Raw genomic sequence first — 61,495 nt, 5'->3', positions numbered from 1 at the left:
TCACTTAACATAATGTCCTCCAGGTTCATCCATGTTGCCACAAGTGACAGGATTTCCTTCTTTTTAAAGGCTAAATAGTATTCCATTATATAGATATATATACCGCATTTTCTTTATCCATTCATGTGATGATGGATGCTTAGGATGATTCCATATTTTGGCTATAGTGAATAGTGCTGCATTGAACATGGGAGTAGAGATATCTCTTCAACATACTGATTTCAGATCTTTTGTGTATATACCCAGAAGTGGGATTGCTAGATCAGATGGTAGTTCTGTTTTTAATTTTTTGAGTAACGTTCATAATGTTTTCCATAATGGCTGTACTAATTTACATTCCCACCAATAGTGTGCAAGGGTTCCCTTTTCTCCACAGCTTCACCAACACTTGGTATCTTTCATCTGTTTCATGATAGCCATTCTAACGGGTGAAGTGATATTTGTGGTTTTGTCTTTCTCTGATGATTAGTGACATTAAGCATTTTCTGATGTACCTCTCAGCCATTTGTATGTCTTCTTTTGAAAAATGACTATTCAGATTTTTTGCATACTTGTTAAAAGGGTTGTTTTCTTACTGTTGTTTCAGTTTCATATATATTTTTGGATATTTACCCTTATCAGTTATATGGTTTGCAGTATTTCATCCCAATTCTGTAGGTTGTCTCTTGACTCAACTATCGAGGTAAAAAGTTAGGTTGTTTATATGAGACCTTTCTTTTTTGACATAGGCATATATTGCTGTAAACATCCCTCTGGAAACTGCTTAAGTTTTGGTATGTTGTTTTTATCTCAAGATATTTCTAAATTTCCCTTCAAATTTCTTCTTGGCCTATTGGTTTTTAGATGGATGTTTAATTTTCACCTATATGTGAATTTTCCAAAATTCCTTCTATTACTGATTTCAGGTTTCATAACATTGTGGTCTGAAAAGTACTTAATATGATTTCAATCTCTTAAAGACTTATTTTTTGGCCCAATATATGATCTGTCCTGCAATATGTTCTGAGTGTGCTTGACAAGAATATGTACTCTGCTGTTGGGTGGAATGATCTGTACATTTCTCTTAGGTCCATTTGGTCTAACATGTAGTTCAAGTCAAATATTTCCTTATTGATTTTCTGTCTAGATGATCTATCCATTGTTGAAAGTGGGATATTGAAGTCCCCTTTAATTTTCTTGCTCTTTATTTCTTCCTGCAGATCAGAAAAGAACCCTTTGTTTCTTTATACAATTGACCCTTGAACAACATGGGTTTGAACTGTGTGGTCCATGTATACATGGATTTTTTTAATAAATACCATAGGCCCTTCATGTTAGTGAGTTTCTCGTCTGTACCCAAATGTGGATTGAAAATACAAGGTTCACGATATACAAAACCCACCTATACAGAGGCCCGATTTTTTGTTATCTGTGGGGTTCCATAGAGCTAACTGCTGGACTTGAGTACGCATGGATTTTTGGTATCTGCAGGGGGGCCCTGGAACCAAGCCCAGAGGATGCTGAGGGAGGGACAACTGTATTTATAGGGGGTCTGATGTTGGGTGCATGTATAATTTACAATTCTTATATCCTCTTGCAGAACTGACCATTTTGTCATGATTTTATCTGGTTTCCATTTGCATGAAATCTTTTTCTATCGCTTCCCCCTTTCAACCTATGTGTGTCATTAAAGGTGAATTGAGTCTCTTGTAGGCAGCATGCAGTTGGCTTTTCCTTATCCATTCAGCCATTCTGTTATCTTTTGATGTGAGAATTTAATCCATTTGGCATTCAAGGTACTTACTGATAAGGACTACTATCATTTTCAGATAGGAAATCAGCAGGCCCTGCTCGATAAGGAGTCACAAGGCCCAAACCAAGGTCTCTGATAAGAGGAGACAGGGAAACCACCAAAACCAGTTGGAGTCCAGATGGCAACAAATCACCACCTCAGGTTACCCTCACTACTTATTGTACACTAGTTATAAGCATTAGCACACTAAAATAAACTCCCACCAGCACCATGACAGTTTACAAAGGCCATGGCAACTCCCAGAAGTTACCCTATGTGGTTTATAAAGAGGAAGAACCCTCATCTCCTAAATTCCCCAACCCTTTCCCAGAAATCTTATGAATAACCCTCCCTCTGCTTAACATAAAATTAAATAAAAAATACAAAATAAGACCCGGGAAACAGACAAAGCGCTACTCTCTGTTTCCGTGAGAGATAGCCGCTGCTGTGCCTATGGAGGAAGCCTGCCTTCTGTTTATTTGTCACGTCAATAAACTTGCTTTTGCTTTACTCCGTCTGCTTGCTCTTGAATTCTTTCCTGTGCAAGGCCAAGAACTTACTTGGCCTTCAGGTCAGACCCCGGTTTTAGTGTCCACTTTCCTAAATCAACTTTAATTCTTTTCTGGTTGTTTTGTAGACCCTTTGTTCGCTTTCTTTCTCTCTTGCTGTCTTCCTTTGTGACTAGATGATTTTCTGTAGTGGTATGCTTTGATTCCTTACTTTTTATCTTTTGTGCATCTGCTATTGTTTTTTACTTTGTGGTTACCATGAGGCTTATATAAAACATAACAGGATATTTTAAGCTGGTAACTTAACTTTCATTGCGTTAAAAAACTGTATACTTTTGCTCCAGACCCCCCATTTTATGTTTTTGATGTCACAATTTACTTTTTATGTCATATATCCCTTAACAAATTATTGTAATTACCATTATTTTTAATAGTTTTGTATTTTAACCTTCATACCAAAGATATATGATTTACTCACCACCATTATAGTATTCTGAATTTGACCATGTATATACTTACTTTTACCAGTGACTTTTATATTTATGTTTTCCTGGTACTAATTAGCATCCTTTTCTTTCAGCTTGAAGAACTCCCTTTAACGTTTCTTACACAGTAAGTTTAGTGGTGATGAACTCCCACAGCTTTTGTCTGTCTGCAAAAGTCTTTCTCTCTCCTTCATTTCTGAACTATAGCTTTGCCAGGTAAAGTATTCTGCTTAGCAGTCCTTATCCTTTAGCACTTTGAATGTATTTTCTCACTGTCTCCTGGCCTGTAAGGAAATCTGCTGATACAGTGCACTGGAGTTCCCTTTCTCTTAATGCTTTTAGGATCTTTTTTTTTTTTTAATGAAGGGGTGGTGGGTTGTGAGGAGGGGGTGTTCTGCTGCCTTGTTTTTGTTGAGACAGTCTCCCTCTGTCGCTCCGGGTAGAGTGCAGTGGTGTCATTGTAGCTCATTGCAACCTTCAACTCCTGGGCTCAAGCGATCCTTCGATCTTTCTGCCTCAGCCTCCTGGGTAGCTGGGACTACAGGCGTGTGCCGCAACACCCAGCTGGGTTTCTTTTTCCTTCCTTTTTGGTAGAGACAGGGATCTCACTCTTGCTCAGGCTAGTCTCAAAATCGTGAGCTCAATTCTCCTGCCTCAGCCTCCCAGAGTGCTGGGATTACAGGTGTGAGCCTCTGAACCTGGCCAGGATCCTCTGTGATATTTTTTTTCTGTTTTTTTTTAGAGACAGGGTCTTGCTTTGTCACCTATGCTAGAGTACAGTGGCACGATCATAGCTCACTACAGCCTTAAACTCCTGGGCTCAAGCAACCCTGCCTCAGCCTCATGAGTAACTGGGACTACAGATGTGTGCCGCCACATCCAGCTAATTTTTCATTTTTTTTTTTTTTTCCATGAGACAGGGTCATGCTATGTCATTCAGGCTGGTCTCGAACTCCTGGCCTCAACACATCCTCCCACCTGAGCCTCCCAGAGTGCTAGGATTACAGGTATGGGCCACTACACCCAGCCTTTTTTTTTCCGAGTTTGATTACATTACTATACATGGTAGTCTTATTGCGACTGAATCTGATTGGAGACTTTTGATCTTTCTGTACCTGGATATTTGTATCTTTCTCCAGATTTGGTTAGTTTTCAGCGATTATTTTAAAGCTTTCTATCCCTTTCTACTTTTCTTTTCCTTCTTTAATTCTTAGAATTTTGTTCTCTCGATGTTGTCTCATAAATTCCACAGGCTTTCTTCATTCCTTTTCATTTTTATTCTCCTTTTCAAACAACCTGTCTTCAGGTTCACAGACAATTCTGCTTGATAATTTCTGCTGTTGAAATGCTCTATTGCATTTTTCATGTATTTGATTGTATTCTTTAGCTATAGAATTTTTTAATGATTTCAGTCTCTTAAATTTATTTTGTTCATTTATTGTTTTCTGATTTCACTGAATTGTTTCTCTGTATTTCCTTGATTTGCTGAGCTTCCTTAAAACGGTTGTTTTGAGTTGTTACATAGTTCGTTGATCTCCATTTCTTTGGGATCAGCTACTGGGAAATTGTGTTCTTTTGGTGCCAATACGTCTCCTTGATTTTTCACGTTTCTTGTTGCCTTATGTTGGTGTCTGTGCATTTGGTGCAGCATTCAACTTTTCCAGACTAGCTCTGGTGTGGCAGAGGAGAGCAGTGTAGTCTTCATGCAGCTGTCAGCTGAGGTCACTATTGAAGATTTCAGGGATCCTCACACTGTGAATGTCTGCTGTGGTGGCTATGGCTGTAGTAGGATCATCTTGATCTTTTTCTCCCACTGGGAAGTTGTGGGAATCCTTCTTAGTGGCACTGGTTCCAGTTCAGGTGGCACTGGTATCTGAGTGACACCCAGGGAGGAGCATGTGTGGAGGGACCACGATTTTGGGGTGGTAATGGCACCAGTGCCCAGGGCATAGATACCTACTTGAAAAACTGATAGTAGTATGTGAGATGTGGGTACTTTTAAAACTAGGGAGCCAGGGATGATAGCATGAGCATGTACACGTGTACAGCTACAGTGGCTTTGGGCTGAGCTAGCGTCTGGAAAGCAAACTCAAGAGACCTTTGCTTGGGAGCCCAGGGTGCGAGCACCCTCACTAGGGCAGTGGCTTTAGTGGCCATGGTATGGGTGTAACAACCCAGCCTTAGGAGGCAGGGTCTGGAGCATGGGTTCTCAATGACAGCTGAGCTAGTGCTTAGCGTACAGACATCAACAGAGGGACCTTGGCCGGGTGCACACTAGCTTGCTATGGCAATGGTTGTTGGTTACCTTAGTGGCAAAAGGAGCAGGCCATGTGCCTGATGATAATGCTAGCCTCTGCCTTTTTCTTAGCCATCTCATGGTGTCTCAAGAATTCTGATTTCACAAGCACTTCTTTCTGTGTGGATACTCTGTTGTTTTGTGCCGTACTGTGTTGCTGCAGATCTTAAATGGGCCCTTGAGCCCTCTCAGGGCTACTTTGGTTTGCGAATAGCTGTCTATATTTGTTTCTTTTGGGTAGGGGGTGGACAAAGGCTGACATCTTCTACTATATCACTTGCCAACATTTCTATATACTTCTGATTTAAGCATTTTTTGGTATGTATAACATACTTTTTAAAAAAGTCATTAGCTAAAATCTAGGAGGGTCTTTTTTCCCTCTGGGACAGACGTGATGTTTATTACATCCACTCTCACAGATAAAAGTAAAGCACAGATCCACACCTAAAGTTGGTGGAGGAGTAAACACTGCCCAGAGTGAAGCCACAGCAGGGGAGGAATAATTTTGAACAAATAATACCGTAAGAGTACTTTTTTTCCTTGGAATCAGAAAATAGTCTTATAATGAAGACACCTTTAAAGCATTTACACTATGCCACGCAGTATCTTTAGTACTTTACATGAAGCATCTAAGATAACCCTAGGCAGTAAGTACTACTATCATACCCATTTTACAGATGATGTGGAGGATAACTTACTAGCTCTGTGACTTTGGGTAAGTATTACAAAAAAAATTTAAACCCAAGCAATCTGACTCCTGAGCCTGAGACTTCTGAGGGTACTTTCAAATTTTTTAACTTTTTACTTTTTTCCTTAAGACCCCTTTACCTTGATTACCTTCTAGTAACAACAAATATTTAATTTTCAGATATAAATTATATCTAGTTGTAAGGAAGAAAACGATTGTTGAAAATACATTAGTGCATTTGCCCCTGATTTATCTAGGCAATAGTAGGTTTGTTTCCACCATGAGCGTAACTATTTTTAAAATTCTGCCCAGCAGAATATAGCAGCTTAAAATGAAAATCATCTGATGAGTGATTAATTTTGGTGTACATCAGAATTACCTGGTAGGCTTGTTTAAAACATATATTGCACCCATGTGTGGTGGCTCACGGCTGTAATCCTAGCACTCTGGGAAGCTGAGGTGGGAGGATCACTTGAGGTCAGGACTTCAAGGCCAGCCTAAGCAAGAGGAAGTCCCCGTTATCTACAAAAAATAGAAAATTAGCCAGGTGTGGTGGTACATTCCTAGAGTATCAGCTACTTGGGGAACCGAGGCTGAAGCAGAAGGATTGCTTGAGCTACAATGATGCCACTGCACTCAAACCAGGGTGACAAAGCAAGACCATCCAAAAAAAACCAAAAACCACATAGATTGCTAGGCTCCACCCCAGAGTTGCTGACTCAACAGGTCTGGGGTGGGGCCCAAGAATAACAAGTTCCCAGGTAATGCTGCTCGCTGCTTATAAGACTACCACACTTGGAATACCACAGGTTTACAGCGCCTGCAATTCTTTTCAGTTTGGGCTTTTTCTGTTTCTCTTGACATTAATGAAATAAAGCAAAACCACACATTTGAAACTCTTAGATGGAGAACAAATTTTATTCTAAAAATAGATCTTGGTAACAATTAAATACCAAAAGCTGGTCATTATAATAAAAAGGGAAAAAAAGTAACAGGAGTTTGCTTTATTTTTTTCCTGAAAATACAAAATTATCACTATAATATACTGCCAACTCTTATTTGTCTGTATTTGAATTATTCTTTTTATGGATTATCCAAGGAAATTTTAAAATCATAGACTGGCTTCTGCCTAATATTTAGACATACATCTGGATTGTTTTTATCTTCAAGTAAATACATTCTCAAGGAATGCAAACAAAATCGAGCATTTGCTTAAGTAAACAATTAGGAAATATTTTCCAAAGCAAAATATTGTTTTGCATCACCATTTCCCTCAATTTTTGCAAATAACAAAAAACTGTATGGAAAGTACTGGTATTTGAAAGTAACAAGTTATCGTACTTATATACAGAGAAAAGACATAACTAAATTATTTCACACCCAAGCAAAGGAAACTTTCAAGGCATATAATGACACTTAGTACTAAAAGTGGTTTTCTATCTTCAAAGTGCTAAAGAAGTATTTAAGACAAAACTTCAGGCTGGTCCACAAAGTTCTAACTGACTTGAAGTACTGAAATACCAAGAATGCAAGGGACAAAAGTTAAATTTAAAGGCTGTCATTACTATGACGTATATTTTAACTGTATTTTGCAAAGTAATGAAAGCAGTGGGTACACAACCTAAAGTTAGGGCCAAGTTAGTAACACATAATTCACCCATCAACCCACATCTCTTTTGAAACTAATCTAAACACATTTCATAAAATTTCTTGCATACTGTTACATACCCATTTTTGGATAATTGTTAACATCCATATTCATCAGATTGGTGATAATGCACAGCGAATAGAAATGATCCATTTCAAAATTCTTGATATCTGCCATTCTCTGCAAATCAAAAGCTGACCTCAAAAGTTTTATTTTATTCCTATTAAGTGCATGTTCATTAGGACAGCTTAATCATTTTTTGACTTTCAGAAATTGGTGTGCTTTACTTTGGCCCTCTAAGATAGACATTGTATTTTAATATTTAGTGTGACTAAATACCTCTTTTGTTAAAACTTGACCCTGAGTTTTGAGTGCTGGGATATAAACTATAAAATTGAAAACACACCCCAAAAACGCTGGCTAATGTTGGTGCTTCTACAATACTGTGCTGCTTCTCTCCATTAACATAATGTATCTGAAAATACCTCCCCTTCAGCAGCGGAGTAAAAGGAGTCGTCTGGGGGAATACCCAAGTAAGGAAACAGGAAATTTCCTGTCTAAAACTTCCTAAGAATTTATTCCAAAATATGGTGGTGTTTGAATGCCATTTCCCCAAATCTTGAATAAAATCGACAGTCATTTTCATTCTGCAGGTTTAGTAGCCTGTGAGAAGCCCCATAATCCTCAGCTTAATAAACGCAGCATTAATTTAAAGTTTTAACTCCGCAGAATTCTAAATGTTGTTTTGGAAATCACATAAGGGGCTTTAAGTTAGGTGTGTTTACACTCTTAAAAATTTCTAGATATTGAAAGCAGCTCTACATTTCTTAAAATAATTCAATTAATATAAAATTAAAATTAATAAATGAACACGAACTAAGGCAATTTCCAGTGGTGACAATATTCTCACAGTAGCAAATTATCTAACTTCTAATTTTTTTCCTATAATTCTAGGATTATTTAATACTAACAACTAAGTCTTTCAAACATTAAAATGCTAAACATTGCAGTTTATCTAAATTACACAGAGGAAAAATATATCAACTAACATTGAAAGCTAAAAGAAGTTATTGATAAAAAATACATGTTCTCCAATGATCCAATGGATCTCTAACAGGTTTTATTTGAAGATTTTTAAAAAAATTATTGATGTGTGTTTTGTTTCTAGACCAAATACTACACTTTAAAACAAGTAAAATGTTGATGCTTTAAGTTATAATTCAGACCTGGTTTACTCGATTGTATAAATTCTGTTGTGTGGCATCAGTAATTAGGATATATCCAGCTCTGAAAAGCACTGCAAGTTCTTTGTGTGAGCAACAAAGACATTCAAAATCCTGAGTGCTGTGGCAGGCTTCTTATTTGTAACCCTCAGAGGCCATCCTGCCCTTCAGTGATGATGTCTTTCAATTATTGGTCCTATGTGACCAATGCCATAAAAAAATGGGACAGGATGTGTTTTACTATGAATTTGCTAAAAGTGGATGTAACCATTGCATTAACTGACTGTAAGCTCTAGCTGTTTATTAAGAAAACCCAAACCAAACCCTTTTTACCTTTAGTAATCCTGAGGAATCCTTACATATTGATGTAATACATTGTACATTATACGCATGGCCTGTTTATACTATTTTCAAGAAGAGAATATGGTTTTAAACTACTAATCAAAACTGACAGGGCTAAATCAATTTGTCTTCTTTCCTTGGTCCTTGGATTTCCTTAAATGATGGCATCATGTTCATCTCTGTAATATCAAAAGTTACAATTATTTTGTATTCCTATCAAAACTACTTATATGTTCATATTTATAAAGTAACAGAACAATTTCAAGCTTCACAATCAAAATTATCATTGCTCTGTGTAAAGTTTCCAAGTAAAGTCCAGTATACTGTAGTGGTTAAAGATTTTGAAACAGACCTGCACTCAAATCTCTGCTTCTTAACTGGCTGTATGACTTTTCATCAGTTAGCGATTATAACTTACCTCTTTAAAAACAAAACAACAACAAAAACACTCAAACCCCATCCATCATTTCCTGAGCATTTACTCTGTGCCAGGTGGTATGCTATAGACTTTCTATCTCATTTACTATGCAGAGGGCATTTATTTTTACTCATTATCCCATTTTTCAGAACTCAGGAGCTAAGCATGCATGTGAACTCTATTTATCTTCAGAGTCTGAGCTTTTGACCATGCATACTACACTGCCTCATTTATATAAGCATGGGAAACTACCCTGCTAGTCAACAGCAAAACCAGTTACAAAACTAAATCTGTCTGGGTCTGAGGGGAAATGAGGAGTTTGCTATTCAACAGGTATAAAGTTTCAGTTATGCAAGATAAATAAATTCTAGAGATCTGCTGTATAATATTGTGCCTACAGTTAAACGACACTCTATTCTACACTTAATATTTAAGAGGGTAGATCTCATATTAAATGTTCTTACTATAATTTTTTTTAAAAAGTAATTAAATCTTTCCCAAGCCCTGTCTTTTAACTATTTCACTCCACTGACTCTTAATGCAACTCTAAGAAACAAGAAGCTAAAATTTTCATCAGTGTTTTAATCTAATAAATGAAAATCAGAAATGCACATTAATACATAGAAGATCTGTTTCTTTACTGGGACAAATATTAAGTCTTTACTACACAGTACAATTTTTTATAGCTTCAAAGGAACTACTGGCTTTAAAATGGACTATTTTTTTTATGCAGCAGTAAGAAAATCATAGCCAATTAAACACCCAACATACTTTTTTCTCATCCCATAGACTGTAAAGTACATCCTAATTGCAGAGATTAAAATATGGAAATTAAACAAAAAGGGAGAACTTATACTTGACTGAATATGGTATTTTCACCATCTACTGACTCCTATATGGAAAAAAGACTCCTTTTAGAGTGAATCTTCCAGTCTGCCTCTGCCAGCCCAGTTCCCATGCAATATGGGGAATTCTTGGACTTTGACCTAGCATTACTGGGTCATGTACATGTGAGAAAAAAATTAGCTCATAAAGCTAAAATTACATACCTTGTAGTTATAGCACTTTAAAAGGAAAAGACAGCACATTTTTTACTTTAATTGCTTCACTATTTAACAGCCTCATCATGTCAACAAATGTTACGATGATAAAAAATGAATGGCATTTTAATTTACTATTATAAAAATCTGCCTACCATTTCTTGGGTGAAGTTAACCAAGAAAACGGATGATTAAATATTTCTAGAAACGTGGTGGTTTTAAAAAGTATTTCAGGCTGGGCGAGGTAGTTCATGCCCATAATTCTAGCACTTTGGGAGGCCAAGGCAGGAGGATCACTTGAAGTCAGGTGTTCGAGACCTGCCTGAGCAACACAACAAGATCATGTCTCTACAAAAAATAGAAAAAATTAGCTGAGTATGGTGCCACTCGCCTGTAGTACCAGCTACTCAGGAGGGAGTTTGAGGTTGCAGTGAGCTATGATCACACCACTGCCCTCATGCCTGGACAACAGAGTAAGACTCTGCCTCTGAAAAAATATAAAAACTAAAAAATATTTCAAATTTTAAAGCATTTTTAAGTTAACTCTCTTTAGTCAGTTTACGAATTCTTTTGTGTGTTGACCTTAAAAAAAAAAAAATCCTTCTGAATATGCCTTTAATCTGACAAACCACCACCTTGATATTCTTTTAGAGAGTTTGATATGATGAATATATGGCAAGAGTAACATTTTATTTGAATATAATTAAATTTGATACGAATAACTTTTTAATTAAATATAATTTTTAAAAATATTTTTCTTAAATATCTTTTTTGTTTAAGTATTAGTAATATAACTTTGCTAGATCCTGTTTTCATTTATGGTGTGATGTTTATTTAGAAGCTTATGTCAATGAATTGAAAATTTCAGAATCTATGTTATTTGGTACTTGTTATAAATGTGCCAAGAAGTTTGATTTGCTTTTATATATGTTGAATTATATCTAGTGTCAAAACTGGAAGGTTCCCTCCAATGGCCTATTCTAGTATTTCCCAAAAATGCATTCCACACAATACTAGTTCCAAGAGATAGATAATAAATACTAGCTCCTCTTGAAAAGGGGGGGAGGGGAATGCATTCATTCAACAAATATTTCAGTGAAAAATCTGAGAAATATTTCACACTGTATTTCCTCCTGGAAATTCATAAAGCACATCAGCATATCAAAGGCTTAGAGAAATCTTATAGTAAACAGTTTTAGTTTACCTTATTCAATCTAGCATTTCCCAAATGTCTTTGATGTAGGAACTCTGTGTAGAACACATGTGTATGACAACTGTTAACCCACAAAGTTTGGGAAAATGGTTACGTATTTTATGTTTTTTATATACATAACAATCAAAAGAATGAACTGGTTCTTGTACACGTGTAACGGACCGAATGTTTGTGTTCCCCAAAATACGTATGTTGAAACTCTAATCTCAATGTGATGGATGGTATTTTGAGGTGTGACCTTTGGGAGGTAATTAGGTCATGAGAGTGGAGCCCTCATGAATGGGATAAGCACCCCTACAAGAAGAGGTCAGAGAGCTAGCAAGCCTTCTTTTTGCTACGTGAGGATACAGTGACAAGTTGACAGTCTGTAACCTGGAGGAAGCCCCTTACCAAAACTCAACCATGCTGGCACCCTGATCCTAGACTCCAGCTTCCAGAAGTGCAAGAAATAAATGTTTGTTGTTTAAGACACCCAGCTCTATGATAATTTGTTATACCAGCCAGAACTAAAACAACCTGTAAGTCTCAAAAGACGAAAACCAAAAGGACTGATTACTGGGGCAACAAAACCTGGTAGATGATACATCCCAAAACCATGAGACCTATAGAGCTATATGTAGGGTAAACATGGTTTGCTGATTGGGTCTTGTTGCTAAAGCTCATCTAAAAAGACAGTTTTACCACAGATAGAATAATAAAGTATATTATTTATGTTAACCACTTATTTAAATTATTCAGGAAAAATGAGACTGTCAAAGGAATTTCTCCAGTTTTTTGGTCTTAGTCGTGGAAAGCAAAAACCATGTTTTTATCCAGGCTGCTTAGTATCAGCAACAGACACAAGACATACTAGGTCAATGGCCTGATAAGACCCTGGTATTTCTTTATGATTAGTGATATAAGCAAGTGAAAGGGTTGGCTTAACTTTGGTCTCTGGTAAAATATGTTTGACACTAGTTAAATTATAAACATTGTTATAAGTACATACATCCATTTTCCTTTGCAGATAATTATAATCACAAGCTTGTACATAAACAGTTTACTTTGGGCAGAGAGGGGTAATAGGGATGTAACTCATAAATCTATGACTTATTCATCCCTGAGAGGAACACTGGCCTGATACTTTTGTTATGATAATTGAAGATATGCAGATATAATTTTTTTAAACTCCTGGCCAATCAAAACTTACATGGTTCTATACCGAATGCCTCTTCTTGAGTAATACATTTTGCATCCAATGTAAAGAATAGATAAAACTCCCAGTGTTAATACAATACCACCAACAAAGCTCCCAGTATCAAATTTTGATCCTTTTTCTTTAGAATGAATAGTTGCTGTGACTAGAAAAAAAAAACAAACAAAAGCAGAGCTTTAGTGCTTTTTAAAAAACATTGTATTAATAATTAACTAAAACTTGCTGACTTTCTGTGTAAGAACATTAAACTGGGAATTAAGGGAAATCTAGGCACAGAAAGTTTATTTATTTTTGCACAACAGAATGACCACCTAAATGTGGCACTTGACTACTTGCAGTATAGGAAAAATAGGTCAATTTTAATACATACTTGTTATTGATGAAGAAAGAGATGTCACCAAACTATTGTGGGTTGTGGTCATTGTCGATGTTGATATCTGGGATGTATTTTGTGAAACACTTGTTTTGGGTGTAGACTTTAAGGTGGTAGAAGTCATATTTGTTGAGGCCACCCCTGAAGTTGTCGTTTTAGATGTTGCTGTAGGTTTCATACTGCTCACAACTGAGGAAAGTGGAGCTGTTGGTTTCACAGTGCCGTTGGAAGGTTTACTTGTATTGCTGAGAAGCACATGTTGGATATTCTCTGCAATAATGTCAAGAAACATTAAAACTGGAATTATGATTTAAGCAGTAAGATTCTACTTCACTAGGACTTTCACAGTCACACATAAAGCAAGAGGTCTAACAAATACAGCAGCATTTAAGATATTTATCCCATTAAGACTTTGCACCATACTACAATAAAATATCCCAAAATATGCAACAGAAACCATGTCTAGATTTACATAAAGTTAGGAAGTTTTGTGAAGATATGAAAAAGATAAAACCTAGAAGATTGAGTTCCTTCAGTGCAAGGGCAGTGTCTTAATCATCTCTGTGCCTGAACATCTTAACATACTTCGTATCATATAATAGGCTTTCAACAAATACTAGTTGAATGGATGAATAAAGTAATGAATATTTTAAAAGGTTTTTAAAGTACAAGTTCTCTGCCAACATCCCTCTAAGGAGCTTTGAAGACAATCGTTCAGTAGCTATACGTTTCTAACCCTCTAGTAGGATGTGAGTTTGAGTAAGCTGCTCTTTGTAAGGGTAAAACCAACTTCCCACAATGCATTATGAAGTAAAATACCATCACAAAATGTGGCTAGCTGGAAATTTCATAGTGGTCATAATAACTTCCTATAGTTGGAAGGATATTTCTAAAATTATTCCTGAAAGCTTTAAAAAATCCAAAAGCCAATTTTATATGGGAGAATCATTACTGATGATTTAAAATAAACAACACCTTAGCTCATACCTGAAACTGGGTTTTTCTTTTTTGGTATGAAATAATATTATGTACACAAAAAGGAATAGGTATTGATCATGTCAATACTCCTTCAAACAAACTCCTATTTTGTTTTTCATTTAGTAAAGGTTTCTTCTTCTTTTTTTTTTTGTATAAAATATTCCATATAACCAAAAGCAAACCTTTTTGTGTTAACATTATTTCATATTGTATCTTCTTTGTAACTCCACAACTTAACTGACAGTTATAACTATGGTACTTATTAGTATACACTGTCTAAGTTCTAGGGAATCAAAACCTTTAATATATCTTTGCCCCTTTAATATGATACAATTTATCTCTGCATTCTTCCTCTCAAAGTTTATTTATGGGTGTATTGTTTTCTATGTTGCCTATTGCTGTGGTTTGCATATGGTTTGTCTGTCCCCACCAAAACTCACACTGAAATTTGATCCCCAGTGTAGAGAGATATCTGAATCATGGGGTATCTGAATCATGGGGACGGATACCTCATGAATGGCCAGACTGGATGAGTTCCTGCGAGAATAGATTAGTTCCCATGAGTGGGTTGTTATAAAGCCAGGATGCCCCTTGGGTTTTCTCTTCACAAATCCAATTCTCCTTTGACCTTCTCCACCATGTTGTGACACAGCACAGAAGCCCTTTCCTGAAGCCAGAGCCATGTCCTCGAGCTTCCAAGCCTGCAGAACCCTGAACTAAATAAAACTCTTTTCTTTATAAGTTATCCAGTCTCAGGTATTCTTTTACAGCAACATAAAACAAAGAAACCTATATAGTCCCATCTTACTCTATGTCCAAATACTAAAGCGAGAATTAACCCCTGGGCCTGCGCTCTCCTTCCCCCCAGTAAGAGCAGTACCACTGCCCTCAGGGCTCCCTGCATGCCACTGCCACCATGCACCAAAAATGATGACTTCGAATATCATCATCCTGGCTTCCACACTATTTTAGACTTATTCTTGAAAGATTCCAATATTTACTTTTGACTTAACTGTCAAAACAGGTTGGTTTTAATAGCAATGCTTATCTGCATATCAGCTTTTACCAAATTCCTGAAATACTTTCTTTCAACTTTGGATCTCTACTCTGGTCTCCTCCACTGAGTATTATCTATTTTTTAAAAGGGCCAAGGGATCAATACTTTTGTACTACATAGACAGATAAATTATAATTAGCCATGTAGATGATTACAAATGCTATGAACTTGAACTAATCTTTTCTTATTCAATTCTGAATATTCCCTAAAGAGATATAAGTAATACATTTTAGCATTAAAATAATCACATTTTAAGCTGCTGAATGAATTCTATTGTAATGAAATTAAATACAGCAAACAACCAGCGTTTGTATCATATCTTTAGAACAGAATCATTTTTGCAGAGTTAAACAATGAACACAATGCTGCTTTTGGATTCAACACATACACACACAAACAGGTCCCCCAGCCCCCGCTATAATTAGACATTCTTCAGAGATACTGTACAAAGTCACATGGGCAATAATGGGAAGCTGTAACAGGTTAGTTCTCCACTAAGTTAATCCAAATGTGCTAAAGAAACAATGAAGCTAAAAATTTCTACAAATTAACAAAACAAGCAAAAGAAGTTTCGTATTAAACTGCCTCCTCATGTCTAAATATACAACGCAAGCAAGGACACTCTCTTCAAGGTTAGAACTCATATCCAATGACTAACTCCCTCGTTCTGTAATATAAGTAAACAGTCATTTGTTTTTCTTTGCAAATGATACCATCCCAAGTCTGGTCTTCTTCCTTCTCCCTTAACTGTTCAGAGAGTGACCAGTATACCTCCAGGGAGAGCCAAAGTCAAGACCCGCACAGAAAACAGACCATCCATGCGGGACTTGCAAAGGATGAAGCCCTGTCTGACTCTGCCCTTCTTAGCCACTCAGTCTCCTTCTGCCTCTGACCAGCTGAGGTTGAACAGGTCTCGAGAGCGTATGCTGTGAAGGGGTGTGAGTACGCAGTGTGTCTATGGGGGAAAAGAGGAGAGTGCTACCCCCCTTCACTTCACACCAACCTAGAAAGGCTTCAAAAGGAGCTACCTGAAAAGCTGGGTAAGTATCTCCTGGACTTAAGTGGACATAGAAAGTCGGATCTGACTCAAGCCTGAAAAGCAAGTCTAAAGGTGAGACACTGTGGCTAAGCTCTATCTGCTCATTAGCTGAGTTTAAAAGGCTGCACTGGGAATAGACTTTACCTCCTTAACAACAAAGGTTCTCCTTTCCACACGAACCAAATCAGACCCCATGGAAGACAGCCGGCATGGCATTGCCTTAAAAAGATAGCTTCCCGAGACAGCATGGTCTGGGGGGTGGCGATACCCAGCAGGCGGGGGAGCACAAGAGCAAGGGCCAACCACAGGACAGACCCGCTGCATCGAGGGAGCCGAGGGGGAGGTCGGCAGGAGGACCCCCGGGAACCTGCCAACGGGAACCTGCCAACGAGAGCCACACAGTGAAAGCATCCCAGCCATCAAGCAAATGGCTTTTGTCCCCGACGCCTCTAGGCCCGATTCTGTGAGGGTCACAAACAGATGTGAAGAGCAGAAGAGGCAAAACAAGGAGGGAAGCTGACAACATCCACTTTCCCACTGCAGGCTTCTAACCCTGAAGCAGGTTTGGGCTGGCAGAGGGGAGAAATTCCAATTTCAAATCACACTGTTGAGTTTCATTATTTGGGTGTTATCCTGGACAGGAGCTACACCCTCTTAATAGAACATATTCAGCAAACTGGACATTCTACCTGTGACACCAGCTAGTGTAGGTGGGAGGGCAGAGCCACAAGGCAGAGGGTATATGGGACACACAGTTGTCCATGCTCAGGGTTAAGGGTTCCATTGTGCCCCTCAAGTTTTTATGCTGAAGTCCTAACCCCTAGTCCCTCAGAATGTGACCTTATTTGGAGACAGGTCAGAGGTCATATCAAGTTAAAGTCAGTCATTAGGGTAGGCCCTAATCCATCACAGCTGGTGTCCTTATAAAAGGAAAATTTGGAGACAGACCACACACACACACACACACACACACACACGGAGAACACCCTGTAAAGATGAAGACAGAGATCATGGTGATGTTTCCACAAGCCACGGGCTGCCCCCAAACCACCAGAAGGCAGGTGAGAGGCGAGGAGCAGATTCTCTCTCTCACAGCCCTCAGAAGGAAGCAACCCTTCTGTCACCTGCGTCTCCGACTCTACCCTCCAGGACTGTGAGAGAGTAAATGTCTGCTGTTTAAGTCATCTAGTTTCTGGTACTTTGTTATAGCAGCCCTAATAAATTGCTATACCCAGCTTTAAAGTTTTTTTTTTTTTTTTCATTTATAACAAAATACGACTCTGTGCAATTGTATAATTGGCATTAGTGGCTGGAATGAGCCAGTTGCTTTTACAGATCTTTGAAACTAATCACTATGTATGAATTAAGTCAGTAAATACTTGTCAAAGCACTCTCAAAACGTGCTTAAATGAAACCTGAGATCTTCGATAGGTTTCAATCAGAGATATAAGAACTTCTCGATCTTAACTTCTGGTTTCAACTAACACAACTACGGGACAAATGAAGTGAGGGGCTGTAAGAATGGCTTCCGTGCACCTTCCTTCCCAGCAGCTGCAGTGTCCGGCCCACAATGAAAGACGACGACAAAGAACGCACACATGGATACCAGTGACGTTTGACACTGCTGTAAAAAAATATTCATGCAGTCCAATCAGTTCTCCATTCCCATTTTTTAATAAAACTGTTCCTCCAGCCTAATTTTCCTATGATAGAATTGAAGCTGCTATTTACTGAGCTCTGCTCTTCACCAAGCCTGCTGATGTTTTCCAGGCACAGTGGGTCCCAGCTCCAAGCCCTGGATCAGCTCAGCCATTTACTTGCTGGGTACGGTACCTTAGACAAGTTACTTCATCTCTGAGATTCGCTATCCTTCCGCATCTATAAATTAGTGATATCGTAAGAGTTTGGGAGAATTAAGTGAGATAATTTGTGTTGAGCATGTAGCACAGTACCTGCTATGGTATAGGTGCTTAATGTATTTTTTTTTTAATTGTTAATTTCAATAAATGTAACCCCCTTCAGAGCTTCACCATAAAGTTCCAGAAGGGAGGCTGGGGAGCAGGCACTGTCAGCTCCCATTTCCCACAGTGATCGTAGCTCCCATGTGCATAACGTCCTACTGAAGAGGATGCTACTGGGGTATTTTCAATTTATCGATACAAATAGCTAAAAAGAAAAAAGCGATGCCCAGGCCTTTCTCTAGCAACACCAGCCATCCACCTTCCTGCAACAAGGCCAGGGATGTCATAAAGGAGTCTGTTTTCTCTAACACAAATAAAAGTACTCATCACAATCTGGATTTATTCCAACTATCTTTAGAAAGCCATTGTGTTGAAATAACTTTCCTTATTTCCATAACCTTGAGTCCAAAAGTATCTACATGCCATTCTTTTCCTTTAACCTAATATTTCAAAGTTAGGGGTGACAATTTGTTTTCGTCAGGGTACCACACACTTGAACCAGAGTTGAAAATATACATCCAAGTTTTTAAAATCTCAGTTATTTTTAAATGAGACAGTAGTAGTTTTGCATTTCCTATTATAGTTGTCAAAAATAGTGAACTATATAAGACATGGACCATAAATTTCTGGCACCACAGAATTATTTTGAGGGGTCTGTGATTCTAAGCATGGTCTGCAGCTTGTGTGAATTAAAGAATAACTACTCTTGTGTGGGGTTTCTGGGAATCTTTTTTTAAAACATGAAAACTGCAAGAACCTCTTTCCAACAGAATAGTATTTTACAAACTTACCCCATCAACTAAATACCAATGCAATCCCAGAAACATTCATTATTTAGAAAGCAAAGAGGCCTTTCCTCATTGCATAGTCATTCTAAAAGTTCTTCTGAATTCAAATCACCCGAGGATCAAAAATCTACAGAACTGAAAATCTAGATTAAAAAAATCTATCTTAAAAAAACTAAACAAATCTGGATTCAAAAAAAGAATCTAAGAGAAAACTGCACTTTTTGTAAGAGTCTCACCATTATTCAGAAATGCCCATTTTCTGAAAACCAAATATTTTATGAATTCCTAAATGTACAAATTTGAAAACTAAAACTTCAAGAGGGAAAAGCTGTATATGTGTGATCACAGAAAATAACAATTATGGAGTCTTAAAGTAAGTTACAGTATCTCTGCAGTAAATTTATTACCACATTTTCATTAAACTATCATTCATTCTACTTAAATCTTCTAATAATATAAACAGAATATTTGTTTACTCTGGCGAGAACTGAAAGATGCAAGTCAAAGCAATCATCTCTGCCTTAAGGACAATGTGAACTAACAACTGTGAGATGCAGTCCAGGTCTAAGGAAATTCAGTCTGAAGGGAGATCCTGTTCATTCCCACAGTGTTTGGGAAGAAGCTGACCAGGGAGAGTCAGCAAAGTAGCCGGCTGCTCAGGGCAGTCAGACTGCCAAGAGACAGGCAGGTTTGGCTGGATGGTGTAGACCTGAAGTCCCCAAACTCCCCCAGGGCACGGACCAGCATGGATCATGTGGCCTGTTAGGAACAGCAGGAAACAAGAGGCAGGCAAGCGAATCTTCATCTGTATTTACAGGCGCTCCCCATCCTTATTATCACTGCATAAGCTTCACCTCTTGTCATCAAAATCAGCAGTGGCATTAGATTCTCACAGGAGCATGAACCCGACCGTAAACTGCGCATATGAGGGATCGAGGTTGCACACTCCTTATGAGAATCTAATGCCTGATGATCTGAGGGGGAGGTGAGGCGGTGATGCTAGTACTGGGGAGCATCTGCAAACACAGATTGTCAATAGCAGAGACGTTTGACTGCACAATAAATGTAATGCACTTGAATCATCCCCAAACCATCCCCGCCCTACCCCACCCCACTGCAGTCCGTGGAAAAATTGTCTTCCGTGAAACTGGTCCCTGGTGCCAAAAAGGCTGGCACCACTGATGTAGACAACCTCTAGGCTTCCTTATGCTTTTTGCCATAGGTACTGCCCATTCTATTCCATTCCCAAACTCAATCCACAATAAGTAACCCCTGCTAATTACAAAACAGGTATGAATCAGAGTCACAGGGCATCAGGAAAGACTGATTATTTTCCTCTGCTCTTGCTCAAACCTTCCAAGCCTAGATAGTTCCTGGCATCCTCGCTTTTCATGGAACAAAATTCACTCTATCTGCTACTCCTCCCTGATACACTCTGATGAGGCTGGCAGCTCACTCCTCCATCATGTCTTTCCAAGCACCTCTTTAAGACAGAAAAGATGCAATCCTTACCTGCCAGTGCTAGGTAGATAATGAGGTGAGCACCTTGCCTTGGTGCTGCCTCGAGCAATTGCCCCACCTGGGAAGGAGGACAAGGGCACCCACCCCTTGGTGCCCCACCCTTGATCCTGCCCTGAGCAACTGCCACACCTGGTTGAGAAGGAGGAACGCCCCACAATCTGCAAAAGAATGCAGGTACATCCCCGGCCTGCAGGCCAGGCAGCTGGGCACAACAGGATTTGGAAAGCGACCTATAGTAACCTAAGGCTAATTATCATGTCCTTAACTGTCCATCAAAGTAGTTCAGTAGTGGCATCGGTACCACAAGGAGGGCCCAATGCAGACACTATAAAACAAGACCCCAGACCATAACAAGAGCATTTCTGTTATGACAGGGGGCCCGTTTGTTGTCTGTGGCGAAGGTATCTTGCTCTGTAAACTTGCATTTTGCTCCCTTAATAAAGTTCGTTTCATGCTTGCCTTGCTTTTGGTGTCCGGTCATTCTTTGGCCAAGAGCACACCACGAAATGAGAACAAGATTGCCTGCTCCACATGAGGAGCTGGTGGTCCAGCAAGGAAGATAAGGGAACGATACAGTTACAATACGGCACACCAGGGGCCGGTTCAGTTTTCACCTCCTTCCCAGGTATCTCCCTTTTTACTGAACACCTATTTTTCATTCTTCTGAACTCTTTAATTCTACTGTTCCTTAAAAAATCATTATGTCTTGTGTGTTCTAATACATATATTTAGTCTTTGTCCCCTAGTTCCTGGCACAGAGCTCTCAAAACCGCTGGAATTTCCTGAATGATGGGAGCGTCTTTTGTAATTCATAACGAGCCCTTTTTGCTCAAATCTGAGTTTTTTGCTAGTAAGGTGACTTAGGGTGGGGCCCTCAGACTCAGGATGGGGCTCCTCCCCAGAAATACCAAGTGATTAGAGGGTTGGAACTTTTAGCCCCACCTACCGACCTCTGGGAAAGCGGAGATGGGGCTGGACATTAAGCTCTTATAAAAACTCCTGTACTGAACCCAGGCAGGGTGGCTTATGCCTGTAATCCCTGTGTGCTTTGGGAGGTCAAAGTAGGAGGATTGCTTGAGGCCAGGAGTTCAAGATCAGCCTGGGTAACACAGGGAGAACCCCATTCCACCTCTGCACCACTCCCCAAAAATTAAAAATTAGCCAGGTGTGGTGGCAAGCACCTATAGTCCCAGCTACTTGGGACGCTGAAGCTGGAGGATCACTTGAGCCCAGAATTCAAGGCCGTAGTAAGCTAGCGTGCCACCACACTCCACCCTGGGCAACAGAGCAAGACCCTGCCTCTCTCTTAAAAAACAAAAAAAGAAAAGGAAAAAAAAAATCCCCCAAACTCTTGTACTGGAATTTGATGAGCTTTATAGGTTGGTGAACACATCCAGGTGCAGAAAAGGTGGTGCTCCCAGAGAGTATGGAAGGTCTGTGCACAACCCCACCCCCAAACCTCGCCCTCTGCATGCCTTCCCTTTGGCTGTTCCCGAGTTGTATCCTTTATAATAGCCCAGTAAGTGTAAGTAAAGTGTTTCCCTGAGTCCTGTGAGCCATTCTAGCAAATTATCTAACCTGAGGAAAAAGAAGATCATGAAAACCCCTAATTTATAGCTGGTCAGTCAGGAGTACAGGAATTGAACTTGCAACTGTGGGTCTAAGCCCTTAACTCGTAGGATCTGACACTCATTCTAGGAAGACAGCATTAGAATTGAATTGAAGAACTGGTCGATGTGGAAAAAAATCTACACATCGGGTGTCCGAAGTGGTGTATGAGTGTAGAAAAACTGTTTTCCCAGATCTTGTCTTATCTTTTCAATGGAATTAGCTGGTTATTAATTACAAGAGCTACAACTTATATATCCATCTTATTCTACCAAAGTGCCAACCAAGCACAGTTCTGGGAAAACGTAATCATTTCTAGTATATGCTCCAAACTATGCAAGGCACTAGATGGACACCCAAGGGGTGACAGACAAGGCCGCAGTGTCTCTGCTGCCTGACCTTCCGCCACTCCCTTCTACCCCAGCAGGATGATCTATCTACCCACCTTTCCCCCACCACATGGTTCATTTCTATGTTTCTGTTGCTTTGTTATGTTACTTCCTCTGCGTGGACTGCTTCCCACCCACTCTCAGCCTGGTGAAATTCTACCCATGTTCAAGGCCCTGCCTAGAAATCAAATCAAGGGTATATTAAAAGTATATAGACTAAACAGGCCACTTAAAAGACAGATTAGACTGGATTAAAAAACTATAAACTGTTTACAAGTAATATATCTTAAACATAAGATGGGGAAAAGCTGAAAAGTACTGAAGGTAAAAGTTACATCCTCTAACTACCAACCACAAAAAAAGGTAATGAAGCTCTATTCATATCACATACAAAAAGCATCACTAGAATTTTTTTTTAAAAAGAAAGTACATTTCACAAAAGAGTTAATTCTAACAGGAAGATATATTTTATATACAAAATGAGAAATATATAAAACAAAAATTAATAGACCCAATAGGGAAAAATAGACAATTCTCCCAAGTTGGAATTTTGTCAACAGTTCTAAGCAAAAGAATAAGCAGACCACGCCGGCGCACTGGCTCACACCTGTAATCCTAGCACTCTGGGAGGCTGAGGCAGGAGGATCTTGGGAGCTCAGGAGTTCAAGATCAGCCTGAGCCCTGAGCAAGTGCAAGAGTCCATCTCTTTTAAAAACAGAAAAAATTAGCCAGGCATGGTGGCACACCTATAGTCCCAGCTACTCGGGAGGCTGAGGCAAGGGGATTGCCTATGTTTGAGGTTGCAGGTTGCAGTGAGCTGGGATGACGCCACTGCACTCTGCCCAGGGCAACAGAGCGAGACTCTTGTCTCAAAAAACACTACCACCACCACCACCAACAACAACAACAAAAAAAAATGAATAAGCAGACCAAAAGAAAATTCACGAAGAATTTATAAGTTCTTAACAGTATTAACAAATTTGACTTATTGACATATAGAACATTATACGTAACAACTGCAGACTTCACATACTTTTCAAGAGCCTATGGTGCCATTTACAAAACTGACCCTAAACTTTATCAAAAAATAAGTCTCAATAAATTTTAAGGATTGAAAGAACATAGAATATGTATTTTGAGCAGAGAATGTAAGCTAAAATCAACAATAAGATAACCAGCAAATTCTCAAAGGATTAGAAACTAATATATTTCTCAATTGCCAATAAAGTAAAAAATTACAATATAAATTTTAAAATATTAAATCTATGACATATCAAAACTGTGGCATGCAACTCAAGCCATGCTGAGAGAGACATTTACAGCTCAAATGCATATATTAGAAAGGAAGAAAGGTAAAATAAACTTTTGATTCAATTGACTAAAACATCATTATGTGGCACATGACCATGCATGCTCCCTGCCCTCAAGAACATGGTCTACTGGAGAGGACAGACAGACCTAAATCAGAGCACTTCACAGTAAACCCCAAAAAGGAACGAACAAAATGCTGTCCTCGCTAAAAGTGAATTCAATTAAATTCAGCAACCATTTAATTCCATAAATTTACCATTTATATTATACAATAAATATTTATATATTGATTGGCTGCTTGTTTTACATAAGATACAATGGTTAGTACTCACAAGATATGAAGACAAAAGAATCTAGGAACCTTTCCATCTAGTATGGAATATCAGACATGCACATTTTCTATTATTCAAATATAATAGAGGATATTTTATACAAGGTAGCATAGACACAGTTAGAACACAAACAAATCACTAAAGTTTGAAAGGAAGAAGAGAATGGGGGAGGTGACTTTCTAACAGGTCTTGGGTTGAACAGGATGTAAACAAGACGAAGAAAAGGAGAGAGTTATTTTTGGTGGAGGAAACTGTACCAGGATGTGAATATGCAAGGGCAGAGTTCTGAGAATGGAAAGAAACCCAATTTAGCTGAAATGTGGTGTGTGTATTAATTTAACAAATATTTACTGGAAGTTTACTACATTCCAGACATGTGCTAGACACTGGAGATGTAACTCAGAGCAAGATGTTCACAGGCCCCCACTTCTTGTGGGTTTCCTAAGACGGGGGGCAAGGGCACAGACAATGTGATTCTCTTAAAAGAGCCCCCAGTGGCACTCAAGCACCCCTGTGATACAGGAATCAACTGTCTGCATGTTGGAAGCCTTTAATCCTATGTTCAAAGACCACAGAGGTCAGGGTTGTCAACAAACTATGGCCTGCAGGCCAAATTTGGGTCACCACCTATTTTAGTAAATAAAGTTTTATTGGAACACAGCCACATACATTCTTTTACATACTCAGGCTGCTTCTGTGACACAATGACAATTGATTTGTAGCTGCGAAAGAGACCATATGGCCCCCAAAGCCAAAAATATTTACTGTCTGGCCCCTCACAGAAAAATTACCAAATCCTGATATAGTTTGCTGGTCTGTTTAATAAGTGTTAGTATTATAATAATAGTTTATGATTATAATATTATAATAATAGTTGATTCCCTGTGAGAATCAAACATATAAAAATTACATACTACTAGAGTCTTCTTTAACAGAAGAATTTGTGATCCCACACCATAAAGCACTACTACAATAATTTTAGCCTAGCAAACACTCACCTTGGCCATAAATTTTTTTCTCGGGCCAAGTACCTATAGCGCACGTAGCTTATAGCAGTATAACTAGCTCCCTGGTGTTCTCTCCAAGATAAGCTGGTTGTGAAATATAGTTCTAGACCTTCCGCTGCTCACTGGTCACCCAGGGGTCCCCAGGGAGCTTCAGAACAGCAACTGTCAGATGTCGCCCCAGTGTTCTCATTTACAACCGTCTAGGGTGAAGTTCAGGTGATTCCAAAGTGCTGCCAGGGCTGAGAGCACTGCAGTGTAGGATTATTATCATAAGCCATTTACAAAATCGGCAGGCATCTACCAAAAGCAATTACTTTGATTTTAAAACCATTTATTTGTAGCTGTTCATTCTGGCAGAACCAGTTATATATTATGACCACTCCCAAATAATGATGATAAAATGAGGCCATCTACCTAAAAGAGAGTGCTTATCTATTCTAACAGGGAAGCATGCACTTAATTTCTTCTGAAGGGCACAAAATTAGGAAGAAACATTTTTAACAGAAAGAGGGTGAAGGTGGGGATGAGGCAAGAGACATGCCTGTTTTACTCAACTGCAAATTACTGTCTGAACCACCAAGAGGCCCCATCCAGCTCTGGCTCTTGCATTAGTACTAAGAAACAGTTGTGTGGGTTTTTTTGTTTTTATGAACACCTCAGGCAGGTTAGCCCATAATATCATTCTTAACCAGACTCAAAGGCTAAAATCATCCATGTAATAGTAAACATTCTGTATTGCTCCTAAAAGAGTTTTTCCACAAGGTGCTACGGGCGACAACAGTGGTCAAGAGACGAATGAAGGTGCTCAGTATCTGTCAACTCTTGTAGTAAAACATTCCTGTGAAAGGCCCAAGCTTGTAAGAAGTGGACATACAGATGTAATCTATAGCAAAACTAAAGGATCCACAATTTAGTGTAAACAGTTGCCCTTTAACAAAATGGGATATACAGTGATGCAAAAGCTACCACCCATGTAGAAATGATAAAGGTAAACAAGTTAAGGATGAGTGCCTCCATTTGGGCAGCTTTGGAGTGGGGACCCACTATCTGGGGCACACTTATAACTTTGACTCAAATGGTACAAAGGCAATTTATGTAACCAAAACGTCTGTACCCCTGTAATATTCAGAAACAGAAAAAAAAAAAAAAAGACCCAGAGCTTTGTCTAAGAACAACTTGGGATCCAGAGTGTGTATTAGTTTTCTGTTGCTGTGCAACCAATTTCCACAACTCAGTGGCTTAAAACACCACTGTTCATTAGCTCACAGTGTGCAGGTCAGAAGCACAGGTGGGCTCTACTGGGTCTTTGCTTAGGGTCTCACAAAGACTGGGATCAAGGTGCCGACTGGGCTCATATCTGGAGGCTTGGAGAAAAATCTGCTTCTAAGCTCATTCAGGTTGTCAGCAGTGTCTAGGTCCTTGAGTCTGTAGGTCTGAGGTCCACGTTTTCTTGCTGGCTGTCAGCTGGAGCTGCTCTATGCCCCGAGAGTAGCGGTCCTCAATGTTTCTGGCACCAGGGGCTGGTTTCACGAAAGACAATTTTTCCATGGACTGGGGATGGGGGGGTGTGGTGTTGTGGGTAGGGGCATGTGTGGTGTGGAGCTCAGGCAACGATGTGTGGCCCGTTTCCTAACAGGCCACGGCCTGGGGTTTGGGGACGGCAGCGCTTGAGGACATCTGCATTCACACAGCCCCCTCTATCTCCAGAGCCACCAACAGCTTGTTCAGTCCTTCGCAAGCTTCAAATCTGACTTCCCCTTCTGCCATCAGCCAGAGAAAGCTCTTTGCTTTTAAAGAGCTTATGTGTTTATGTTAGGCCCATCCAGCTACCCTTCACCTTAAGGTCAACTGATTAGTAACCCTAATTACATGTGCAAAATCCCTTTTGCCATATGCGATGACAATCAAAAGAATGATGTCTCATCATATTCACAGGGAAGGGAATTATACAAAGTTGAGGGTCACTGTTGGTCATCTTAAGATTCTGCCTACACCAGAGTTTTGGGTAAAGTTGAACTTGCTTTGTAAATGTGGGAAAAGTAAACTTGCTCGCTGTCAAATGGGAATGAGTATCAGCAAATTCTCACTCAATTCAAAAGTTCAAGAAGCAAATAGAATTGGCCCCCAACCACAGGCAAGCCAAAGCTCTCCTATATGAATTTACTGAACATACTTGGCATTTTTTGGAGGCTACAAAAATTTTCCAGTACACTTTCAATTTAATAGGCATCTTTTTTCCTCATGTCCTAAATATTTATTAGCTACCAACATAAACTGTCAAACCAGAGTTAATCATGTACCTTGTGTAGCTGGACACAGAATTAATCCAACGGCATGAGGCAAGACAGCCTTTCTCAAGGCTCAGGGGAGATTTGAATGGTCCTCTAGCAACAAATCACCAAGAGATTTACAAAGGCTCCTCCTCCATCAGCTCTTAGCCACCTAAACTCCCAGAGCAACTGTGTGTCCAGTCTGTTAGTGGCTCTTTTTAAGCATTCTTTGAACTACTTTTCCTACTCAGTATATCCCACACCAGCATTCCCTGCCCTTGAAGATATGAGTATCAGAGTGAGCGCAATGAGTCTCTACTAGAAGAACAATGAGATGGCTGAATGAAGAATAGATGTATTAATCTAAAAGGAGAATTCAATTTATCTGTTTATGAACAGAAACCATTAGTGTGTGGATTAGAAGTATACAGTATTAAGACTGGGGGGCAGTTTTGCCTGCATTGCTACCTGGGAGGTAGCATTATCAATTCTATCAATCAGCTCTTCAATATTTCTACCATGCTTGGAATGGCTTTTCTGGACGGGGTAGAAAATGAACTGTTTCGCCCTTGTTTTATGCCTTGAAATATTAATGCTGGAAATACACTTTAAGCAACTCTGAGGATTTTTATCTTCCATTCCATGTACATACCGAGACCAAATTTCTTTCTGTAGAGACTTAGAAAATATACTGGAAGGTAATGGAAAAGAATGATTTTTATATAGAAGAATGTACCAATACATGCATTATATATGCACTACATATAAATATGCACTAAGACACTGTCTTAGCAACCGTCTCCCTGTCTGGATCCCTCTCCCCCACAGCCTTGTCCAGTCGGCTCTCTGCCTTGAGAGGCAGCACTTAGGGACTGCAGTGACAGGCTCCCTTACCCGCCAGCCTTCTGGTTAGGTTTGGCCAAAGGGAAAGCATCATTGTTAATGCTTTATGTTCCTCACTGTCCTTACCAGCTCATGTCACTAATTAGACTGAAAGAACAGTAGAAAGTCTTCCACTGTTTAGGCACAAATCTGGCCTGGAACGGGCTCACAAAGCTGAGTACTGTGTGCTCCACAGCTATCTGTCCGTCCCACCAGTACTTATTTAATGAATATGTAAACAGTGCTCATTCTGCACCAAACACTCTTCTAAATATTTTATAAACATCAGCAATTTTCCTAGTAACCCTAGGAAGCAGATGTCATTGTCATCCTCATTTTACAGATGAAACTAAGGCACAGAGAGGTTGAGTAACTTGCCCAGGGTCACAAGCTAGTAAGGGGAGAAACCAAGATTTGAACTTAGGCAGTTTGGTCAAGAGTCCTGCACTTCATCCCGATTAGGCTGCGAGTCACAAAAAGCAGTGCCACAAAGTCAAGGTGCTTTGGTTGGGACAGGCAGGTGAACATGTCATTGCTCCAATGCTAACCTTGATCATGTTGCTGGCCAAGAATGAAAAAAACTAGTGCATAAATAGATTTTAGGTAGACAAAACAACAACACAAACCTGCTCAGAATTGCTCCAAGTATTTTACAAACCTCACCTGGGTATGTACCAAACACTCTTGATGTTCCATGTTCTACAAACCTGCATATGAGAAATACTACCAATCTGTCTCTATTGTAAAATCCACATAAGACAGTAACAATGACGACTCCTCACACTCTTAAATACCATTCCACTGTCACAGCAGGGCTAAAATGTGTGAGAAAACGTGTCTGAAATATTCTGAAATAACATTATTAGAGCTGTATCTGCAACCCTGAAAGGCTGTGCAGGTGGTGCTGTCACTCAGTTACAGAAGATTTATGGTCTAAACATGGAGAATAAGCATGTGTAATGTGCAGCTGCCACATAAGAATTTGGTCATTAACAAGCTCAACGCACCACAACAAAGAGATATTCAGTCAGCAAAAAAACCGTCTGCTCAAATGTCAGCACAAAAGAAATCCCCAGAGATGACAACTGTACAGTTTAGTATCCAGTAGTAAATACACAATGAATCTTAATTCACTGTGTAAAGGCACTAGAAAATTTAATGTTTACTAGCGGACATTTTTTCTTGCAAGACAAAGGAAAAATGCAAACTTTGCAATTACTAAAAATACATTCTTGTTTAATGTTAGAAATGGTACCAGATTCAAGAAGGCAGTAATCTCTGAAAGCAGGAAGAAAATATTGAACATTTTCTGTGCGTAGTCACTGGGATACGTGGCTTTTCATATTTTTAAGAAATTTCACATGAGCTATATAATAGCCCTAAGAGGTGAGTTTGTTCTCCCCAAGTTACAGATGAGAAAACTGACTTTAGAAGGTTATTATAATGTGCCCAATTGCTATCAGATGTGGCACTGAAGACACCTTAACACAGGTTCTTGGACTCCTCCGAGCCTGGTGCTTTTGTCATTATTTTACTCTTTCCTGATGAAATCCACCTGAATGCTAGAGTCTGCCATATTTGGTATTAACTGTAGGTCCTGATTAGGTATTAATTTTACCACTGACTATCTTCACTGCACTAGAATCACCACCAATTAAACGTACACACTTCATCACAAATGTTGATGATAAAATAAAATCTCAGGTTTTTTAAAATTTAAATTTAAAAATCAAGAGCCACTCATAATTTTTACTAAGCAGTACTGAAAGCAAACATCTGTGTTCTCACCATTCTGATTAAGAAATAAAACTTCACCAATTATGAAATCGCCCGAAGTGTGCCTCTCCTCAACAACATTCTTCTCAGAATAACCAGCATCTGAATTTAGGGCTTATCAGTCTCATATTTATGTTTATTTCACACCATTCCTAAGCAACATAATAATGCTTTTCATGTTTAAATGTTATATAAAACCATGCAAAATATTTTGTGTTATCTGCACCTATCAATGCGTTTATGAATGTCATTCATGTTGACTTCTATAGCTCTATTCATTCATTCCTCATAGTATTGAAAATTTTAATTCTAAGAGTTATTTTTTAAGATGTTTTACGTTTCTATGAGTCTGACTACATGCAATGATTAAGTCCAATACCTTTCTGAACAATATACCCAGAACAGAGCTGATAAGCAAAACATGTTTGTACACATTTGGATTTTTAGTTATAAGAGCTCTATCCCCCTGGGCCCTCAGAACCCAACAATTACTGACCCGACAATCCCACTTCTAGGAATCTAGCTAAATTCTAGCTCAAGCTACTAAAGGTATATGTGTATGTTCACTGTAGCACTCTTTAGCAGAGTAAAAATATCCACCAATGAGGGAATAGTTAAGGAAATTATGGTCTATCCATACTATGGAACATAACACAAACACAAAAATGAATGAGATACAGCTACACTTACTGTGGTGGTTTTAAAATATGTCCATAAATTCTTCGAAATGCTTCCCTTTGAAAGGTGAAGCCTCATTTCATTTCCCTTTGTAGGTGGGACTAACATAGACTCTCTTCTAACAAAGAGAACATGGCAGAAGGGATGCTATAGGACTTCTGAGGCTAGGTCACGAAAAGGATGGCTTCCACCCAGCTTTCTGGGGGAAGCCAGCCACCATGCTGTGAAGATACTCAAGCAGTCTGGTGGAGAACCTCATGTGCAGAAGAACTGAGGCCTCCCACCAACAGCCAGCCATGTGACTGCGTCACCTCAGAAGTGAATCCTCTTAGCCCCAGTTAAGCCTCATGACTGTAACCTCAAATCTGTCCCCAGCTTAGCCACTACACCAAATTCCTGACACATAGGAACCATGAGATAATTAGTTTTAAATCACCAAGTTCTGGGGTTCTGCTATGTAGTAATAAATACCTAACAATATATTAGCGCATAAAAAAATCAATAATTCATAGTTCAGTCAAAACTGTTGCAGAACACTATGCATATGTCTGTTTGTATATTCACACCAGTTAACAGGGACTAAATTTCTAGGGAGGTACTGGGAACAGAAAGAGAGGGAAGGACAGGATACTTTTTTTGTTTTACATGCTTTTGCATTACTTGAAAGATTAAGTGCATGCTTAACTTCTGTAATTTTTTTAAAAGCCCATTTTTTAAAAAAAATAAATATAAAATAATTTTAAACCAATTGAGATTAAATAAAAATCTCTTACCCCTCATAAAAGAAAAGAACAAAATGACTTTAATTTTAGACACACTGCTAACAAATTCTATTATGTGGTCTCCCAGTTGACTGCTGATTAAAAGCAGCAAATTGAGGGAGGAGTGGGGCTATTAGAGGGAGGCATAATGCCAGTACAAAGAAATGACAGTTGAGTCTGTCAGAGAAAAGGAGGCAAATGCTAACATGAGCCATCTGAAGACACTCAAATGTAGGAACAAAGACCCCTACGTGTCTATGAGGCTACAACTGCCTCACAAGACTATGATTATAAAACAATATTTATAAAGCAGTGAATAGTTTGTAAAGCATTCCACATACTTTGTATTTTACTTTAGCCCACAATAAGCCTTGAGGTATTTCGGAGTATTTGTACTGCCATTTTACAGATTTGAAAATAAACTCAGGAAGTGAGTGGAGCCAGAGCATGAAAGACCCTGAATTCCATTCTGAAAGTTCAGACTTGAGGTATTTATCTGACACTGAAAAGGGAGAGGCTCAATGCCTGTAGCTGTGAGTCCTCAAGTCACTGCAGCCAGAACGAGCGTTCCCTCCAGACTATCCAACACTGCACTGACTGCACGCTCACCGAACACCCCTTTCAGAAACAGTCTTGGTGAAAGACAAAAATACGTTTTTATCAGGGGTTTCCAGGAAGTAATGGAAGAGGCAGATAATCTGTTTATTGAAAATGTACCAGTAAAAGTGAAGAATATCCTATTCTGTATCAATTTCTACTCTCAAGATGGTAGGATGTATTAATATATGTCTAATTAGCTGTCCAATCACTTGAGATTCTCAAGAGGAAGCCAGGCACATCAGAAAGAAACGCAAGGCTTTTGAGCCAACCAGCCTTGTGCTAAACTGTGGCACAGTCATTTTTCTGCACTTTTTCTTCATCTTTAAAACAGGGAAAATAACACTTAACTCTCATGGTTATTGCACAGGATGCAATAACAAGGATGAAATACCTTGTACAATGCTTGGCAAGAGCATTATGATCAACAGATGGTTACCACTGTTATAACCGCCATCAGCACCATTTTACGACAGGCAAATAAAGATGGCCTGGACCTGCTATCGAGCACAGACTCACTTCCTTCCCTGTCACCTTTGCTCATGTTGTGTCCTTCAATGATGCTGATAAAAAACAATGTCTGTTTTTCCTCACTTCACTTCTGAAAGTCATATCCACTGAGACTTAGTTCAAGTGCTATTTCCCCCAAGATTTTCCCAACTGCAAGTAATCTCTCCCTCTTCTAAGTGCTCACTTATGTTATTTGCACCTTTATTATTGTACTTAGCATACTGCTCTTTTATTATAGCTGTTTTTGTTCTTATTACCTTTCGAATTAAATTTCAAGCACCCTACGGGTGGTATCCATGTCAAGTCTCTGTAGCTCCCACAGTACCTGGCACAATGCCCAACACACAGAAGGTACAAAGTAAACACTTGTTGAGTGGCTGTAACAAAAGGATCTCAGAGGCTTATGTAGCAGAATTATCATTAAATATCGATAGGAAGGTCAGCTGGATTTTTACAGCTTTGCTTTCGTGTCTAAGTAGCTCTAGTATCCTATCAAAATTCTGACTTCTCCATTCCTGATCACTGTATTTAGATCATTCTTAACAATTGCACTTACTGTGTGCCAGGCATTGTTCTAAGTGTTTTACCTATATTAACTCATTTAATCCTCACAACAATCCTATGAAGTAGTGCCAGAAGGAAGCCAAGGCACAGACATCTTAAGGCCATACCATAATTCCCTTCCCTCTAACTATTTAAGAAAAAGGAAAGCTAATGAAAACTCCAATCAGTCAAAATAGGAGATAATTTTAAAAAGCTATAATGGCCAAAAAGAATTTATTAACTGTTGCAACACTCACTATCATTTCCAAAGCCCTACCTCAACGAATCTTCACAAAACCCCTGTGCTTTGGAGTTAGTTGCCTATTTTATTTTCCATTCTCTCCCTACTCATAATTTAATAGATATTAATGTTTATTGCTCCAAGGTAAAAGAGGTTTCTACTATCTATCATCTACAATCAATTTCAACTGACTTACTGAAACAGTTTTAGTTACTTCTAACTAGTGTGAAAGTCAAGCAAAATTGTCCCCCTCTCCACAGGAACTTTTACCTTGCCTGAGGTCAACTGCTTTGCAGCTAACTAGATTTACAAAGTGCACATAACAAGGGGCTTTAAAAAAAAAAAAAAAAAAAATGAAAAGTTTAAAATCTGCGAGTGGAAAATTATCTAGGATCTATTTGTTTACAATAAAACATCCCTACTTAAAAGAGGTTGCTGTTAAAGTTTTGGCTATCTCAAGGAAGTTACGAAAATTGCCTTTGACTTCATAACAATGGAAAAACCCCTAAAGTTTACAACCAAATAAGGTACGCAAGGATTTTGGTGTGCCTTTGTTGGTACTAACAGTGAAAGCAAATTTACTTACTAGAATACAAAGACACAGACTGAGTGAGCATGTAGCTTAATGTTTTAAAGAGTTGGTTTCCCCTACCCCACCATTTATTGATCAAAACCCATCACTGGCTATTTAGTTGACAGAACATTTTGTGTCTGGGCAAGTACATCGGTTATTTGATCTTCTATAGTAGTCAGGATGTTGCCAAACCAAATTGAAGTTTTCTAATTATGAATGTATTATTGTCCACTGTAGAAGCAAGCTCTGAAATTAAGCTGCACGGTTATTTTGTTTTTGTTTTTTTTTTTTTTTTTGTGCTGGTTCTCTTTTTCACAGCTCAGTCTGTGGCTGGGACACACTCTAGGTATCTATCCCTCCATATCTAGCTAGCTCACTGACAAGCACTACTGTCCACAATTGGCTTTTAATTTCTTAAACAAATATGCCTTTTAATATCAAATACAATCCTACCACATTTAAATGAACTCAATCACTGTCTTCAGTCTTGATTTGTTCCCTGAGCTTTCCGTTGATTATGGTGTTTCACACAAGAGGCCCTAGGTCTCTGCTGAAGTAGGACATGCCCAAGAACTATGAGAAACGAGGGGAGAAAGCAGAAGCAGGAGAGAAGGAACAGGGAGTATAAATTCTGAAGAGAGAGAATTCAAATGTAAACATTCTGCCAGTTAATTTAGAATATGTTATCTCTGTTGAGATGCAGAAAATACACATATGAGGGCTGTCCGAAAAGTATCCAGCTACTGTTAATATAATTTTTCATATTACATGCTGGATACTTTCTGGACAGCCCTCATATACCTTATAAAAATTATCATAATAATTTTTGGGCAAGGCACTTCTAGGACAAGAACTTGCTGGAGGAAAAAATGAGATGCATGTAAGAAAAGTAATCCCACCAGGCCACGCACGGAGTCTAGAGAAGCCTGAATTGTCCTCTCCTCACCCTTGCTGGCAGTGTGATTCTACTGTTATTAATATTAAGAAAAAAAATAATCCTTATATTAATTTTAAAGGTTTTCCTTAGTTCAGGACATTTTGAGATATTTCAGACCTAACAAACTTTATTTTTATCCTAATACCCTATCGTAAAATTTAATCTTAACACATACTCTCCTTCACAATAAAAAAGTCAGTTTTAAAGAAGTGTTTATTCACCCCTAGATTAATTTAACCTCATATCAGAAACTGAAAGGCCATGTGGATGATTACTTTACAAAGCTAACAGAAAAAGATAATCTGAGATCCCCGGGAAATGATCCATCTCCAATTCAATAGTGGCACAGCATTTTTGCCACAGCTCATACATGAATAGGATACAAAGCTGACAAGAGCAGATGTTTCCAAAGAGAAAAGAGAATAATAATTATTGGCCACTTACTCTGAGCCAGGCAACATTGTTACTACTAATCTGGCCCTGTGGCTGTTGCAGGGAACACCTGCTGTTTTTTTCCCTGCCCAGCTCCCACTCTTCCTTCAGGGAAACACCCTTCCTCATCCCATGGGGTCTGGAGGGATTGTCAATGGGTAGGTATGTGATTCCACTCAGGCCAGTCGGACTGTTCCAGGAATCTGACACGAGGAGTATACACCAGGATGGAAAATAGCTGGCAGTCATTTCGATGGCAATCCCCCGTGGAGAGCTGCTGTTAATTCCTATTCCTGAAGTCCCTAGCTGCACTAGGGCAGGTTGTTCTGTTTCCTTCCTTAGATTTTGTGATTGACCCAGTATGTGTACAATTCCTTGTTTACCCAGCTAGAGTTGGTTTCTGTTGCTTGCAACCAAATAATGTTAACAGTATGAAATTTTAAGTCTGGACTGATACCTACTTTATTCCTATTCTTTTCTCTTCTTCATAATTATGCTGATGGTTTCTCCTCAGTTTTTTTCTTTCCACCAGAATGCACTTCTTAACTCATGTCAGCAGGAACATTATGTGAAACTATGTATTGAAAGGCAAGTTTCGGTGTACAACCTGGAAGCTTCTAAAATTAAGACTTTCGGCAGGGCACAGTGGCTCACGCCTATAATCCTAGCACTCTGGGAGGCCGAGATGGGAGGACTGCTTGAGCTCAGGACTTTGAGACCAGACTGAGCAAAAAGCAAGACCCCGTTCCTACAAAAAGTAGAAAAAAATAGAAAGAAATAGGCAAGAGTGGTGATGTGCACTTGTAGTCCCAGCTATTTGGGAGGCTGACGCAGGAGGATCACTCGAACCCAGGAGTTTGAGGTTGTAGTGAGCTATGATGACGCCACTGCACTCTACCCAGGGTGATGCAGTGAGACCCTATCTCAAATAAATAAATAAATAAATAAAGTAAAATAAAATAAAGACTTCCTCTGTGAGAAGGTCTTTGGCACTTCTTTATGAACCTTTGACTCTTGCCTTGAGAAAACATTTCCTTACAACTGACAAACATGAAACATGAATGCCAGTGTGTGTGCTGCAGTGTTACTATATTTGTGCCAAGCCAACTGACTATTTTCGGTTCAAAAGCAAACTGTTAAAATCAGAGCTTTTTTTTTTTTTTTCAGGCTTTGATGTTTTATTGGAGCAAATCTTCAACAAAAGGTGGCTTTTATTTACAGAATTTAATGTGTGTGGGGACCAAGTAATGATAACCATTAAGCTTGTTTATCTATTTTTCTTATTTTCAGTTTACATACAAAGAAATGTATTTGCTTCAAATTCATAAAATCCCAAAATTGTAAATAACAAATAAACCCTCCCTTACCCATCCCTTAATTAAATATACAAACAGCTTCAGAAACATAAAATTTAAATTGGTTTAATCTTGAAGTGTAATCCAATGAGACTGAAAACTAAACATTTCAGGTCTTGTACCAAATAGTAAAATACTCGAAGGCCTTCAGTATCCTTTGACTGATTTACATCAGTAAGAGAACCTATTTTTGATGTAGTGAAAGAAATGTGCTCATCTCCCATTACAATTTCCAGCTCCTGTCAGCCAACCCTGTCAGGGGGAGGCCGCAAAGCAACATCTTCTTTTGTAATTTCACTGTCATCGATAATTCTCGTTAGTTCTTCCATTACACTCTTGTGTACATAAGCCTCTTTTCTGATCATGACATCATTTTTGTAATTGCTGTTGTTGGCATATCTAAACTTTCCATCCGGCCGAAACTCGAACTCTAAAAACTTGTGTCCAAACTTGCCCTTGTGCCCTGCATAGTAGCGCAGGTAGAAATCACTAGCCATAGCCATTTTTGTCCCCAGGATGCCCCCAAATCAGAGCATTCTACCAAGCAAATGTTTTACATCTTGTATACAGCACCTTTTACTGTAAATGATTACAGATTTCAGATGCAGCCAGACTCACTGAATTTACAGGGACTTAGCATCTAAAGCAGTTAGTCTAAAGTTTATTTTGAGTCAGAGCAGTCTGGAGCCTAGAAATATAAACAGAATCATTCTCTATCAAACCTAGTATGTAGGGAGATTAACAACTTCTGCGTTTCAGCAACAGCAATAACATAAGCTGTATATATGATGTAACCTTTATTAATAAAATTCTGTTGCACTAAGCACGTATTATCCTTGGGGTATCAGAGTTACCACAGATTGCTAAATCTCAAGGCTACTTCCTGAAATGGGAGTTCTGTGAATAAAAAGGATGATGTTGTGGTAACACTTGGATTAAATTACAACTCTTGTAAGAAAATTTACTACCTAAAACAAAGTCAATTGCAAAAAAAATTAGAAACTGAGCACTTTCTCATGTCTGATAAATTTGATGGCTCACCAAAGAATTAAGTACTTTTGAGTTTACAAAGTAATTTTCACATAGTTAAGCATTATTATTATGTAATCTGCATCTTGGAGAAGGAAGCTCAAATTGGGTAAATAAGAAGAAAACATCATACAGCTAGGAGAAAGATGAGTGAGGTCACTTGCTGACAGCTTTTTCTAAATCCTGTGGTTCCTCCAAAACAAAATCAAGGAGTCATAATTTTACCTTAATGACATTTGGTATCATAAACTTTCTAGTCTAAGAGTATATGATATATTCAGAGATAGCAGGGGTAGGATAGTTGGTTTTCTGGAGTGGTGGGGTCAAGGATTCCACAATGCTTTTCATTTTTTAGCTCTGCCCCTGTTATCTTCTGTTTCTTCTATTTGGAGGTTCTGTTCTTCTGGTGAATTCCCACAGGTCTGACAAAATTAGTGACTTGCTTTTATTCTCTCATTGGGTTTTGGGAAAACATCACATAGTAGTGGCCACTCTTGTCTCTGTGTTTCTTAGGACTACAAGTGTCTGATCTCTAGAGGGGCAGGGATTTCATCTTCTTCACTGTTGTATCTGAGCCTAGCACGGTTTCTGAGACTTAGGAGCCAAACTTTGTTTACTGAATGTAAACAAACAAACAAACTAACAAACAAAAAACAAACCAGCTTTTCATCTATAAAAGAAGTGGGCCAATTAGACCCACATTTTAAAAACTTTTTAAACTCACTCCCCTTTTTGTATTTGTAAATACTATACAGTTGCTTATCTTACTCCTTTTCTTGGAAAAAAAATTGATAAAAAAATATTCAAACAGCAGTGACTGGATATCTGCTTATATTAAGAAATGATTGCACTTTTTTTTAGTGTAATCACAGCATTTTTTTAAAAGGCCTCATGTATATATGTGAAATACACAAAATATGCACATCTTTATGATAAAAACTACAAAAGTATCCCTTAAGACAAAGTTTTAACACAATTTACTCTACAGAAAGACAGGCATAAATGATTTATATTCTATTATTTGTAAAGCTGTTTTCTTTTTCTTTTGCCACACTATGATGTATAATAAAAGGAGTTAACAGGTATGAGCTAATTGGGGATGTCTAGCTTTAATGCCTTAGAAAATTTTCAACAAATGATCCAAGAACGATTATTAAGAATGCATGTATTAAGTTGATATAAGCAGAACAAGTCTCATGAACAGACTTCTGAACTACTCTCTAGTTTTTCACATAAATAAGTCTTTTGGTTCCGAAACCTCTCAAGGAAATTGTACATTTTTGGAGAATCAGCCCTTATTCTCTCTTGACAGCTAAAGGGCTTTTCTCAAATTTAAACAAATGTTAATCACAATAACAAAAATACGCTTACTAGTGTTAACTACTATACTCTGTTCCCATCTGTGTCCTACCTCTCCCCTGGAAAAAAATCAGTTCTCTGCAATGTCTTGGTTTGGGAAGTATGTCCCAAGGTGAGAACCACTGTATATTCTTATCCCCAGCATTTAAGATTTTACAGTTCCTTAATTCCTTACCCTACCCCACTCCCAAAAAAGCCTTTTTTCCCCTCTGCATAGCAGCCACACACTCCACACACACAGGCCACTCAGGAAGAGATGGCCCTTCAGCCACACTGAGTCAGTGACTCTGTTCTGCTGCTTAACACCTGGGCATGTTTGTATGCTACCCTTTGACTCCCACTCAGACTTAAATGGTCTCAAGTGGGGCCCTGACTAGTATTTTTAGCATTCCAGGTATTTCTAATGTGCTGCCAAATTTAAGAGACATTGCTTTCAGATTTCCTCCAGTTCTAAAATTTTATAATTAAAAAAATTAAATTGTGACAATATAATGATTAGATGAAAATGTCTAGGATTCAAGGAACCATTTGGCCTGCAAGAAACCTTTTTAATCACTGGGTCATGCAAAGGAGTTGAAACTGCCCATCATCTCTTCACTCTCTACCCCTAATTCTTTGTCTTCTTTTCCACTTATGTTTTTTGTTTTTGGAGACAGAGTCTTGCTCTGTCGCCCCAGGTAGAATGCAGTGGCGTCATCATAGCTCACTGTAAACTCAAATTCCTGGGCTCAAGCGATACTCCTGCCTCAGCCTCCCAAGTAGCTGGGACGACAGGCATGCGCCACCACACCCGGCGAATTTTTCTATTTTTAGTAGAGACAGGGTCTTGCACTTGCTCAGGCTGGTCTCGAACTCCTGACCTCAAGTGAGCCTTCCGCCTCAGCCTCCCAGAGTGCTAGGATTACAGGTTTGAGGCACAGTGCCTGGCCTTCCTCTGTCTTTTGTCACAAGGCTTTCCCACTTTGGACCTTGCTCTACCCACTCTTCCCCTCCAGGCTGCTGTGATCTCTCAGCTGTTCTCTTTTTCAACTTCTCCCCCGCTATAATAATCCCCCAGATATGAGGTGGCCAGGTGTCTGATTTTAACTTAGACAGTAAAACATTTGAGCTCAAACTCAAAATACCCTGCCAGCCATTCCTTCCCCTCACCTGCCACACTCACTCCATCAGCAAAATCTCTCTTCATCGATACCATCTGGCCCATCATCCATTTGGACCCATATAACAGGTTACTAATTAACAATCTTTGCTTTTTGAAATATCAAATCTTGTGCCTAGCCGCCCGCCCCCCTAAAAATGTTCCAATGGCTTCCTGCTACCTTACAATCAAATCCAAACTCCCCAAGGGGATTCAGCAGTCCTCTGACCCCCACATCAAAGAAGCATCACAACACCTCTTTCCTGTGTCACCTGCTCCCACCTTGCCAAAAAGCCCCAGGCCTGAACAACCTGAGCATCTCCTGCGGCAGCCCAGAGACAAGCACCACTCAGCAGAAGACTGGCCACAGCCTGCAATGGGTGGAGGCAAAGTCCCCTCTGACCTTCTGAATTGCCCTGCCTGTGCCCACACCCCTCCCTACATCAGGGCCTTTTCTGGTCGGAGGGGCTTTATCTTTATGGAAACAAAAAGACAAAGGAAACAGAGTTGCCCAAGCACACGGAATATAATTATGGCAATTCTCCCACTAACATTTAAGTCCTGTTCTTCCCAACTGTAAAGTGAAAGGCCCAGAGTGCAGGTGGCAATTTTTTATTCTGACCAACGGGTTCCAGACCAACAAAGACTGGGGCAGCAAAAACAAAAATTGGTTTACTCCTCCCTTAGCATTCACTCATCGTTTACTGTTTCAACAAGTGTGTGTGCCAGGTCTTGTGCTGGGTGCTGGGGATATGGTGGTGAGTGCAATCAGCGTTGCCCCTGAATGAGCTGACTTTCTAGTTAGGGAGGCAGACTTACAGAAAGCATCACACAAACAGACGTAAACCACAAGGTCCTCTGAAGGCCTGGAGCCCCAGTTACAGGCCTGGAGGTCAAGGGCTGTTCCCTGAGGAAGAGAAGCTTGAGCAGAGGTTTGAAGGCTAAGTGGGTGTTAGTAAGAGCTCTTCGTGCAATATGCGCAAAGGCCCTGTGGCAGAGAAGGCACAGACAGCAGGGACCAAGAAAGGTGAGCATAGGTAGAGGGCAAGGAGGAACACATTTATATCTCAGTTTGTGCAAGGGGCTATTTTAGACAAGATCGGGTGCATTCTGGGTGGTGTGGCCCTGGACACAAGGGGCTATTTTAAAGCCAGGTGTTTTACATTTTATCATTGGCCCCAAGAAATAGCTGTAATTACTATTACCGGCTCTATTTTACAGAAGTGAGGCACAGAGAGATTAAGTAACTCGTCCAAGTTTACTTAATAGCAAAGCAATTATTTTTCTCTTTGTATCTTTCCCCCCAGTACAACAGAGTGTGGGAGGTGGGAGGACGCACTAAAACTAGTAAATCAAATTCACTGTGGAGTGAAAAAAGTAGTCAAACCAGTTCTTACTGAACAGTCAGGTAACAGACTAAAATCATCACTTTTCAACTAGCTGTTTTCATGTCATAAAGATGTAACCATAATGAAATGTTTTGTAGGAGAGAGTTTCCATTTTAGGAAACTATGCTTATGTGATTAAGTTTCAGTCAAAAAAAAAAAAAAACCTAAAAACAGTTGGTGGGAATATGTTGTTTTTAAAAAAATTATATATATTTATAGTATACATCACGATGTTTTGATATACATACACATTCCGGGATGGCTAAGTCAAGCTAAGTAACATATGCATTACCTTACATATTTGTTTGTGGTGAGAACTTTTTTTTTTCAAATTGTAAATTAACAAATTACAGTTGTATATATTTATGGAGTACAAGTGATGTTATGATTTACAAATACATGTGGAATAATTAAATCGTGCTAATTAACATAGCCATCACCTAAAATGCTTATTTTTTTGTGTTGAAAACTTTTGAAATTTACTCTTAGTAATTCTTAAAAATTTACTTTTTACCCAAAAGTCACTATTCAAACTGTGAGCAATTCTGAAATGTATAATACACCACTAACTATATTCACTATGTTGAGCAATAGAACTAAAAAAAAAAAAATGTATTTCTGAGGTTTTCCTATCATCTTCCCATCCCCCACCTCTGGTAACCACCAGTCCACTCTCAGCTGGAGTTTGATTATTTTAGATTTCACGTAAGTGAGAGCATGCAATGTTTGTCTTTCTCTGTCTGGCTGATTTCACCTAACATAATGTTCTCCAATTCCAGCCATGTTGTCACAAATGGCAGAATTCTTTTCTTTTTTCAAGGCTGAGTAGTATTCCATTGCATGTATATGCCATGTTTTCTTTATCCTTTCATCTGCTGATACAAATTTTGATTCCATAACTTGCCTATAATGAATAGGGCTGCAATGACCATGGAATATAGACATCTCTTTGACATACTGATTTCAAATCTTTTGCACAAATACCCAGAAGTGGGATTGCTGGATCATATGGTAGTTCTTTTTTTAGCTTTTTGAGGAACCTCCATTCAGTTTTCCATAATGCCTGTACTAATTTACATTTCCACCAACAGTGTACAAGGGTTTCTCTTTCTCCACCTTCTCACCAACACTTGTTATAATTTGTCATTTTGGTAGGTGTGAGAGGATATCACACCTGGTTTTAATTTGCATTTCCCTGATGACTGGTGATGCTGAGCATTTTCTCATATCTGTTGGCCATTCATATGTTTTCTTTTGAGAAATATCTATCCAGGTCCCTTTTCCCATTTTTAATTCAGATTATTTGTTTTATTTCTATAGAGTTGAGTTCCTCATATATTTTGAATATTAACCCCTTATCAGATGTATGGCTTGCAAATATTTACCCCCAATCCGTAGGCTGTCTCTTCACTCTTGTTTCCCTTATCATGTAGAAGCTTTCTTAGTCTGATGTAATCCCATTTGTCTTTTTTACTTTTGTTGCCTGCACTTTTGGGGTCAAACCTTAAACCAAAAAAAACCACTCTCTAGGCCAATGTCATGTAGTTTTCCCTCTGTGTTTTTTCCCAGTAGTCTCATTTACACTTTCAGGTTTTATGTTAAATCTTTAACCCATTTTGAGCTGATTATTGTATATGGTGTGAGATAAGGATACAATTTCCTTCTTCTGCATAAGGACATCCAGTTTTCCCAACACCATTTATTGAAGAGACTGTCCTTTTCCCATTGTGTAATCTTGCTTGTCTAAAATCAACCTATCATCCATGTGTGGTGAGAACTCTTAAAATCTACTCTTAGTAATTTTCAAGTATACAACACATTGTTATTAAGTACAGACACCATGATGTACAATAGCTTTCTGGTGGGAATACTCTCAATAGTGATTTTTTAAAAAATACTTTGCTGTATTTTCCAAAATTTCCACAAGAACCATATATTATTCTTTGTAATCAGAGAAAATAAAAAGACACAGATAAGCTAATAAAAAGACAACCCAATTTAAAAAAAATAGGTAAAGCACTTGAATAGACATTTCTCCAAAGAAGATATACAAATGACCAATAAGCACATGAAAAAAATGCTCAACATCATTAGTAATCAAAGAAATGCAAATCAAAACCACAAGTTACTATTTCATACTTATTAGGATGGCTAGAATAAAAAAAACCATATAAGAACAAGTGCTGGTGAGGATATGGAGCAACTGGAACCCTCCAAGAGTGGGAAGCCTTCCTCATGCACTGCTGGCATATGGAAAATGTATTGTGAGATGGTGCAGCTGCTTTGGAAACAGTGCAGCAGTTCATTACACTGAGTTACCGAATGACCCAGCAATTCTACTCCAAGGTATTCACTCGAGAAAAATAAAAATATGTCCATACACAGATTTGTACACAAATATTTATAACAGCATTATTCATAATACCAAAAGGTAGAAACAATTCAAATGTCCATTAATGGATGGATAAATGAATTTGCTATATCCATACAATGATATGTTTGGCTATAAGAGAGAATGAAGTACTGACACATGCTACAACTTGGATGAACATCGTAAACATTAAGTGAAAGAAACCAGTCACAAAAGACCACATGATTCCATTCATCTAAAAGTCCAGAGCTCTATGGAGACAAAAGTAGGTTAGTGGCTGCTTAAGGCTTGGGAGTAAGGAGAAGAGAAGGGGGTGATAACTAAAAAGCACAGGGTTTCTTTTTGAGGTGATGAAAATACTCTAAAATTAACTATGGTAATGGCTGCACACATCTGTGAATATACCAAAACCACTGGGCTATACACTTGAGCTGTATGGTTGTGTGATTTCAACTGCATGGTATATGAATTACATCTCAATAAAGCAGTTTAATTAAAAAATAATAAAGTCTCTGAAGGCCAATATGAAAGTATTCTCAACTACTTACAGAGAAATGTAACTCAAGGAAGACTGGTATTTTGCATTGTATATTTTCAAGTACCATTTGAACTTTTAAATTATGTATATGCATTACTTTTATAGTAATTGTTAAACAAAATTACATACTAAGGAAAAAAAGATACAGAGAAGCAAAAAGATAACGAGATGACGAGCCACGTAGTTAACATCCAGCACCAATTACTGCTTAACTCTAATTGTTATGTCACACAACGTCTCTTCCCAAGAACTTTATACATCTGGGAAAAATTATTCTTGAGAAACCTTATTTAACATGATGGGGTAAATCATCAATTTTAGTCTGAAAGTCATCAGTCCAGAGCTAGCCTGTCAGCTGTGAAAAAGGAGTATTTAATAAAAACAGATAATAAAAAAGAAGTGCCAAGTATTCAACCCCAATTGAGTCCACTCTCCTATTCTCCAACTAGAATTTAAATTCAACCCACTGTGTGCCAGACCGTTCACAGGCACCACCAAAGACAACAGGAACCAAGAGTTTTGTAGTTGACTTTCTGTCTGAGGTCTACTTTTTTTGGCCTATGTTTTATCTTCTACACCATCTTTTGTTTTTCCTTTTTCTTTTTTCTTTTTTTTTTTTTTTTTTGAGATGGAGTCTTGCTCTGTTGACCTGGGTAGAGTGCAGTGGTATCATCACAGTTCACTGCAATCTCAAACTCCTAGACTCAAGTGATCCTCCTGGCTCAGATTCCCAAGTAGCTGGGACTGCAAGCATGACCCACCATGCTCAGCTAATTTTTCTATTTTTTTTTTTTTTTTGTAGACAGTGGGTCTAGCTCTTGCTCAGGATGGTCTTGAAATCCTGAGCTTCAAGCAATCCTCCTGCCTTGGCCTCCCAGAGTGTTAGGATTACAGGTGTGAGCCACTGCACCCGGCCATTTTTCCTGCTTTTGAAAAGAAAAACAAGTATAAAAAATGCCCCAAACTTGTATGTTTCTCTTAGTTCCGTTGCTGTTTTGCACTTAGCTTCTGGGATTTTTTTTTTTTTTTTTTAAGCCAGTCAAATTTAGCAGTGGGGGGTTGTATACCAACTTCAGTGACACTAATATTAATAAATTCTAATAACTCACTACCACTGGACCAGCCAGTTTCTAGGATTTCTGCATGCTTTCTCACTTTGTGTACTTCCTTCCACTGTTTATCTCTTCTAATCCCCATTATGACCTCCTCTTCCTGCTCCCACCATTCCATGCCCACATACATACACGATTTCCCAGAATTCACACAACAGGCTGGTTATTCAGCCCCATCTCTCTAACCCTTAAAATGACTAAATGTTTAGAATGTTAAATGTTCCCTTTTATAGTTCACATTGCAATAAAGTATAGCAGCAGTTCTTGATCTGAATTGGAAGCATTTCATTTGGGTCCTAATTACAACTTAAGGATGGAGACATGCTTCAGGAAAGAAAGCACCAGTTCCAATTTATTATTATATCTGCTGTCTCAGGAGCACAGAGTATGAAAATGCACAGTGGTTTAGAATCACCATAGAATTTTAATGCTTGAAGAGGAAACTCCCATATCAAGGAAAATAAAAGCCCCAGAGACGTTAACTAAGTTGCCAGAATCCACATTTCTGGCCTTCTCTTCCAGGGCCTGCTCTGTTTCTGGTGTCTCAGAATGTAAATCTTATACCTTAAATATTCTATTTCTGTTTCCTAATTTTCTATATGTAATAATGTAGCTGCAGGACAGATACACCATGCACTGCATGTCAGACACAGTGACCTACGTTCCTTGGACACAAAAGGCTCCCTCCTGTTCAAGACTTCTGCCTGGAAAGCTCTTCACCCCAGCATCTGCAGGGCAGCATCCTTCCTGCCATGCAGGTCTAAGCTCAGACAATTCTAGTTCAGAGAGGTCTTCCTTGACCAACCACTCTGAAGCAGCCCTTCTCTAGTCATTCTCTACCACATTACCCTGTTTATGGATGCAGGTAGATAGGTATTTTATCCTATTTATTTATTTATTTATTTTATTTTTTTTTTTTTGAGACAGAGTCTCACTCTGTTGCCCAGGCTAGAGTGAGTGCCGTGGCGTCAGCCTAGCTCACAGCAACCTCAAACTCCTGAGCTCAAGCGATCCTCCTGTCTCAGCCTCCCGAGTAGCTGGGACTACAGGCATGCACCACCATGCCCGGCTAATTTTTTCTATATATATTTTTTAGCTGTCCATATAATTTCTTTCTATTTTTAATAGAGATGGGGTCTCGCTCTTGCTCAGGCTGGTCTCGAACTCCTGAGCTCAAACGATCCGCCCACCTCGGCCTCCCAGAGTGCTAGGATTACAGGCGTGAGCCACCGCGCCCGGCCTATCCTATTTATTTTTTAATCACAATCCAAAATCGTCTTCAGTTGCGTACCTCCCTGGAGTCTGTATCTCTGCACCTGGATATAGACTGCATGAGAGCAGGGACTTATGTGTCTTATTTACCGCTTTATGCTTTGTGCCTACAACAATGACTAGCAGAGAGGGCAGTTCAAACAAGCATCTGTTTACTGAGTTTAAGTAAACATAATATTGCAAGATTTTCCCGTACTACATTCCTTGAAACAAAATCAGATGTTAAAAATTACCAGAAATTCTCAGATGCAATCTCAAAAACATGTGTTGAACACAATTAACAGTATCTGAGGAGTTTAAGCAATTCTTTAAGTATGAACAAGTTCATAGTAGTTAAGAAAATCCTTTCCTACATCAAATCTCCAGTTAAACGTCAGTATGAATATTTTTATCTATATCTATGTCTGTCTATCTAACACCATTTCTAACTAAAGCAACTTGTCAGGCCAACTGTCTTAGAGTAGCTTACAACCTCACAGGAAGTTTTCATCAAATATTCCTTTCACACATAAAACATTTCCTCCAAAACGAAGAGAAGGTAGTAATGGAATATGGAATTATAATACTTGATAAATTCTTTCCACTTCAGTGAGACTTTCAGTGTTGCAATTGGGGATAAAAAGTGAAATATAGAATTATCTGAATAAACTGTTCCCAAATCTCCACTGCCCTCTTCTGCAAAAATCTAAGCCCAAACCAGGTCCATATGCTCAAAACTGCTATGGTCCCCACCATGTACGTGGATAAAACTAAACCCTGCTAGAGCAGCCCAAGTGACTAGGCCAAGGATGGGTCACCAAGCCAAAGGCAACCATGTGAGCATGGAACATACATGATTAGGAGATCAACTGCTTTGCAACTGGCTTGGTGCAAATTATGGCCAAGAAAGAGCTTCAAATTTGATGATGGTTAACCTGACCCTCTCAGACCCCTCTATTTTGGGAAGTATCAATGCTAGGTGATTGAGGGAAAGGGTGTATCCTGAATGATACTGAGCTGCTGCTGTGGCTATTGATGAGATCTGCTCTCCACTCTAGACCATGTCACATTTCCTTATATCCTTGCCCAAACCTGTTATGAAAAATAATCTGAGCTTGTGTCTTCCTTGCACCATAAAGAGTAAATTCATCCATCCATGACCCTAAAATATAAATCCTCTGACTTTACATGAAATGAGGGGAAAATTATTTTCTCTATAAGCTGAAAGTGTGTCAAAGAAGTCCCTGGAGACAAGAATGTCAGAAGGATAGCTGTCCTCAATGCTGAGGGCACACAAAAAATAAAACTGTTACATATAATTCAGTAGTACACTGGAAAGTAACCCCCATTCCTGTTTCTTTAACTTTAAGTATCTATATTACTACGTAAACAAAGAAAAACAGCTAAAACAATGCATAAGATTAGAGCATGGACCAGTACCTGTCTGAAAAATATACATAGTAGTGCTTTGATTTAGCAAGTCAGCAATTACAAAACATGTATTTGGTTCCACAAATCAGTTCAACCAACCAAAAACATATATAATTTTGCATAGCTACTATGTACCAGGTATAGAGTTAGGTGTTAGAATGAATAAATCATAGATCCCACTCTCAAGAAATTTAGATGGTGACCAAAACAAATAAGAGAAAAAAGATTCACTGAATCCAATGTGGCAAGTCCCATAAAAATGATAGGCACCCAGTGTTCTAAGTGATATTGCAGGCGGTCCCCCTTTTTCCAATGGCACATTCTTGGAATACACATCATAATGGAGTTTGCCAAAGAAAGATGCTATTTTCCCATTGGGATTGGCACCAGATAAACTGTGCTAAATAAACAGTACCAAATAAACTGGCAAACAATATGTTCAAAAAAAGTTTCAACAATTGGAAGTGTCTATGTTACTATAAAAGAAAAAGTTAGGCTGGATGTGGTGGCTCATACCTATAATCCTAGCACTTTGGGAGACCAAGGAGGGAGGATCACTAGAGGCCAGGAGTTTGAGACCAGCCTGAGTACAAGCAAGACCCCATCTCTACAATAAAATAGAAAAGTCAGCTAGGTTGGTGGCTCATGCCTGTAGTCCCAGCTGCTCAGGACGCTGAGGCTGAAGGATCACTTGAGCCCCAGAGTTGGATGTTGCAGTGAGCTACCACGATGCCACTGTACTCTAGCCCAGGAGACAGAGTGAGATCCTGTCTCCCGAAAAGACAAAAAGAAAAAAAAAAAAAGTTAAGCATCATGTCCTATAAAAATATCCAAATTCAACATGTTTCACAAGGGTTTTCAAGATTCAAAGAAGATATAAGAGGAAGCTACCAGTTATAAGAAGTGTTACAAATTGACCAAAAAAACATCTTAAATTGTTGTATGATCTTGTCTCTTTCTACAAAAATTTAAGGCAGTGTTTCTTTGTTTCTTAATACATTTCCCTGTGCTAGCAGGAGCACACCTGAAATCAGTCCATTTACTCTGAAGCTGCCCTCAAAATACTGACTTGATTTTTAATAACCATTCACAGTTGATGTCAGTGGTGGTATTTTTTCAGTGAAAGGCATTTTTTAAAGGGAAGGCCACACCAGTTTCAGAAGTGTGATAAAGGGATTTAGAATCCAGGTTTTAGAATCCAATTGAGTTTCAAATCCTGAATGTGGCACTTACTGCCACGTGATCCTGGGCATTTCTTAACCACTCTGAGTTTCAATTTCCCCATGTGGAAAACAGAAATGATACCTATCCTCACCACTGTTAAAATTACGAAATGTATGAGCAGTGTCTTAAAAGGTGTAAGCATTCAATAAATGGTGGCTGTTGTTAATACGATTATTATTAATCTTATCTTTCTTCTACCCCCTTTGTTTATCCAAAGTTCAAAGTTCAAGCAGTATACAGTTAGATTCAATAAAGGCCAACAATAAAAAATACCCAACAGCTTAATAAAATATTTAAAAAATAAAACCCTCCCACAACTACCCAATGATAATCACTATTACACTTTGGGATGATCTATGCAGTCTTCTTTCCTCCCAGTGAAAATTTTTCTGTAGAATTACTAAAACTAGAATATTGGCTATGTACCACCAGATACCAGTAGGAAAGGCAGAGACAATGAAAACACAGCAGTAAACAGAGAAGATAAATGGAGTGGAGTGCTGGGATGCCCACAAGAACAAAAACTCCACAACAATGTGAATGCACTTAATGCCACTGAACTGTGCAATTAAAAATTATTAAAATTATACATTTTATGTTACGTATCTTTTACCACAATAATACAAAACAAAAAGCCAAACAAAAACTCCAAGAAGTCTGGGCTTGGTCCATTTTGTATCTTTAGAACCTAGAACGTGTCAGCACAGTACACTCAATCAATATTCATTGAATAAAGGAAAATAAATGATAGGATTAGTGTACCATTTTCTAGTTTCCAACTCAGTCAACTCTGAAGAATAAGGGTAGTGAGAAGATAACCTAAATATTGCTTATAAGAAACATGCCTTGATGGTTTACTACAGGTACAGGTACATCAGCTTGTTTCCAGCATCTTTCCATTCCAGTGGAAAGAATCCATTTGTCCCAAACTAAAAGCAAAGGGAAAGGGCTTCACCAATTGTTTCAACAGGGAAGCAACATGGCAGGCTGACATCTGACTGCTGGCTGACATGGAAGGAGGGTCTCCTTAGAGTCAGACCAGGCATATTAAGGTTGCCACGGCCAAACAGCTTACAGGGACTTGATTCATCAGCAAAACCTGCAGACTTCTATATTCATATTTCATAGCTATAGTCAGAATACAAAACTGTCACATCTAAAACTGTGCTTCAAAAATTCATACCATGAAATTCCAATATGCTTTTGGTTTTAGAATTTATTCACATCTTTGGTAGACTGCGAAAGACGACTAATCTTTTCATTTATCAATGCCTACTAGGGGCAGCCCTTCAGGGTAGGCTACAGGGATTCACTGATGAATAACTCATGGTTAAGACAGGTCAGGGTACCAGCTTACATGTACTTTTCTGGTTGTTATTACTTTAGGTACACTAGACAGATGAAAATCTTGTTTTTGAACCTTTTTAAACTCACCTGTTGCGTTAGCACTGGAGTTTTGTTGAGGCACAGAATTTCCTTTGTTTGCAGGTGCTACAAAAATAAAGAAATATTCTGTTATGAAACAACATTTAATATTTAACTAAGAACACTGGCAATATGTTCTTTTCTGCCTGTGGGAGGTGGTAGTGTGGGGGAGGGTAGATTATTCCACAGGAAGTCGTACCTTTGCCTCTTTTGCTATGAAAAGCACCTTGAGGCTATCAGTACATACGAGACTATAATATTGGGTTTTTAAAGACAGAAAACCTCTAGTTTATGTAACAAACACTAAACAGTACACCATGTGCCAGCCACTGAATGCAACAGCTTTGCCAAAGTTCATTCACCTACGTGAATACAGAGCAATTGGTGATGGATAAACCAATTTCTGCTACTGCCAATTCTGCTCTTCTGAGTGGAGTAGACCATTTCAGGAGGGGTCCCTTAACTCATGGGTGTCTCTAGATCTTGTACCACCAATATCCCTAACTTCGTACAATGGAAGGATGAAGTGGACAGGATTTTCATATTTAATTGCAAGCCTTCTCAGTATGATTCTTTTACTTTTTTAACACTTAAGATTTAGAAAAAAAATTAAGAGAATTTTATGCCCCAGTTAAGCAACTTTCTGAAGGGATTTATTCACCTTGAGTCTTTGTATAATAACAAATACATACACCACATGGGAAGAGAGCAAGTGTATTATTGTGTACTTTTCACAGATAAACCCTCCCCCACTAAAAACAAACAAACTCTCAAAGTACAAAGACAAGCAGTAAAACTTTGAAGGTGCCAACTTTACTGCTTGGGCAAATTTCTTCCTCTTGATGGGAGGATCCATTTATCACAAAAGGATGTGGTATAACATTAAACTTGAAAAAGAACAAAGTCAATAGACTATACAGATGTATTTAGCAGCAGGTATCAAATAATTGCCAACATTATGAAGTGCTTACTACATGCCAAGCCTGTGGGAAACGTGTTATCTGCATTAGTTCATCTAACCCTTCCAACACTTCTGAGACAGGAGTACTGTTTTACAGCGACAGGAACTGAGGCCCAGAGGCCACCCAGCTAGTAAGGGCAGAGTCTGGTTTTGGACCAGGCTGTTTGATTCCAAAGTAGACGTGAATGCCAAAGTGGAACTGTTGACTTTCTATAAACCTGCTCCTCCCCAAATTTTCCCAATTGTTGCATTACCAGTTGCTCAACCGCCACACCAAGAGGTCATCCTTTGATTTCACTCTCTTTCTCCTCTCACCCTCTAATCCATTAGCAAGTGTTCACTCCTACCCTCCAAACAGATCTAGACTCCACCTTCTTATCTCCACTCATTCACTATCAACTTTTGCCTGGACTGTGGCAAAGGCCTGTTTTTGTCTCCCTGATATTGTCACTCTCGTGCAATGATTTCTTGGTAATCTATTTGAACCTTTGAATACAGTCATTTCCAAGCTACTTCAATCCTTGGACTTTTCAGTTACAAGAGTCAATAAAGTTTTTTGTTTCCGCTAAGCTATTCAAGGTAGGTTCCTTTCACTTGTCACCAAGAGTAACTAGTAGCCTCCCCTCCCATTTGTGTCTCTCATTAGACTATCAAAAAAAATCTATCCTGTTTGCTGATTTTGCTAACTTGGTCATAGTCTCTCTCTTCCTTAAACTGATATTTATAATACTATGAAGCAGACTGTGGGCCGGGCGCGGTGGCTCACGCCTGTAATCCTAGCACTCTGGGAGGCCGAGGTGGGCGGATCGTTTGAGCTCAGGAGTTCGAGACCAGCCTGAGCAAGAGCGAGACCCCACCTCTACTAAAAATAGAAAGAAATTATATGGACAGCTAAAAATATATATAGAAAAAATTAGCCGGGCATGGTGGCACATGCCTGTAGTCCCAGCTACTCGGGAGGCTGAGACAGGAGGATCGCTTGAGCTCGGGAGTTTGAGGTTGCTGTGAGCTAGGCTGACGCCACGGCACTCACTCTAGCCTGGGCAACAGAGTGAGACTCTGTCTCAAAAAAAAAAAAAAAAAAAAAAAAGCAGACTGTGAATATTTTTAAAAGCAGAATTTCAATGTTTATTCTCCTATAATATTCCAGGCAATTGCAGTGTTGTGGAATAAAAGGTTTATCTATTTCAAGAGCCAACATGATCTTACATGGCTTAGTGGTGAAATGGTTGAGAATTTGGATTCTGATCTGAAACCAAACATGTATTAGTTGTTTTACTTTGAATAAGTTAAATTACTTCTAAGTCTCCACTTACTCATCTGTAAAACAGGGATAATACTGTGAGAATCCAATGGGATGACTTCTGGACCTCAATTAATATAATGTGGGGTACACAGGGAATGTGCCCAATAATAATCAGCTATGTAAGTTATAGTATGATTGTTAAAAATCACTATACTTTGTAATGATACTTTATATAGATTATACACTGTATATGAAGACTAGGATAACAGTGACTTGCTTTCTTGAGAAATCTTCTATTGAACCTTCTTTTAGTCTAGTTTCAAGGTGACATTACAGTCTGTAGAAATGAATTCCCCCTCACAGTGGTTATACTAGTTCATGAATTCAGGGCTCATCTTTAGTAGAGCATACCAAGTTTTCCAAATAGCACTAACCTCTAGTGAGACATTAATAAACAGAACAGGGAGTGTTAAAATAAGGCCAAAAAAAAAAAAAAATCTGTGTTATGAGGGCAAAAGAAAGAAAAGCAAGGGCACTCACAGTTTCTCTGATCAGTATATTCATTAGGTTTACTTTCACAAAAAATAAAGCAACAAATTTCTTAGAATGGAGACCTTTCTCCATAAATACTGGTATAAAAGTGGCACCAAGATGTACCATGAACATGATTTTACCAATCACTCCTTCTTAAATGATCTCAAAACTAGGTCTGCAAAGCCAGTCTGTCACATGCAAACAAAAAGAAATTCGGCAAAACAAACAAAAATTGTTATTTAATTCACCCAGATTATTCTAGCAAAAGCAGGTGTTGGGCCTGAATCCTCTGGATTTACAAACTGCCTGTTCTCTTGCTAGATAAAACTAGAATTTAAAACCAGGAAAAACTTGGGTCACTTAAAGTAACTTATTCTACTTTACTGACCATTACCCAGTGACCCAACTTTTATAATAGTTGACAAAGGAAAACAGGATTTCCCCAGCAAATCCCAGCTTCCTGGCCTCATCCAAAAAGGACTTTCAAAAAGTCTCCAGAGGGCCTAGGGCCTAAAGGGAAACAAACTTCCCCGTACCCAGAAGTGTCAGCATCACTTTGTTAGGACCTTACTGACGACGTCGTGGGCTTCTCCAGATTGTGCAGCTGTGACCTTAAGGCTGCACAGCTGACGCACGCCAGGCCGGTGTTCAGGACACAGGAGAGGCGAGGGCGCCCCCCACCCGAGGACAAGCCTCACCTGCGCCGCGAGGGCAGGGCGCGCTTCCTAAACGCTCCCAACTAGCTACGTCAGCCCCGAAGACGAACTTTAAGGGTCCGGGGCACCTAACAACTGTAAGTCATTTGGTTAATATTGCACAATTCGACGATGAAATGCTGGGGAAACGCCTGAACAGTCCCCAACTAACGGGGAGACATGCTTCCACAGGGCTCGGTAGACATATTTTTCAAACCACCTAATCTTGTTTACAAACGGAAGCCCTGGGTAAATTCTAACCCACAAGAAACATTAACCCGAGGGAAAGGCTACAAAAAGAACTTGAGCCCTCCGCTGAAGGCCCGCCCTTCGGGTAACTCAACAGGTTATACGCACCCCTCCCGGCCTGCGCCCGCCGCTTCCAGAAAAAAGAGGGGCCTGGCCCGGCAATTTCGTCAGCAGGCGGCCCCAGGGCAAGTGGGAGACCGGTCCAAGCCTCAGTTTCCCCAACCCCATCCCGTCACCTCCGGGTCTGCCCCGTGCGTTCAGTTCGGCCAGAGACACGCAGAACTTTCCGTGCGAAATCGCAACTTGGAAAGCCAAGCCTCGGCAGCGCGCTTCCTCCCAGGACAGAACAGGCGACCCCCGCAGCCACTTACCCGATGGGTCTGAGGGGTCCGTGGCGGCCCCAAGCAGCGCTAGCACCTGCAGCGTCCCCAGGAGCAGCGCGGCCCAGGCACCTCGCGAGCCGAGTCCCATTGTTCCGAGGGCAGGACGCGGCGGCCTCGTGGGTCCCCAACGGAGGTGGCAACAGCGGCCCTTCTGCGCACTCCAAGCCGCTGCGCGTCCCCTTCCGCCGCGCACTTCTCGCCGCCCCGCCGCCTGCCCCCCGATTGACCAAATAGGGCGCAGGAGCGGGGCCTGGAAGGGGCGTCGCGCGCGGAGACGGGGCGGCGGGACCGGGCGGGGCTGGGACCGAGGGCGGGGCTTGCAGCTCCGGGCGTGGCGACTCTGCTCCCGGCTCTCCCCGCCCGGCGCGCGCCCGGGGACCCCAGAACCCGCGAGCCGTTGCCTTTCTCTTCGGAAATGGCAGTTTAGTTGTCCTGGATGAAAGCGAGCGCCACCGCCTCTCCGAATACAGAGCACGCCGGGCTTCGCTGGGCCCGGAAGGAAGTCTTTGAAGAGTAGTTTGGGGGGTGGGGGGGACAGGGGCGCGTGCGACTCAGGGCGAGGGGGAGGAGTTGCAGGCGGGGCCCGCAGAGGAGGGAGGTCGAGGGGAGAAACTTGAGCGGATGGGATTCCCTCTGGGGAGTCCTGGGTAGTGGGAGCTTGCCCCCCGGATGACCCAGGCTAAGCGGCCAGGGGAGAAGAACGGCTCGACAGATTTGTTTTTGAAGTTCAAACGTGAAACATGTACGATCTCCATACCCCAGTTGTACCTCATCTTCTCCACGGGTTCCCTCTATCCCCAGATAAAGACACACCCCGTTCCCGTGCCGAAAGAGAGGAGTGGAGTGGGCGGGTGGGCGTGCGCTGGAGTTGGTAGCTGTTCGCACTGAAGTACGGGAGAGGCACCGAGGCCCGGGGCGCATAAATCTAACCCAGCCCCTTCTCTCCTTGGGGTCTGCTCTCCCAGTTGGATGCAATATCCTGTTTTTAACAGTTTTTGGCTAAGTCTGTCTTAAGCCCTTGGGCCAATGCTTATTCGTCTTGACTTCCAGTGCTTGTAAAGTCTGTATTTTGATTTTGCTCAGAACTCTGAAGTGACAGCAACCTGAGGCTGATGCCAGAGAACAATAAACATTGACTCTCGGTTTGGGTGGGAACCCTCAGCTAAGGTGGAAGGCTGAAGGATCCAGGGCAAAATCACCGTGAATCTCCACCTGCAAAGCTCTTAATGTTACAGATCTTTGGCACCTGACCCAGATTTAATGCTATAAAGGCCACATTGCATTTAAGTTCTCAAAACTATGTTATGAGAGGGAATGCTTTCTAATCTCGGGCACATCATCAATATGGACTAATCATAAAGATTGGGGCAATCTGTCTTAAATTTACAAAGACTCCCGTCTGTGGATTCAGTCAGCCAACTGCAAATACTTAACAGCATCTACCATGGGCAGAAAGCAAGCACTGCATATTTACGTTTTGATTGCTGTAGTGGGAAATCTGGTTTAGCGGTAAACTATTCTGGTGACTACCTACCCCATTATCCAAGCATTTCACAATCCAGGCTCAACCTGTCTTTCCAACCTTGGTTCTTCTGCCAATGGACAAGGGTGCTCTTTGGTTCCTAGCATCTGCATACATTATTTTTTCTCTCTGAAATGCCTCCCCCATTCTCCACTAGCCCACAGCTTAACACTTCCTTTATAAGGCTCAGTGTACATGGACCCTGAGACTCGGGGGTGGAATAAGAGGTCTGAATGTTTGTGTCATCCCCGAATTCATGTGTTGAAACCTAATCCCCAATGTGATGGTATTAAACGGTGGGGCCTTTGGGAGGTGATTAGGTTCCTAATGGATGGGATTCCTGCCCTTACAAAAGAAGTCTTCAGGAACTTGTTTGCCCCTTTTGCCATGTGAGGACACAGCAACAAGGTGCCATCTATAAAGCAGAGAGCTCTCATCAGGCACCGAATCTGTTGGCACCTTGATCTTGGACTCCCCAGCCCCTAAAATTGTGACAATAAATTTCTGTTGTTTATAAATAATTACCTTGTCGAAGGTATTTTTGTTATAGCTACAGGAACAGAAAACAGTATGGAAGACAAGATATCCACTTGACAATTTTTCCTTGGACTCACCTTGATAGAGACACCCTCAGATCTCTGCCATCTGATTGCCACACCACAGCGTGAGTAGGTGTGCCCAGCATTGCTTTGATAGTAACAGCTCAATACTATGGGTTGGCCATGTTTTCTCTAGTCTGAGGAGAGAGGAAAGGACGAGGAACAGTGTCCTTTCTGCCCTCTTAGGAACTCTAATGGGAGGTTTGCCCCCCTGGGAGAAGATATAGCCCCAGTGTGTCTTAGGCTCAGCCCCCATCAATGTGCCAGCATTTTGCTTTGGTTATTTGAAAGTTTAAAAGAACAGCAGGTGCAGCCCTTGGCTGCCTAGGTCTCCCTCTCTCCAGCCTTGTGTTTGGATCCCTGTCTATAAACTCACCAGATCACTCACAGTTCTCCAAACACGCCAGGACCTTCCCACACCCTGTGCTTTTGCTCTTGTTCTTCCCTTTGCCCAAGATGCCTTCTGATCTTTTCTTGCAGGCAGTTTTCACTCATTTCTCAAGATTCCGTTCATATTTCATCTTCTCCCCAACTATCTAGGCAGATTTTACCGTTCTAATCACTGTACTCATACTTGTATCAGCTTGGTCTCCTCACTTCTACCATCATTCTCTATGATCTGTTCTCCACACAGCAGCCAGCGTGATCCTTTTAAAATACAAGTCAGATCATGCCATTCCCCTGCCACCTTCCAGAGTCCAAAACCATGACCTGCAAGGCCTTTGTGTCATGGGCCTTGGCTGCCCTTCCCTCCTCACTTTCTATCTTCATTCCTTCTTCACTTGCTGAGTTCCAGCATCCTTGTGGTGAGTTAGAGATGCCAAGTCAGCATCCATCGCAGAGCCTGTACAATGGCTGCTCCCTCACACTGGGTTTCTGCTCATCTCAGAAATGCCTTTCTTGGCCAGGCGAAGTGGCTCACGCCTGTAATCCTAGCACTCTGAGCTACTTGGGAGCCTGAGGCAGTAGGATCGCTTAAGCCCAGGAGTTTGAGGTTGCTGTGAGCTAGGCTGATGCTACGGCACTCACTCTAGCCTGGGCAACAAAATGAGACTCTGTCTCAAAAAAAAAAAAAAAAAAAAAAAAAAAAAAAAAAAAATCAAACACATTGCAAAAAAAAATTAAAAAAAAAAAAAAAGAAATGCCTTTCTTGAAATTTCTCATTTACAGCTCTACTTGTCTATATGGCATCTAGCACTATCCATCATTATGCTCATTTATATGTTTTTATTTGTCTCTTCTACAAGGATAGAAGTTCCATGAAAACAAAAGACTGTATATTTTTGGTCTAGCTCCTATCACATGTTGCTGCAGTTCACTGGACAGTTGTCATGTAAATCACTTTCTTGTTTTAGAACTCAGATTTGCAGCCTCCCTTGCAATTGGGCTCAAGAGTGTGATCTAGGCTCTACCAATCAGGCTCATCTTCATGAAACTTAAATTCAGGTATAAGCAACCAGAGGAAATAGGCTGTGTGTGGAGCTTCCAGTCCTCCTGTTATAGCCTGCTGTATGAACAGAAGCAGCGGGGGCTGGCTTTGTTGACAGTGTTAGCACAACTTGTGAGAAGCACTAGTTTCTCAAGGGTTGCAAGATTGAATTTCTGATGCAGAAGTGGCTGGGTGGAGAGCTGCAAGGGAGATGGTTTCCTCATTGGGCTAGTTCTGCAGTGGTGTTTTGCATTATTCCTGGAGGCTTGGCCTCATTCCTGAATCTCTATGCCTTCCAACAATCCTGAGAGCTACTCAATATCTTCAATACACTCCTTTTCTGCTACATCAGCAAGAGTCAGTAGCTTTTGTTTTTCACAACTAAGGATCTTGACTTTATGTGATTGTCTGTCTTTTTACCCTAGTGGGCTACAATCTCCATCATATGATTTACCAACTATTTATTGAGTGCTTGCTATGTGATAGACAATGTCCTCACAGAGCTCATTGTCTAGTGGCAGGGCAGATACACAGACAGTTACACTAGAGTGTGATAAATGCTATCTATGATGGGACAATGGGAAAGCACACATTAGAGTCATGGTCTATGTCTTCATCTTTGTGCCAGAGGGTCTAACACATTTCTCATCATATAGAAGGCATTTAATTTATATTTGTAGAATGAGTTTTGGGTGGAGATAAACAGCACAGCAAAATACAGGTACTCTTCTCTCTCAATGATGTTCTCTTCTTATCCATCCCGTGATTTCTGTATGTCTGAGTCTTTGACTTAGGGTCACCAGAGGGTGGATCAGAGGTTGGAATCACCATTCATTTACTCAATCAGTCAATATTTATTTATTGAACATTTGGCATGTACCAGGCACTGTGCTAGGTGATGGGAAACAACAAGGAATAACACATATCTACCTACCTTCTAAAAAGGTAGACCCCAGTGAGTGGTTTAAAATTGAGTTGGTTTCTATTCATAGAGCCAGAAAGTAGAATGGTGATTGCCAAGGCTTGGGAAGTAGGGGGAAAGGAGAGTTTTGTTTAGTGGGTACAGAGTTTTAATTTTGCAAGATGAAAAGAGTTATGAAGATGGGTGATGGTGAAGGTTACATGACAGTGTGAATGTACACAACACTACTGGACTGTACACTTAAAAATGGGTAAGATGGAAAATTTTGTTATGTGTATTTTGCCACAATGAAAAATTAAACCCCTCCAAAAGAACCACATATGAATAATACATTTTGAAATATTGATAAGAAAAAAAAAGTGAGTTGGTTGCTAGGTGAAAATGGCAAAAACTGCTTGTGTTATGATTGCACAGAGGATATACAGATTTTGTGTTTCCCAAGTGAAACTTACTTGTGTCCCACAATAAATTTTTATTTGTTTAAAAAGAAACAGGTGACAGAAGAAGGCTCATCTGGTTTGACGTCCACAGATAATTACCTTCTAGCTATGTATAAATCAGTCTGTTAATAAATCAATATTTGCATGAGCAAAGAATCAGAATCTGCCTGGCTTTGAGACTGAAATAGCTGGCTTTGAGACTGTAAATAAAGAAAGGCAGTGGAGAAATTTAACAAAAGAGTGTAAATTGGCCTGTGTCCATTTCCCCATTTCTGCCAATTTCCTGTCAACTCCCATTTTAGCAGATTGACAGCATGTTATAAACTGCGATTAAGTCTTCACAATGAAAGCTGATTTGTTGGGCTTCTGCCCCATTCCCAAACCTCTGCCTCCTTTCCTACCTCTGTTTGCTAGAGCCCCGATTTTTCTTACACTTTCTTCTTCCCTCTCCTTTTAGTTTTTCCTTCTTGCTTCTTCCTTCAGAGAACAAACTGCAGCCAGACTCTGCATCTATATAATTAATTGAAAAGAATTTATTGGGTATCTAGTTTGGGTTCAAAACTGTACAGAATTCTCAGATTGTCAAGAGCAAAAGTAAAAACAAGCAAAACTAAAGATAAACAAAAAATAAGCAGAGAACAATGAACTCCTACACAGTTGGATTTTCCTCTTGAAACAAGGAGGTCAGAAATGAAAGAGTTCTGGGTGGACTGAAGTTTTTAAGGATGACTTCTTAAGAAAGGAGTGGGGAGCTGTGTCTGAATCCGAAGGATTTGGCTGAGTAAGAGATGGTGATGTGAGTTTTCAGTTCTAGGCAGGAGTATGTTGTAGGAAGATGAGAGAGCCAAGTTCAGAGGTTTCATGTGGTGGGCATAGGGAAACCCCATGGGCCATTCCATTGTTAAATCCCAAGTTGTTTACCAGCTCCTACTTTGACTCTTTTTGTTTCTTCTCTGTAGGAGACTACAGGAATTCAGCCTATTTTTCTTTCCTGTTTAAAGTCACTGCTATTTACCCCCATCCTTTGGTGTTCTTATTTCTTCAAGCCTAAATACAGAGTTAGTTTCAAGTCCCCAGGCTGTTCTTTCTTGCTGCCTCTGAACATAAGCACTTTCCAAAGCAAGGGTTTCATTGCCAAGCATGACAGAGAAACTGACACAAAGATAAAATACCTAGTATGGAGAAGTTAAAAAATATTGAAATAAAGTTGTTAGAATCTTAATCCCTGATCAGTAGTTCTTGTGTTTCATCTATGAAATGAGGGAGTAGAGTTTACTATTCTATTCATTAAACAAAAGTTTGAGCAGTTGAACACACACAGAAGAAACAGAAGTAAATATTGTACCAACAAAACACAGTGATTTGATAGAGAACAAATGGGTAGCTACCTTAGAATAAAGTAGTTAGGAAAGTCCTTTCTCGTAGGTAACAGTTAAACCGAGTCCCTTAAAAGGAGCCAGGTGAAAACCAGGGGAAGTACATTTCGCCCAGTTTGGTGTGT

At 39.7% G+C, this 61,495-nt stretch overlaps 1 protein-coding gene and 1 pseudogene across 1 annotated transcript; both read right to left on the bottom strand.

Annotated features, from left to right (window-relative positions):
* Positions 1-9,046: 9,046 nt before the first annotated feature.
* TMEM123 (transmembrane protein 123) lies at positions 9,047-57,698 on the bottom strand. Its single transcript, XM_069470473.1, has 7 exons — positions 57,592-57,698; positions 57,130-57,154; positions 55,071-55,761; positions 51,024-51,080; positions 13,199-13,471; positions 12,823-12,973; positions 9,047-9,141 (listed from the first exon to the last, which is right to left on the bottom strand). Exons 1-7 carry the CDS (start codon positions 57,696-57,698, stop codon positions 9,117-9,119), a joined length of 1,329 nt encoding a protein of 442 aa, XP_069326574.1. The 3' UTR covers positions 9,047-9,116.
* Positions 36,791-37,312, bottom strand: LOC138383890 (protein mago nashi homolog 2 pseudogene; annotated as a pseudogene).
* Positions 57,699-61,495: the final 3,797 nt, after the last annotated feature.

This window comes from Eulemur rufifrons, chromosome 6 (assembly GCF_041146395.1).
Source record: "Eulemur rufifrons isolate Redbay chromosome 6, OSU_ERuf_1, whole genome shotgun sequence".
In the NCBI taxonomy this organism is placed as follows: domain Eukaryota; kingdom Metazoa; phylum Chordata; class Mammalia; order Primates; family Lemuridae; genus Eulemur; species Eulemur rufifrons.
This window is presented reverse-complemented; position numbering and strand designations above follow the sequence as displayed.

Coding starts and splice junctions, on each gene's coding strand:
- TMEM123 (XM_069470473.1), bottom strand. CDS start 57,698: ATGAGTGAAAACTGCCTGCAAGAAAAGATCAGAAGGCATCTTGGGCAA. Junction 57,155..57,591: donor CCTGGCGTGTTTGGAGAACT/GTGAGTGATCTG, acceptor CTGTTCCTGTAG/CTATAACAAAAATACCTTCG. Junction 12,974..13,198: donor TCTTTCTTCATCAATAACAA/GTATGTATTAAA, acceptor TTTTTTTTCTAG/TCACAGCAACTATTCATTCT.